Genomic DNA, 72,089 nt, shown 5'->3' with positions numbered 1-72,089 from the left:
CTTTTTTGCAGTAGTCTGTAACACAGAATTGCTGGGAAAATACCGGTTATTGCTGCAAAAAGTCATATAAATTAAGAATTCCAACAACGTGAGATATTAACAGTACAAAGGGGCACATTTTATCTTTTTTTCTGCACCTACATATTTTTTTCTCACCTTCTGCAAGCCCTCTGAGCTTGAAATAGCTCTGTATCAAATTTGGCCCTTTATCAGATTTCTGACATAGTGCTCATTTTCCTGTAGTGCCACTTAGACATTATTAGCCATCATCACTGGCTTGCACTACTTGTTGTCAGTGACAAATTGTCAGGCCTACTAAGAATATAGGCTTTTCTATACAGTCTTCCTGTCTCTGTCGTTCTCTTCTACGTCATTTCTTCTGTTGTTCATGTGTTGCAAAGGAAGTGCAAATTACGGTTTTGATGGGGAAACAAGGATGGAAAAAAATTTACCTTTTTTTTTTTCTGGATCATTTGGTGACACTTTGATCACCTTTCATTCTCCTACCTTGTCCTCTCTCCTGCAGTTCTAGTTCTGGATGTTGTGCATGTGTTGTATTTCTGAATTACATATCTTCTTACATGCTCTAGATGCATCTTTTTAGCAATCAATTCTGTCACATTCTTCTATCTTGTGGACTATAGTGCAGCTTGCTAAAATATTTAGTGGCTGTTTCTTTACAGTCACAACAAACTTAGAGAAAGAATGGGATTACATGGGAAAGGCTGATGAACCTGCATCCACTAATAAGGCCTTTCTCTCAAGGTTACTAGTATTCAGACAGCAACACTTCATATTCTGTATTGTGCTGTGTGGCAGATAACTTTGAGCTGGACAACAGTCTTCAAAATTATTGTGCTGAAGCAAACCTTTTTGTACACAGAAAATACTAGTGTTTGGGGGAAAAAAAAAACACGTGAAAAACAACAGCAGGAGAAAAATATGGAGAGAGATAGATTAAAAAAAAATAACAAACAAACAAACAACCTAAACACAGAAATACTTAAAAGCTAGATAACAATAAAAAAGGGGGAAATATCACAAATCAACAGGGTTGATGATACCAATGGGAGAAGATACTAAGCTAGAAAGAAATATATACATACAATGACCAGAAGTGAGAAAGTAGGTAAAAGTGCAACATCAGAGAAGAGGGTAATAGCAAAGAGTAAACAAAGTCAAAGGTGAACAGTTTAGTCAGTGTTTGCACTGTTGCTAGAGAATCTGGTTCTTCTTTGGTATTTGGTCAAAAGTACATTCTTCAGACCTCTGTAGGTGTAGAGGAGGTAGCAGTAAATGGGTTTGCTGCAGAAACTATTGCAGTATGCTGTGTGCTTAGCTAGGTTAGTATTGATCATACACTTAAGACATTGTTAGTAACCAAGCAGGCTTTGGTTTCAGGTAGTTTCTGTTCTACATTTCAAGCCTTGGTTAGTAAACTGCTTCTACTAAGCATGTATGTTGCAAAACAAAGTAAACAGATATCTCGCAGGGAGAAAAACTCCGAAGTTAAATAAAATAACAGCTTTCTCTGTGCACAAATATGATTTTAACCAGTCAAAAATATCTTATTTACCTTTACATTACTATTAAATAGGATGATATTTACTCGTGCTTTTAAGTCCCTCAGATGTGGAAATATATTCCTTTCATGTCCCTTACAGATCCTGTTGTGATAATGCAAGTCATCCATCCGGATGGGAACCACTGCCTTTTAGGTAGGCAGAAGAGGTTTCCCCCAGGAATGTTTACGTGCCTTGCTGGATTTGTAGAACCTGGTAAGTAATTTCTTTTCCCTTACCAATTATTTTTTGTCACATAACAGTATTGTATGTTTACAGTAACACAGAAGTATATTTCATGTTACTTTAAATTAATGTTTTTGTTCCCGTTAGATGAGTTGTTATAATAAATACGCTTATTCTGTACTTTGCAGCAGTTGATTTATAAGAAAAGCAACATGAGTAAATAAAAACTTCAAATTGTTTTCTTATCATGCAGTCTTAAATTACATATGTAAGTGGAAAAAAATTAAAAACCCATATACGGTCATTTTTTTGGTGATACTTTGCTAAGGATTATAGCATAGAAAAATAGGAGTTAAAGTGTAACTTAAGGTTAATACAAAGTTAAGGGTATGCTTATATGTTTAGTCCCTGATTTATTATATGGAAGATAAGTAGAAGTTACATCATTTTAAAAGAAAAGAGATATTTTGCTTGAGTGTTAAGCATAAGAGTTGGAATTAGTTACAATTATTAGTATCTGCAGAACATTTGTAAAACATTCTTATATTGGGAAGTGTATAACTGTATTCAGTAAATGTGTGCAAGTTGACATACTCTGACAGCATGAATAAGTTGATTCAGGTATCATTTGAAAAAAGACAAGATGTTTATTTCTTCACTCCTTTTCTTCCTCTGCTGGCCTGATTATTTTCTGATACTGAGTTCAAGTCTGTATAAAGTGAAATTTAAGAGTAGCCAATGATAAAATCAGCTACTCTAATCAGCTGAACATAACTAAACTAAAACCTCTGTCTCCGATCCATGGACTGTCTCCTTTGGTGAACCTGTAATCAGTGGTTACAACACAGTACCTGTGTGCATATGATGTGACCATCAACACTCCACATACACATCTAGCAGTTTTCCTTGAATATGGAAGCAAAGCTTTCCAGTCCAGTTAAGTCTGCAGTATTGTCTATGTGTTAAGACAATGAAGAATGAATCAAGCGAAGTGAAGAATACAACGCAGAAATTTGAGCAAGTCTTCTGTCACTATTTTCTTACTATTTATTACAACTCATTGATATTTCAACTTGCAGTACATGCTGTCACAATCATATTGAACATCTAAAACTTACACAACATTATTTATAAATGAACAGACAGCATTTCAAAAGTAATTAAAGGACTAACTTACTTCCTATTCATTTTTTGACATTTTAGTTGTGGTTTTAATTTTTTGTGTATAAAGGATAAAGTATCAATTCAGGAAAGAAATATTATGATGTGGAAATTAATTACAGTTTATTTTCAAAGTTCCATTTTGCTTTGGCATCTGGTTTTACCTTACTAGACTTCTGTATCTTGTGTTTGAGGTCTCTGCCCTGAACTAGATCTTTATAGGTAATTGCCTTGGGCAGTTTCAAATCCTTGGAGTCAATTCAAAGCACAGGATGTGATTGTTGCTTGGAGTATTTTCATCAGCTGCTTGTTCTTTGCCCTTTCTGATTAGGCGAAACAATAGAAGATGCCGTTCGAAGAGAAGTGGAAGAGGAGGCTGGAGTCAAAGTTGGCCATGTTCAGTACGTCTCTTGTCAGCCATGGCCAATGCCCTCATCCCTAATGATTGGCTGCTTGGCCGTGGCAGTGTCCACAGAAATTAAAGTTGACAAGAATGAAATAGAGGATGCCCGCTGGTTCACTAGAGAACAGGTAAAGTTCAATTTAATTTCCTTCTTCTATTGATTAGTCTGTGACTCTGTTGGTTCTGGCATACAACAGATACTTAGTTTTTTCCAGCAAGTGGAATGAGCATATCTGCTATCCATTTTATCATACTACACTTTTATTATATCGTGGTTGTAGATTGCATACAGCCAGAGAAAGTCAGATATTCACAGGAAAGTCAGATATTCAAAGGAACGTCCAAATCACTTGAAAGCCCATTTTATAAAATTTTTGCCAGTTAGCTGTTCAACCTTTCCCTTTTGGGAGATATCCAAGTTATTCTTATTTTAACCCACTTTGTTAGCAAGCCTGTGCTTTTTAAAGTTTTGGCAGAATGAGTATTAGTAGCATTCATCATGACAGTTTATCCAAATGACCATGCTACCAGATTTGCTGGGAGGGGGAAGGTTAAGGTGAGAACTCTGGGAATTTTTTGATAAATTGTTTGAACATCTTTTTTCATGCAGTACTATTTTAATACTCTGCTATTGAATGCAGTTTACTGTGTATTAATAGGAAGTCCTACACTTAGCTTCCCTGAGTAGTTAAAATGTAGTCAAATACAGGCAAAAAGGACCTTCACAAAAAGATTTCAGGTCATGAGTAGAAGAAGGAAAGATTGCTTACATAACACAGTCTTCACAGGTTTTCCCACAGGTAAATTTAGAGCTAAATATCTCATAGCAATGGACTTCTACCCAGCATTTCCAAGTGTTTTGATTGTAAGTCAACTTCAAGGCAAAGTTGGTCTCCTACCTCTCAGTGTATTTCTGTCAACACTGGGAGCATTATTTTAAATGAATAGCAGTTCTGAATGCAGCTAGTCACAGGCAGGTAGAGCTGGAAATAAATGTACTTCAGAAATGAACTGTAGTAAAAGTGTAATCCCATGTTGCTTGCAACTGCTTCAGATAACCAAGATAACACATCTCCTCTGGTACTACATATAAAAATGAAAGTATTTATGTCACAGTGTAGAGCACCATCTGGTGGTCTTTACCATAAAAAAACTTCACAAAAACCTTAAATAGTGTAACAGCAATCAGTCTCGACAGTTCTGTTAGGAAGAAGGTATCCTTTGGGGCTCAAAAATGATAGAATTTACACAAAGTGCGTTTTTCTCTCCATCTGTCTTGCAAAATCTGTTAGTGCCTCTTTAATAGCTATAGTAATTAGACTATATTGTAAACTAATGTATAATCATAGGAAAGCAATTCCTGCATTAATACAATGTTAGATTCTATATGGTTTATAATATTCTCTTCTAAAGATAAAAAAAATCTGGTTATATTGCAGGTCGTGGAAGTCCTCATCAAAGGAAACCAGCGTTCGTTCTTTGTACCACCGAGTCGAGCTATTGCACACCAGTTGATAAAACACTGGATTGGAATGAATGCTAATCTTTAGTTCAAATAATTGATTTAAGTTAAGTTACTTGTCTTACTGAATGCTAAATTAGGAATAAACTAGAATTGTTTATATAGTCAGTGTGCAACCGTACAATTTTTTGAGCCCTTCCTTAGGTTTCTGAGCTAAACTGTGCAAATCATTTGTGGGTGTTTTCATAGCTGAATCAGAAATGGACAACAATTATCCCCAAAAAGCAAACAACAAATATATAGAATTAGTACCTTGTTGTGCAGAGGCTGTTTTTTTGTCCTAGAATCAAATTATTATGCTTTTTGCTGTTACACTTTTAATGTTTGATTTGGTCCTTCCTCCACTGGAAGGAGTTACAGCATTACAAAGAGGGATGTCTGACCTTGCCTGCTGTTTGTATTCTGTATTTACATCCTCCTATTTTATCTTAATTTTTTCTTTCTCATTTTTGCCTTTCTCCATTCTTTACATTCTACCTGTCACAAAAATCAGCATTCAGTGCTAAAAGTTTCAGCGGCAATGGTTATTTTTAAGCTAATAACCTATGTAAATGGTGAATATGAGGTACTAGGTATCTTTTACATTAATAACCTAATTTACATTAATTCTCTAAGCAGAGCATTTATTCATCCCTTCTGATTTGGCCTGCATACAACTTACCCAATTCTATGTCAGTCTGAATTTAAAGGTATAACACAGTGCTTTGGTTTCAAAAAAGTGTTGGAGACCCATCCCCAAAAGCCTAAACATTAGTATTTTATAAGATAATAATGTACTTACTGCCCCTAGGCAGTGAGTTATGTCATTCTCTGATAATTAGAAATGGAACCATAGAGTAACGGAGGAGGAAAAACAAGACATACCATCTGAAAATATGCACAAAATTCTTTATGAAATGGAGATGCTAATATTGTTACTGCTATTAAGAAATTTACACTGGAAATAAGTATATTAACTGCAGGTGTAAGACAGAAAGCATTATATGAATTAAAATATTTACTTATGTATACTTAATGCTGTAGTTCAAATTTGTGCCTTAATTTATCAAGTTAATGAAAAATGTTAATATTTTCAAAATAAAAGTATATTATTTTTATTACTAATGGCATTATGTAATGGTTTCTACTCTGTCATTCTACAGTCATCAGAGTTATGTGAAAAGAAATGCAAATGACCCAAGGGAAATACAATTACAGCGATAAATGCAAACTTACTATTATGTGGTGATTTGTTTACTCAGAGTAGTTTGCATTTTTTTTAACAGCAAATGATGTCCTATTTGTTTCAAAATTCCTGCCACACGGGAGGAATTTCTATAAATCCTATTTGTTCTTTGTTTCCTGTCCAGTGTCACACTATACTCAGCAGTTTTGGGGATTTTTTTGGTAAGGCAGTGCTTATCAAACTTAAAGCAAGAAGCATTTCTTACAGACTTGGAACATTTTACATATTACACTGCTTCATCCTCTCCCTTTTTTCAGCTCTATGTACAAATGAAGACAACCAGGTTATCTCTTGAGCTGTCTGGAGAGGAGAAGGAAGCAATGCACTGCTTCCCTTAAAAATTGCTTTTACAGAGAGGCGGAATTGTGAAAAGCTGTCACAGGCTATAGTTACCAACAGGACTGCATGTTATCAGTGGCATTAATCTTTTAAAAAAGAATGTGGGACAGAAGGAAGCCTGGTTGCAGGTTGCTCATACAAATAAAGGAGAACATTGGAAAGTGGTGCAAGCTAAGCAGTGAGAGGAAATTCTGACTGGTACTGTGGTGATTGCAGATTATCAAAGATGAACAAGAAAGGAATGAGGAGCAGATGGAAAAGGGAGGATAAAGCAGAGAGCAAATGTAGGTAGTGTAAAAATAAAGAATTTATCACTGTGAGGCAACTAAATGTACATGTCTAAGACCCATCTACATATTAGTTTTTCATGCAGGAAATTAGATTGAGTTGCTATTGGGATGAGCTTGAAACTGTGAAACTCCAAACACAGTAGCCATAATCAATACTTACATTAATTCTCTGCTCAGTTTTTTATTTGAGAATCTGTGTGACAGTATATATCTGCAATTACAATGCTTATAAATAATTTGAAAAATTCCATTTTACTGCATGAAGAAAAGCAGAAAATAGTAGTATGACAATGGAAACCACGCTTGAGCAATCTCTGATTTTTAGAGTAATATTTTAATGATCTTTTAATTCTAATAACTTATGGTTATATTTAATTCTAATAGCTTATGGTTTAATATTTATAGATTTTAAAAATCTTAACGAAATTTTTTAAAAGCTTTTTAAGATTTTTTCATCTTGTTCCCTCCCCAACAGATGAACCATTTGCAGAGAAGACAAACACCTTGTTTAAGAAAATTACTTTGATAAATTTAATTGCCTATTTAAAGGAAAAGTTTTCCTGGCTTTTTATTGCTTAATTTGCCCAGTTTGTAGGTCAAGGCTTGAATTTTAGTTTGAAAATTTTCTGAAGGACAGTTATTGTTTGGAGTTTACATATGAAATGTCTAATTGAAGAGCAAAAACTTGTAGTTATTTAGCAACTACAGCAACGTAAAAAAATTCCAAATTAAATTTAGCAGCACTTAAACAGAGTGTAGTGGTCCTGGCTGGAATATGGTCAGGGCAACACCTCCATAAGATCTCAGTTGCCTTATCCAAAAGACAGCAGCAGCTTTGCAAGCAGACTGCTTCTTCCTTAAAACACTAAAAATGGAGAGGTTTTCTTTGCCCTGTGTAATAATGATCTCACTCTTTTCTCCCTTCTTCAATGGCACAAGAGCATAATGAGTACACATGATGTGTAGATGTACAAGGCAGAGAATTCTGGCAATGCCTGTATAGTAAGAATTACCTTCTATTCAGTGTATAATTTGAAAATGGGGGTTTTATCTATTTTTGAAATTATAATAACTTAAAAATAATATAAATAGTAACAATAAAATAGAAAAAGATAGATTAGGTGTTTAAACAAAAAAAATGTTACTTCTAATGCAGCAGTAATCTCATGAAGTGTAATGACATTGTATGTAATTGGTGATATTTTTACAAACTTTGCAATGGTCCCTATAAACATACTTCTTTTATCTCATTTTTTTATACTGGATTTGTGTAAACGTGTAGAATAAAATCATTCCAGCGTTGATAGTGTAGCATGAACATTATGTTTTGTGTAGTGATATTGCCAAGTTTGTAAATGATTACTTTGAATTCTACGACGTGTGAAGCAAAAAGGGGTGAATGTCAACTGGCTGATTAAAGGTAGACCAGTCATGATGCTTCCATGGAATTAAATGTACTAATCAGATTCTGAGCTTAGGAGACAATAATAGAAAAAGAAGTGGATCAAGACAGTGAGCACTGCCTCCTCTTTTATTTTTAATTTTCATTGACAAAGCTGACATTTTTTTAATGCCTGGGTAAGTTTAGTTGTTATTTTCATTATCTGCTTTAGCTGTAAAGAGTTAAATAACTAGTAGTCCTCTACTGCCTGAGTGATTTGAAGGATATGTGTATACAGCATAGCATTGCTGACTGTGGTTGACAATACAGAAGTAGGTAAGTCCAAGGCAAAAAAAAATTTGAACTTGTTATCCTATTAAGCCTTAGCAAGGCAGACAGCCCATCCTTCATGAGCTTAGAAAAGCAAACTATTCACATAGTAGTAAGCAACTGTCTGAGGAAACACTGGATGTGGCACTTAGTGCCATAGTCTAGTAACCACAGTGGTAGTGGCTCAGGGGTTGGACTTGATGATCTCAGATGTCCTTTCCAACCTGGCTGATTCTATGATTTTATGAAAATGAATATTGGTTCATAGTAACGGTAAGTATAAGTGTCTTTTTTTTTTTTAAATAAGACCCTGTAAGGTAGTATTGTTAATTGTTATAACTAATCATAACTACTATAAAACATGATAATTCTTCAGATTTTTTGCACAGAAAATAAGAATATTTTCCTAAATGAAAGATTTTTAAGATGTATATTTACTTCCTGAGACTTTATCTTGTTGTATTAGCATATCGGAACTTCTGAAAATATATTTTTAGAGCATTTGATGAAGAAAAAGAATTATTTTATGCAGTATAAAAGAGACGATGCACAGTAAACTATGTTCTTTATTTACAAATATGTTTTTACTTACGTGATAATAAATACATGAACATTGATTGCAGTGAACTGATACTACTGGAAAAATCTTATCAGTAAATTGAAATATTCATTATATAGTACTTCTATGAAAATCATCACAGAATCCTGTATGGACAGCACAGAGGCTACTTCCTAGTTTGCTGCAGTGGAAAGCAGAGCATATTTTTAAATGACGGGAAGAATGAGAAATGTTGATGCAGAAATTAAATATCTTCAAAATCTGAAATAAATGCATATCCTTATTAGTACATTATTTTGTCTTTTATGGTGCAAAAGCTCAAAATAATTAACCAAATGCAAGATTACTTAGTAAGTAGGCAGAAGCTTTATAAGAAATTAGTTTTATATACGATTTTGCAGAATTTAGGAGATGAAACCTATGACTTGACTTCTCCCTAAAAAGACAGAAATACTTCTGTATATACAGCCAGTGATGGCTGAACTATTTTTCACTACAACTTTGCTGCACTTGCATTCTCAGTATGCGTTTAAAATAATATTGAAGACATTTTACTGACTGCTACCGTAGTAGTGCACCCTGCCTCAGGGAGACAGCTTTAACATAATGGCAAGAATAGTATATCTAGTATTTCTTTTCAAAAGACTGGTCAAAATCTGTTTTAACGCTTTGTCTGATGTCACTTGATGCTTATAGAAAAGTCAAAAATAATGCAAAATCTGATTACATGGGGTTTGGATTTCCTAAATATGCTGTTTTATGGCTTATATGATGTGTTCTTAGTTGCTTAGATAGTAACATTCCTTGAGAATCAGAACTGCAGAAATATTGAGTGGTGTTTCATATCTTTTCATGATCTGAAAAAGGAAGATCCTGATTCAGTGTGCTCATTAAAGGTCCCGCAGCACATTTCATGAAAGACGGTTGTTTCTGTTCAACAGGTTCTACCTGCTGCAGATTGATCCCACTAATGCATGCTTTTCTAAGTGTTTCATTTGGATGCGCTGTCCTCAGAGCAAAATGGATACTGCCAAATATCTATTGAGTTTCATTTGAATGGAAGCTGATTCTTAACAGTCATAATGAATATTTTTATTAATTTTGTAAAATGCTTTAGGATATTGTTACAGACCCTGTAAGTGACTGCCTGCCACTTTTTTCTAGACATTTTGTAGACACCTTTTCTGAAGACCCATCTTTTCAGACATTTTGATAACGTATCCTGTATGTGTTTGACATGAAATACATTTTTGGGCAACAGTACTGCAAAAATGGGTGTTCAGAAATTATTCAAATAACATACTAGTGGAAATTATAAAAAGGCAAAACAGAAGGTACTTCAGTAAGAGATACTTCAGTGAGGCAAGTGTTGTGCAAACCCCCAACAGCAAGTAAGGAGTAGAAGAATACTGAGAAATAGAGAGATGCAATGGAAGTAAATTAGTAAATTCAGTATTGTTAAGGTCATCTAGGTAATGGGGAAAAAGAGTAGGATTCTATATCCAGAGGAAGGAAACAGAAGGGTTTGATGTGGCTGAAAACCAGAAGGAAGGAGCAGTAAAAGGTTCTTGTTTCAGAAAGGCTTGGTTTGGGATGCTGTAACATCATTCTTCTACAGTACTGGATTCAGTGGAGAAGTGTTCAGTGAACTACCACTGAATATATTTATAGCCATGCCTTATATAGCATAGGATACTGAAATTCTAGGAAGGGAAATTGATATTATCCTGAAAGAACTTCAAATATTTTGCAAATGTATTGTGTCATCACACCCTGCCTTTTCAACATTAGTAAATCAATTCACCATGTTTTCCTTTTTTTTTTGTCTTTTCTGCCTATCTCATCTTTATGTATAAGTTCACTGAACATGCTTGTTTAGAATATTTAAGAACAAATGTTTTCACATTAAATCTCCATTATATAAATATGTAAATATAAAATAATTTCCATATTTTCAGTTTTACTTTACTTTTACTTTTTGCCTTTATTATCAGAGAGTTTGTCATCACCTACATTATCCTGAAAGAAATAGTATTAAAGATGTCATTCACAGTACAAATTAACCCATTCTAGGCAGAGCTTTAACTGTATTTATAGTGTAATATAAATATAGACTTGTTTATAATGTGATTGTTTACTCAAAATTAGATGTTGTTTTTCTGAGCTCACCCAAGTGCTGCTGTTTGTAGTAAGGATAACCTATCACGTAGAGCACTATGTCACTGGACATTGGCTTCCATCCAGTGAGCTGCTGAGTGCCTCTATTCCCAGCTAAGCTGGTTAGACTAATGTTCATGTCACATCCAGCAGTGGACAAAACAGTCCCTAATGCAGGTCTGACCCTGTAGTTCTAATGCATACAACTAATCCTTACTCAGGTCAAGAGGTCTACTCATGTGACTGGGATTGAAGATGATGAAATTCCTAATTCTGTCATCACACCTCAGTTGCAGGACTAATAACTCAAGAATAGACAAAGGCAATGCATGGATGAGTGAAAAGCAAAGAACTGGTGCCTCTTCTGCTGTGGTAGACTTCAGAGGACAAAGGATAAAGTAACATATGGAAATGAAGTTTGGAAAGCAAAATTTATCTTTTCAATAGTCACTTGGAATTTAAGATACCACCACTTTTAACACACTGAAGATACAATAAAAATAATATATAAATAATAGAATTAGCATCTGAGCTGATAAGAGCTAATCACAAATGAACAGTGCAAACAATCATTATAATTTTGATCTACTTAAAACCAATTACGGAAGTCACTAAAAAATAAAAAAAATTTAAAAAATACCCCAATCATCCTTTTAACCTATACCTTTAGTCTCACCCTTGACAACATAACAAAATCTCTAATCCTACCTCTATAAACAGCTCTGACCTTTGGCTATACCTACTGATGGTTTCACAACAACTTGCTCAGACTTTTAAATTTTAGAAGGTATTAGATCACTTCCCAAAATCCTGTCATGCAGAGAGGCAACACAATCTACCTTCAGAACATCCTGAGTATCCCATGCCACTAAATGCTATTTGAGTAGCAGTAAAACTACTGATCATCTCAGACCTAGAATTTCTTCTCCAAAGTCATACGATGTTTTACCATTACAGGGAAAGGAAAAAGGGAAGAGGAAGGGATTGAGTGTGTTGCATCTTTCTTAAGTTGCACTGAGAGAAGTCCTAGAAGTAAAAATATTTTCTCAGTTGCAAATTAATGAGATATAGCTGAAACCTCAACTATCCCAATCACATGATGGTTCTGTGTTAGGCTGTTGTTCCTAATGTCATCAATCTGCAGATCTTACATATGACACCTCTAAATACAAGGTTGATACTCCTGGCATACTTGCATATGTAACTCTTTAAGAAAATATGGATTTATTTGTCTGGAACTGATAGGCAGTGCCTCATATTCAAAACTATAGCTAAGTATCAGTGCCAGCTCTTGCCTCTATATCCTTTAAAGCCTTGTATTTGACTTTAAGTTCATTCTTCCTGCTGAGAACAGAGCTCAGCTGGCAGGTTTAGCTGTCTGTCAAGCTCTGACTGAAGACTCCTGGAAAAAAGAGGTACAGCTTCATCCTGAAAACTGGCAATGTAAACATTCCAAAGTGTCTGTTGTGAAATAAGTACAAGACTTCCTCAGTCTCCCTAGAGTGTCTTCCAGAAAGACAGAAGAGAATGCCTGCATCCAGCTAATGAGAATAAGAACGCTGGCGTATTTAGTCATGTGGCCTCACACAAAATTAAATTTTTTCAGAAGTAGAAGTCAATGACTCTGTTGAAAGTATTACTTCCCAGCTGTTTGGCTAGCTATGTATCACTGTATACAGTGACATGTAACGTGAGTGTTATAATGTCAGTATAATTATTTAAAATGCTTTATCCTAATACTCATAACAAAATTTAGACATCCTCATTATACCAGCTAGCTTTGTAGCCTAAAAAATTTATCCATGCTCTTTCCAAAATGGTGTGGTTTATGTTCTGATAAACATCTAAAGATGCTTATGACTAATAACACTTGCAACCAGTTGATATTTTCCCAACATAACTCTACTGATTTTCAAGACCATACCAATGATGTATTAGCAGTTCAAATACTTCCTGTTTCAAAGAATGTGAATTATGTTTTCCAAGCTAATTTTGAATAGAATGCAAAATATTTTTATTAAGTAAACAGAACCAAATTCTCACACATTGGCTTACTTTCAAAAGTGAACCAGTTTCATTATATTTCAACACTGTAAAAAAAATAATAAAGCTGTACAGTAGTAAGTTCAAGCTATTCTGCTCATTCAGTATAAATTTAAGGTCTCACCTGAGTGAGAGATAATCTTAAGTGATCAGCTGCAAGAAAATGACTGACTAGCTATACATGGATGCAAAGCTCAGCTCCTGTGTAACAGTTTTGGTTCAAGGGGCAATCCAAACTATGAGACTCAGGTTGGTCTTGGTTTGCTCTACGTACAGCTCAATAATGCAATTAGTCCTAGGAGAGGACATTTATTCTCTTACATTAAGTCTGACATTTTTTCAAGAGAAGAAAACAATTATTAACAAGTATATCATTATGTATATAAATTGAATAGAATTTTAAATGAATGTTTAAAACAATGTATTAATCTCTAAAAATATGAATCAGATAAAATCATAGACTGTAAAAGGTCAGCCACTGCTCAAATCTTCCACAGACTTTAAAGAGTATCAGTTCAGGCCCCAGAGCTGACGCCATTAGTATTGATTTTAAGCTATTATTTGGAAACTATCAAAATTTCTTTCTAAATACCAAGTGAAGAAATAGATGCATTAGTTCCTATTCTAGAACTTTTATATTTTTTATTATAACCAGTCCTTACATGGGAAAAAAGTCAATTTAGAAAGGCTGAGTTAGCAAAATTATTTCAGAGAAACTTTCTCTTTATCCGATGTTTTCCTTCCCACACAGAAAAGTGGAACACAGTTGCCTTCGGTTCTTAGAAATGAGTAGAAAAAGAAGAAAAAGCTACAAGGGCAGAAAGAGCTCTGATTCCAGAGAATGTAAGTTTACAGAAATACTTAATTTGAAGTAAAATCATCAGAATCACATGTGGCTATTCTTCATTTACTTATCAAGATAGAAACACGTTTGTGCCCAAAGCTGTTTGTCAGATTGGAAATATTTACACTCCAGTGTGGCTACATATAGTTAACATTTTGGTGAGGCTTATTGTTTTGTTTTTGTTAAGCTGCTAGCGTAGCTATTTCTGGCAAAGGCTTTCCAAATATATTGTTAATGTTTAATTGCCTCAAAATTTCATCATTCTTGGTGTTATGTTCTCCAAGTTGTCGTAGTTTAATAGTTTGTTCTAATCCTGTTTAGGTAGATGTCACTGTAAACAGTTAACCTCTAATGCACATGACCTATTCTAAAAAAAGCCCAAGCAAGACAATTTTATGTCATTGTATGAATGCCATGAAATCTTGCCTAGTACAGCCAGAAAACATCATTTTCTTCTGCTTCCAACAGGAAGCTGTCGTTCACACCTCCTGGCAATGTGCCACTGATCTGCAGTGTGATTGTGATAATATTAATTAATCCCTTTGTTTGCTCATGTGTAGAAGGATTATAAAAGTCACATTCTATAGAATTTACCCTAAACTGCAAGCAGGCAGTAGGATATTGATTCTCCCAGAGTGTTCACAGGAAATGAGTTAATAATGGCAGGAGTAATAAAATTTAAAAATATAGCTCTTACTACATACAAATAGAATATTTTATCCCCTAACAACTGTAAAACTTGATTTAAAAAAAAAACCAAACCTGCTGATATATTGATTTTCTCAAATCAGATTTAATTAACATGGCCCAACCTGTTTAATCTGATTTCACGTTACTTATCAAGTAATTGAGACAAAACAAGTTAATATTGAAATTTTAAAATAATGTTGTGTAAAATACACTACACCTTAGAAATAAAATAGGTGTTTTCTATGAAAAGTAACTCAAAGTTAATCACACATTTATGATACTGCTGACCAAATCATGGAAAAAATGGTTTCTTCTTTTCTTTTGCTTTAAATTAGATGAACAGTTGTCATCCATGTGTAAATGCCAGCAAAGTGTAGGGAGCCTTGAAAATAAAGCAGATGAGACTCTAGCTCACTTTGCAGAGCCGCTGGATGTAAAGATTACTGGAGAAGATGGAAAAGATCATGAAAACAAGAATCAGAGTAGCTCAGAAGCTTCTGAAGATAGAGATCTTGATAACATATCAGACAGTGAAAAAGAAGGAAAGAAGGAAAAGAACTGCCCTCTTAAAATGCTTTCTCCTCAACAAGATGAAATCCTAGCTACAGTAACTTTTGGTGAATCAGATGGCTCAGCCAAAGGAAAAATTACACTATGGGGCAAGCCAGACTCTTCAGAGTCCATTAGCTTGACCACTGGAAAAATTTCTGCAGAAGTAAAATATGGCTCTTTTAATTTGAAAGCAGAAATTAAGAATGTTTCTTTGACTGATTCGGGAACAAATATTGTGGCTGAAAAAAAGAAAAGTTCAAAGAACAAGAAACATTGTCATGAAAGACAATACCAGAAAAGTCAATGTTCAAAATGTTCAAAGTACCAGTGTCCTTCAACTTACCATTCAGGAGAAGACATTGGGAAATACAGGGGATCCTTTAAACATAAAATTCAAACTGCCATCAGCGGAAGTGCCTCCTTGGAAATGAACATTGAAGCAAAAGAAATTCAAGTGCAATATACTAGCGGAAAGAAAAATCTGAAGGTTAACATCAAAGCTGGTGAGCAGGCACAGAGCAAAGCATCCAGCAAGGAACATGAAGATACATACTGGAGCGAAACAGATTATTCTGTAACAGAGGCACCGTGTAATACAGATTGTGAGTCATCTTTTAGCTTTCATGAAAAAGCAGATTATGCATTCCCAGATGGATGTACACTTCTCCCTCCACCTAAAGAATTTGCTGACTGTGACAAAATGCATCTGGATACAATTGCAGAGGGGGTGTCTTTGTACCCTGTTAATAGCAGAAAGGACTCTGACAGCCTCACTACAGCCTTGAGTATTTGGGAGAAAGAAAATTTTTTCTGTAAACTTAACAAAGAGGACTATGAAGACCACACCAATGAAAAGGAAGATTTTTCAAAAAACAAAATAATTTTGTCAAAAATAAATAATACAAATTGTCTTGTAGCTATTAATAATTTGTATAACCCAAACAACGGGAAGGAGTGTATAAGTAAGAACGATGTATTAGGTCAAGAAAGAAATAACTGTGACAAACACAGAGACACAGGGCAAAAAACAGCGAGAAGTAAGTCTTTCCCAGACACTACCTTCAACGTACCATCACCAGTTTACCCTAGAAGGGATTCTAGCTTTTATTCATTGCCATCCTTAAAAGTATTGCATAAGGAGACCAGAGCAGGGGATGTCTGTAACAGGAACTCACATATTCTTACCAAATATACAGAACTTTCTAAATGTCCTGACTTGACCTCCTCACTGACAGAGCTTTGCAAGTGCCCTGACTTGACTTCTCCACTGAGAAATTTGAGAAGTCTTAAGTCTTCATATCGGTATGCTTTCACATCATTTGATCATAATGCTACCATTTATCCATCTGAGCCTGAAGAAAGTCTAGATGGCACTTATTTGCTGAATGACTATGCAGACTGTGCAGGGCAAGGTGAAGAAACAGAAGAAACATTAATGGAGAGTCTTCATTCCAGCGGTACTATAAATGACAAAAAGGAAAATGGGTGTGAAGAGCCTCTGAGAAATCTGGCCATGTGGAAGGAAGACTCTGAGTCCACTGAAGAAGCTTTAGACAAAGGGACACCAGAGTACAACTATATAGAAGAGCATGTGGAATGGCAGAACAAAGCTCAGCTGGTACAGGTCAGTCCACATTCTAGAAGCTCTGCAGATGAATTCATTAATGACAAGGAGAGTACTAATGATGCATCTACAGAAAACATCCCAAAACAACTTTCAGCCTTAGGGCTAAATCTTCACCCACCCTCTGCAGAGTCTGAGGTAACAAATAACAGAAGAGGATCAGTACCAACTGACTCTCCAGTGATAAATGCAGAACTAGATAGAAGACTGATCCGAGATGATACTACATTGACACCTGAATATTTTGGCTCTGCAGTAAGAAAAGAGTCTAACCTATCCTGCAGTACACCAGAAAAATCTTTGCTGTCATCGTTGTGGTTAGATCCCAAGGAGCAAGACATAAATAAAGAATCAGAAAGCTTTTCTGAGATACAAGACCTATCTGGGAATATCCTTGTTGAATCTGATTGCCATGATTCAGCAGAGGCTTCCATATTATCTACATCTTCAGCATGTACAGAAAAGAAAGAGAATTCCACAGAACATTCAGATGTTAAGGAGAGGTCAGAGAACTTTTGCAGTAAACAGTCAAGTGATGATACCTTAAGGAGAGAGCCTGGAGCACATCAACAACCTCACTTAGACAAATCCAACTCTGAAGAAATTGACAAAGGTTTTGAAATTAAAGAAGATTATTATGAGAATGCAGATATCCCCCTATCATCAGTAAAGCAGATTAGTCAGAAAGGTAGGTGTTACAAGACTTTTGAAGGTAATATCACTTACACACCTTTTGCATAAGAGCTTTTGTGACATCTGTGTTTTTTTTGAAAATATATGTCTATTTAAAGTTTACAGTGATATTGGTATGGTATGATATGTTTGGTCATGTGGCTGTAATGTGCAGTTAATGTGTTAAGGATCCTAGGAGCCATCTTGTAGAACCAAGTAACCTAAATAAAATGAAAAAATTGAAAAGTTTAATCAGCTTTGATCAAGGAATAGGTTTCCTACATCAGACACTCTGCCCATCCTATACATGTATTGAGAGAAGCAAACACTGCTGCAGGAATAGTAAAAGCAGTCCCATGTGGCATGAACTCAGAGCTCTAGTCAGTGTTAAAACCACATAAATCTGGTTTTTGAATCCATGTGATCTAAACAAATATTGAATTCTAAGTACATCTCAGTCTTCATTCTGGATAAACCTTTAAATGCTTTGAAATGATCAGAGGGGATCCTTTAACCTTTCTCCTCTCTTTATATAGTTAAAAAATCTGCCTATGAAAAATACTTATTTTTCAATAGCTAATATTTTACAAAATTACTTGTCTTCCCTTCCATAACCCATCTACCCGTATCCTGGTCATTTAAAATTAGTGTTTTGGATCATAAAACTTTAAAGATATACTGGGACATTGCACACTACAGTGAGTCGTTTTTACATTATGAATAGGTACAACAAATATGTGTGTGTCTGTTTTTGAGATACCACTCCAACCACTTTAATTTTAACTTTTTAATATTAATCAGGTTATATGCAAATATACCTCAGATTGTCCTGTCCAGAAGAGAATGTTTCCAGCAGATTTGGACATTAGGAAGTTTAAACTGTTGAAAAATATATATTTTCTCATTATGGGAAAATTTCATAAAGAACCTTAGTTTAAACCATCAGAAGCTTTTTAAAAATCTTTTTAGTTCACCATATCTGCAAAAAATACTGGTATGACTTCCATGGTTGTCTTGTTTGGCAATGATAATGGAAATTTTAAAACTACCTGAAGTTTATATAAACTAAATAGATATGCTATATAGCTATATATTGCTATATAGATTATCTCAATATCAATATATAAAATAAATAGATAATTTATTAAATGGAAATCTCTATAGAACAAGGTATAGAATGAAGACACCAAAGGAAATATATATGCCAAAAACCTTGATGTTATACATTAGACCTTAACAGTTGAACACACAACACAGAAGTGAGATGCAGCTATTTCTTGCATTTTTATTTTATTCTCTCCTCTTCTCTTTTGACCCTTACTAAGAATTATCAACTTGTGCCTAGTCTGTAACTTTGGCCCTGTTTTGGTCTATAGTTGTATTTTAATTTTCCTTCTGTGTTATTCCTAGCAACACTGTGGAGGTCTTACCTTAAATGAATAAATGTGTATATCTAGGAGGCAATATAAGCATTTAAAGTTTTAAAACTCTTTAATATGAATCAAAATCCACTTGTAGGTTGGGAATAACAGTCTACTTTGTCAAAACAAGGGGAACAACGGGCAGTGTGGGACTTCCTGAGTTTAGTAATCCAGTGGAACAGAAAAGGAAATGTGGCATTTTTCAGCAAAGAGTGAGAATATCTAGAACAGAGGAGAAAAACAGATGCAACTGTGGTAAACTGGATGGGGGGGAGAAGCCCTGGCAATCTAGAAGTCTGCTGGTGTTGTGGGGACTTCACTGTTAGCAGGAAAGGATTCCTGCAAAAGGCACTACAAGGGCACTACAAGAGATAGGCTTTCTAACTCTCAGCAACGCTCTGGAAATAGTGCCCTTGAATGCCCTGTCTCTGCTCCGTGGATCTCTCAGGGAGATCTACTGAAGCCAGACAGAGGCTATAGAGCTGTGAGAGCACAGACATAACCCTACAGGGAGCATGTTGAGGCTGGGCTCACTTTCTCCCTGCCTGCCCTTGCCGGTGGCTACAGTTGCATTTCCAGAACAGAATATAACTCAAAGTCTGTTTTCCAAATGTTTTTTTAGCTGAAATAGTAATAAAATAAAATAAATTTATTCTGTTTTACCTAGGAAGAAACCTAAAATAGAAAGGTATATCGTCGTCTTATCTTAATGTGTGTCTTGCAAGATTATTAGTGTTCAAATAGGATTATGTATATATCTACATAATGACCACTTCAAAAATGCATGAGCACTTTAAATAAAATTCATGGGCAATTTACATGTTCTTGCATTAAAATAATGACATACAAATGGCTAGGTACGTATTTAACTACAGATGGTTGTACTTTTCTCTACATGAACATCTCAGTGTAAAATATATACTTTATTAATATTTTCAGTATTTTTAGGTATTTTCATTTATATGTTTGGTTAGATTACTCTTCTATTTAACATGTGGAAATATTAAACAGTATAATTGCTTATACAAGTTGTCTTACACATTCCTCACAAATTATATCTGGTTATAATTTAGACTTGAAATCAGAAATGAATAAAACCAGAAAGCTACCTTTGAAGAAGGACACCAGAGCAAGTGACAGTTCCCAGGAAGATGCAATAGACCAGTGGGCCAGAAGACGGAAACAGTTCAAAGACAGCAAAAAATGCAGTTCAACTGGAGGAAGCTCCATAAACAGCACAATTACTGAGGGATCAAGTGAGTACTTGAGTCTTACAATTGTGATCTTTCCCCTTTGTGTGATTGGCACTCTGACTGGGTTTTCTGAGGAAACTGATCTCCAGTTCACAACCTGAGTGCCTGCCTTAGTCATAATCATGACCAAACATATTTTATTCAATTGAACTATTCCTTATAGGAAGTTAGTATCCTTTCTCCTTGGATAAGTGAGCAATATGACTGAAAAAAAAAGTTGATTAAGCCAGACATGTTCATATGCAATTAAGACAAACTCTAGGCACACGCAGGTAATCATATGGCAGCCGGTTTGAGATTATAACAAAAATCATAATCCTGATGCCTACTTATGTCAAAGCCATGCTGAGCTGGAGTGTGCTTTCCTCCCTAAGGAAGCCACCTGCTCCAACTTTTATCTTGGGCTTGTTGCCTAGATTGTCCTTTAGTGTGCCTGTGCTGACTGAAACAGTTAGACTGTTAGACTGTCTCATTAAGAAATCCGTCACATCACTGCAAACTTGAGCCTGTACCAAATTCATCAGATCAGGTTTCATGGGAAGGAATTTTAAAGATGAACTGCTTAATGAATTTACATTTCATGCAGATGGGATCACCAAGCAAGGATTGCAGAGTCTAGGAGAGAACGTATGTGTTACTTCTTACTTGATACTGCCTTGCCTCCTGTTTTGCTATTTTAGTAATTTGAGAAATACTTTGCACAGATGAAGAAATGTGCAGTTCTCTGTGGAAATATTTGGTGCTATAACAGTTACATATGGTTTAGGAAGTTTTATTTGTAGATACATAACCTCCTTTTTGAAGAATGTAAACCTATAGAAGACTATCAACTATAAGACTTCAGTGCAGGTCAAACAGACAATAAACTGTAAATATGTTCTATCCCTGTCCCAAAGAGGTAAGTCGTGCATCAGCAGGGCCTCAGTTCACTGCCTAAACAGAGATGTCAGTTGCCAGCTGGGATACCAAGAGAGACCTGAGATAAGTGAACTGCAGGGAACATGTCTTTTGAAGCAATAACTGGATGGCAAGCAAGATACCCTAAAGCATCTAATGTGGTACCTACCAGTGTTCGGGAAACTGAGCCATTGCCTAACTTTTTAATGCCAGTTAACAAACTTGCAGAGATGAATGACGTTTCACACAGAAATAAAAAAAACCCTCTTTATTGGTAGCAGTTTTCATTCTTTGCCCCTAAAACAGATTCACGTCCGTGGTAATTATTTAGGAAGTTTCCATGTCAAACCACCCGAGCTCAAGAAATCTATCAGGAGATAGTCACACCATGATAAACTGTTCATTGATTTCAACAGTTATTTCTTTGAATATAAAGCTGAAATATAAATTTTATTAGGTCAAGCACATATTTGTTTAATAGAAAAAGTATATATATAGAAAAGAACAAATTGCAAGAGCTAGAATTGCATTCCTTGAGATAAAGTTTTTGGTAGGACATGGTGTGAACTCAAAATGATCTCCAGAACAGGCAATTTTTCCACAAATTGTCATATCTAATCATTTTGGATGGTATGCTACAGACCTGACACTTCTTTGTGTCTAGGCTGTTTCCTGATGTTTGCAGACTTCAGACAACCTGACTAATATTTAGAAGCAGCAGCTCCTTATATGCTTGCTTCCAGCAGCTGGGAAGTGTGGTTGTTTATGACACACAGACTGTTATCTGTTCTGAAAATGCAAGGAGAGGAGAGAAGAAATGTCTTGGCATAACTCCATGCTGCCAGTGTGGCAGTATGTATTTCTGTAGTTTTGCATATTTGTCACTTTTTAAGCTCTACTACAATTAAAAAAACCCAATATTAAACTGGCAAAATACTGGGCTATACTGAATTGCTTGGTGCTAGTCTAGGTTTTATTAATTTATGCATTCAGACTAGCAAGCTAAAATGTGCTTCAAACATATCAGCATAGTAATGTGGTTGTTTTGTTTTTTTTTTTTACTTGCTAGTAGCTTTTTATACAATTAATCATGCCATCTCATACTTTCTGCATAATAAGGGAGAAGCCAGTGGGTGTGAAGTATTTGTCTACATAAATATAGTTGAGCAAAATGTCTATGTCAAAAGGCTACTTAGATATATTCAGGAAGTAACTTCCCAAACAAAATAAAGGTTAATTTTTATCTTTTCTCGTTTGAAACTGGAAACTAGTCCAAATAATTGTGACTTCTAATACAGAGTAAACAAAGCAAGCAAACCCTTTCTCCAACTGCATTAAATCTAGCTGCATTTTACTAGGCATTTAGTACTTAAAGGAACATGATAGGTTTTTTCCTCTCAGACAATTTATATTTTCAATCTATCTGTTATCGTAGTGTCTGATGATATATACTTTCATGTGACTTTCACCATCCAATTTTAGCTTTGAAGTTCCAGCTCCTGATCTGCTTGGGATGTTGACATGCACAGCCTTTTCCTTCATAGTCCAACTGCTGTTTATAACCTGTCACACAGACAGCTGCCTGTCATCCTATTGCCTTTTAAACCTGAAAATTTCTGGGTTTACCCTCAGCAGAGAGCTAGAGCTCCATCTCCATGGGGACTCAGTGCAAGACATTTTGAATGTAAATTGATATAAAATATAAACCTGAAAATCCTTGGGGTAACACATAGAGCATCATACCCTGAGATCAGCTCATTTGTTTAGAGCATGGTGCTAATTTGATGATCATTGTGCGTCTCTTCCAACTCAAAATATTCTGTGAAATGCTGTGAAATATCCAGAAGTCTAGGACATGCCAGAAGTTCTATGTTAAAAAAAAAAAACACCAACAACTATTATTTCCTCACCCTACTTTTAACAAAACTACACATCTGGAAGACGTAAGATTAAGAAAACAGCAAATATGGTCGCCACTACCCATGTCATGTCAGATGCTTTTCAACTTCTCTTTTGTCTTCCCAAATGCACTGAACTTGTACTAAATTTCTAGAGGACTTGTTTGGTTTCCTGATCAAATGGGCCCCAAAGGAAAGCTTAAGAATTAGCTAAAGCCAGACTTCTCATAAAGACATACAGCTCCTGTTTTGACCATTAGTATTAGGACTTCTTATTCCAGTTCAATATGCAATAGCATCCAGTATTGTGGTCTTATATTTGGAAATCTTTGCACACTGCCCCTTTAACACCAACAAAATTGAAGAACTCAGTACAGATATTACAAATAGTTCATTAAAAATCCTGTGGCACTTCTTCCATGCTGACTGGCTAGGAATAACTGTCTGTTACTCTTCATACATTTTCTCTACTGATGTAACTTTTACTTGTTTTATTGTCATGACAGTAAATTCAGAGGATGCTCGATCAGTAGATCCAGGACTACATGCTGAAAATGAAGACAGAGGTTTTTATACAGAAAACTTTCATTCTGCATCCTGGGTTTTCAGAGGAGATGATGTCTCTCCGGATAACAGTCCTAGGTGTCTCAGCAAAAGACCTAGACCAGTGGCAAGTAAGTTGGCTAAAGGAACAGGTAATAAATGTCATAGAAATTTATTTATTTTTGGCACTCTGAGGTTTTCTGGGTATCAGCATGTGAGAAAAGATGCTGGATGCTTATGCTGAAGACAGGGAAAAGGCTAATGCAAGACTCTAAAAGATTATTGGAGTAAATAAGTAGTTCTTATTTAGCTATTGTCTTGCAAAATGTCATAATTACTTGACAGAATTGAAACTGGTCAAAGTCATAATTAAGCTTCAAGAGATAATGGTAAAGGCAGGATAATTTCATAACATCTTTAAGCCTGGCAAAATTCTAGAGAGATATTTATGGTCATAAATTATTACAATGATCATAAAATCTCTTCTACATCAAAATTTCAAATACAGTAGATCCAGAAAGGAAAGAATCATTTGCTATGAAGCAAATTCTATTTGTAGTTTAGACCTTGTTGTGCAAAAAGATATAGTGACCAACTTTTTCAGGGAGATCAAGGTTTTCCTTGACTTTTCAAATGTTAAGGTACTGAAAAGTAACACAGTTCAAAGATCTAAGACAAACTGAAACCTCCCTGTAGCTTTCCAGGAGATTGTTTTTTGTTGAAACTCTTAAGAATATGAGAGAAAAAACAAATGTCCTCTATAAATATCCTGATATGAAAAATCTCCTCCCAGAGGAGAGCTCAGAACTTTGGCAAGATAGGTAAAGTCAGACAAATTTAGGATATTTTAGACAAATGTCCTTCTGCTAAATAATTTGCATTTAAAGCAGTTTCTGTCTTCCAAATAGTACACGATTTGAAGACAACACATCCCTCATAAGTTGCTGTTAAATTGGCCTCCATTAAAAAAAAAAAAAAAAGCACAGTAAGGCAGTCAGATAATCAAAACCAGACACTCTGAGAAATCAAATTTACACCAAAGTCCTTCATAAGCACAAGATTTGCTAAAGAGCCAGGCCATTTGAGACACAATAACAATACTAGGCTCTGAAAAAAATGAAATAAGTAGGCAATTAGACCCTGATCTTTCTTTTACTGAAACTCTCTTTAACTGTTTATATCTCTTTAACTGTTAATTTCTGCTGAGTTGAAAGACATTTCAAATGGATACAGCCACTGATGGCAGAAGATGGAGGGGGAAGGTGGAAGGCAGTGGGAGTGGGGAGTGGACAAGGACGGATAATCAAAAGGAAAAGAAACAACTATCCAAAAGATAGAAGCCTTCTGAAACATAAAAAGAATGAAACTACAAGATACAGGTTTAAACTTATTTGAAAATTTAGAGGGTATTTTGTATTTGCAGTGCAGAGGTCTGACACACAGAGCAGGAATATTTTTCTCATCTAGAACACAATCAGTAGAGTGGAATATCTGAGCTCTTCCCCATCTCTTCATTACGAAGTCCAGGCACTTAATTTAAACTGCTGATGAGACCACATTTCATTGGTGCTGTCTGTCGGTGCCCTAATGTGAGTGATATTTGATGAGTCACAGTGTGAAGAGTGGCACTGTCCAAGGACCAGCACTAAACATCTAGGAGTGGTACTGAAAGCACTCCAACAATTCGTAGAAATACTAACTGCCAGTGGCTATAAAAAGTTTTGAGAACAGGCTGCTGCTTGTTAAACTCAACTTGTAGAGAAAATGGATCTCTCTTTTTTCCAATTTTGCAGTTCGAGAAAGAACAGTGAAGATTGCTAAAGGAACTGGTAATTACCCTTGGGGTTTCAGGATCCAGTTCTCAAAACCTATCCTTGTGACTGAAGTTGACACAAGTAAGCTATGTTTGTACTGGTTAATATCTCCTATGACAATGTATAAAAATAAATACATAATATTTAGTCTATTATATATATTATATACAATCATATATCTACATGATATAATATGATCTACTAATACTAATAGTATAGAGCTTCTGGTTTATATTAACATCTAATATATATGCACATGAATAATTTCCATAATTAGTCTGTACAAGGTGTTTAACAGTGTACCCTTGAACTGCTTTGGACAAACTCTCTCAGAACCCTAGTATCTCAGGGGATAAACCAGACTCTACTGCTCTGTCTCCTTCCATGTCAGTTGATACCTTCTCCAAGTGCCTGTATTCAGCCTCCATCCAGATGCAGAGACTAAAACTTTTGTGGGCTGACATCCGTGAATGACAACATGACTTTAAGAATTAAATGGGGGATGCAGAGATGCTCCGAACATTTTCAAAAGTCTTACTGACTGGGGACACTTCTGCTTGGACGGGTTTACATTGAGCCAGCTGTCAGTCATAACAGGTGTGCTGTTAACTTCTTCAGAGTAGTATAATGAGTGTAAGGAACCACAACAGAAACTCCAATCCCAACTGAGTAACAAAAAAGCATCAACAAAGAGTGTAAAAAGAGTACAAGATAATGCCTCTAGAGAGGAATGATGCCATGTCTTCGTAATGGTATTCGCAGTTTCACTCAGGAATGAGATCTTGGGAGTTATCTCTGAAAGGTCTCTGAAATCATTCACTCTGTGTATACTGTCAGCTTAGAAATCTGGCTAAAAAGCTGATTGCATCAGTAACAGCAGTGAGAGTGAGACACAAGCAGTCAAAGTCATTTTACTGCTATCATCTAAAACCTTGGTAAACCCAAATCTAGAGTAGTTTTTGCTCTCTCCATCTCAGGATGGGTACAGTAGAATTAGAGAAGGAGCAGAAGGTACAGGAGACTGTAACAGATTCTTACTACAAAAAGCAGATATAGTGCTAAATGTCATCCCACATGAAGAATGCCTGGCTTCTAGCAAGGCATTTAAGAATAGATTTCTCACTATTACCAGCCCTATGTATTACAATGCCCATCCTCCTGACAACATCAGGAAAGCCTGGGAATTCAGAGGCCTGTGAACTCATTAGTTCCTTACCTAAGTGCAAGTAAAATCACAGGTAATGAATACAACAATAGCTTTGAAGCTTAGTAATTTATCCCTCCTAATCTATTAATTAAAGTTAAGTTTAGCTACTCACATTGTTTATTTGTATGTTGTTTTCAAGTGTAGTTGCTTTAAACCTGCAGGGAAAAAAAAAAAGTGGGTTTTTTTTTCAGACAAAATCTAGTAAAATTGTGGTTTCTCAACATATGACTGATTTCGTTTAAACAGAATAGATATTAGAGAGAAATTCTTTACTGTGAGGGTGGTGAGGCACATGAACCAGAACAGCTGTGGCTGCCCCATCCCTGCACAGATTCAAGGCCCTGCTGGTTGGGGATTTGAGCCACCTGGCCTAGCAAAATGTGACCCTGCCTCTGGTAGGGGGTTGGAACTAGGTGACCTTTATGATCCATTCCAGCCCAAACCATCCTATGATTCTATAATAATTATTTTAATAATATTTTAAAGACCACTCATGATCATAAAATCTGGTATGGGAACCTCAAAGCAAGCACAAATCAAAATTTGCTGACATTTGGGAATTTGCAAATGATTTGTAATCCCTGTGAGGGTGGACCATGGCTTTATTGTGCCTGTTTATTATTATTAAGCTTTTACTAATCTCTTTCCTAAAGTGTCTAAGCATCCTCAGAAATACACTGAAGCATCACATTTACTGCATCATAGGGTACAAAATCTCTTTTTAAAAAGATACATTAAATAGTAAGGACATGGAATAAAATTTTCCAGAAATATTTATCACCTTCCTAATTTGCTTCCATTCCTGGCTGACATGTGTCTGAGAATTATTTTGTGAGTGCATGTACTTTACAATGGTTAACAAATAAATGAAAGGTCATGCATTAACAGTATGATTCAGTCCCTCCTTCACAGACACTTTTTTAACTCATTATGGGTTTTTCCTCCTAAAGACAAAACCCTTGAAAATTCTATGGCCAAATTCAGTTAACCAGCAAAGACAAACATCGGCACAGAAAGTACTCTTTGGAGTTAAATCCAAAGCTCACCAGAATAATAGATCTTTTTTCTACTGGCTTTATTGAGCATTGCACCAGATCTTTCTTTGCACCCTAGGCCAAAACTCTCAGATACTGAAATTATTATTTGCACCTTTAAATCCTAATAGCATTTTTAATTAATTTTCTCGACTGCCAGTGATTATCTAGTGTTACCCCACAATCCAAATCCTGAAGATTCATTTACAGATGACTAACATGTTACTCAGTAAAACTTCTTCCACCTCAAAGATGATATCGTGAAGGCTCTAAAGCATATTCCGGTTGAACAGATGCCTCTTTTGCTAGGAAAGCTTCTCCGCACATCCATGCTTGATATCCTAACTCTAAATAAAATGGAGTTTTTGATAGGTTTGTTTTTGGGTTTTTTGTTATTCCAGATAGTGCAGCTGAAGAAGCAGGGCTTCAGGTTGGGGATATTCTCATAGCAGTGAATGGAACTGATGTCACCAGCATGCCACATTCAGAAGCTGCCAATCTGGCAAGGAAAGGTAATTTTAAGATCACAATAAATTACATGGTCAGGTTTCCTGTTCAATGCTCCAAATACAACCAGAAAAACTGGGTGATGTATGCAACAGAAATCTTGAATATAAGTTTAATGTATTCATATTTAATAGAGTAATTTTGCCTAAGTCACTTTTTTATCTAGGCCTTGTCTTCTAGACACATAAAATTATTTCCCAAAGGGCACATGTGACTGCAGAGACACAATTACATTATTTATGCCTTATACTTCCTCAGGGAGAGACTTTATATCTTCCTTCAGTGCAACCAGTAGTTATTTCTGTGTCTCCAAGACCTGAAGTCTAGTCAGGAGAGCAGAGAGCTCATTTCACGAGGCATCCTTTTACATCACCGCAGAAACAGAGTCAGAGATATTAATCAAGTATATTCTTCCTAGAATTGTGATGATTAAAACCCGAAGATACCTGTGTTTGCATGCTGGAAGTTAATCTGCTGCCATTCCCTTATTTATCTCAGATAAGGTTATGACAAAGGCTCACGGGAAATTCAATAAATTAAAGTGCTTTTACAAGACAGTGACAAATTTAACTTGACACATTCCATGTTCTTTAATTAAAGAGGTGCCATTCACACTATTATATTTAAGAATATGTTGAGTCTTTTAGCAGATAAATCTCTGATTACTGGGTATTTTTAACTCTTCAGAGAACGCCCTCTGGACTAAATCTTGGCACACAGACAGCGTTCTTAAAGTCAGATGTCCCTAAAAAAGAAATCCAGCAAACGCTTTGCAGATGAAAATATGTCATAGTTACATTTCTCAATTCTCTCTCAGGCATTGCTACCTGCTCTGTAATGTCAATATAATCAGAATCTCAGGCCTTCTGGTCAAAATCATAGATGTACTGATAGCTTCACCAAATATTACGATTTTGTATCTCACTGATGATAGTGGTACCATATTTTTGGAAAATCTTGCAACCTATCATCTCTTCCTTATGCTTACCTTTTGCAATTGTTAAGTAGAAGCTTTGGAATAGATTAGCCTCCAACAGCCACCTCCTTCAGAGAGGGGCACAGAAAAGATTAGAAAACTCCAAGGCATGGAAAATAAAGAATCCTCGAGAGCATATGTAAGATGGCAGAGACTGAAGAACATTCCCTAAGGACATTATCAGCAATTTTTACATAAACCTCAATTTATGTGCACCCATTGGAGCAATGAGATTCAATCCCTTCACTTAACTGATGAAATACACAAGCACCCAAAATGCTGCTTGCAAAGGTAGGTCACAATATGTTTTTTTACGAGGAGTCTTCAGATAGCTGGCTCCATTAGTAGCCCTTAACACAATATTATTATCATTCCTGAATATATATTAAAAGAAGGCCATGCATTGCTTGGTTTGATTTGTTTCCTAGGCTGCTCTGCTCTTTGCTGCTTCCAGAAGCTACAGTGGGAGGACAAGGGCATGGGGTAAAATACTGCCTTCCTGCTCCATATACTATATGGGTATTCAAAAATATTAACAGATTGGTTTTGGCCTATGTGTTTGCACTCTTCATGTAATATTTTAGGTCCTGATATCCTGACTATGATTGTGGGATCAGACATCAGCCGTTACCCCAACACCCCCAGACCTACCTGCCGAGGATATCTGCATAAACGAACACAGTCAGCCATTCTGAAGGGCTGGAGAAAGAGATGGTTTGTGCTGAAACACAATGGGTACCTGCACTATTACAAACACAAGAAGGTAAGGAGAGTGGTTGGTGAGGAATCAGGCTGTGTCTTGAACTATGAAGTGCAGCAGCTTTGTACTCACAGGTCATCTTGACTTGTGCTATATACAAGATAATGTCAGCACTACAAGGTTTCGTATGAGATGTTTAAAGGAGGCTTTTTGGGTAGTTCAGCTTTCCTAAGCCTAGTCACAGACAGAGACACTGTCTGGCTTTTATGGATTCTACATTTAATCTCTTTGTTCTGATCTTCAAAAAGCCTTTAGAAGGGATGAGATGAAGTAGCTTCAGATGTGTAAGAGCTCTATGTTCCATATAACATTGTATGTATTTTCTGAAACAGGGGAGACTATGTGATTTCTTTGTGTCAGTGAATAAGTTATAGACCTGCACGTTGGGTTAGCTTGGTTTCTTCAGAGTAGCATTGCTCAGTACTTCATTCTGTCGTGGGAGCAGGGACCTGTATAGTACTTAATAATTCTAAGTATATATAAGACTTTAACTTTATCTAGTTAAACTTAACAGTAAGACATACAAAAAAATGAATATGACAGATGCTTCATGAAGGGAAATATTTCATTTGGCTTTATCCTGAGGCTCCATTTCAACACAGCATAATTTACAACGCTTTGGTTGTATAATGAGTCTTTATGGCCCTAAATCAATGACTTCTTGGTTATCTCAGCTACAGATATTTTAGTATTCTATAAATAAAGTGTGTTTTTATGATGAAGTTATTCATTGAGAAAATTACTCATATACCATCAATTAGATTGATTTCAAAGACTGTCATCTGTTCAGAGCTTTTTGTGGCAAAACATTGTAAAAGCTTGTAAAAAAGATTCAAGGTCATCCACCTAGCATTCATTCTAACCTCATTTCAAGAACAATTAGTGAAGCTGAGAAAAATTGCCTGTGGGGGATTTATCACTAGATGAAGCACATGTAGCTTTCAGGGGATCTCCTAGCTCTAGTAGAAGGGCATCAGTGGAAATATTAGCTGGTTAGAAATAGTTTTGTCTTCAACATACTGTTTGAACACATACCAGTAAAATAAAGCCATGTCCACCCTTAATCAAAAACTACATGAGAATATGAGCATAACGCATGAGCATAATACCACGTCCTTGGCCTGTAATTAGTCTTTGTCTTTGCTAACATGGTCACATACCTTTTGATCAATTCAGCATATAAATGTGTAAGAGCGTTCTTTTGGAAAGAAGTTTTTATTTTATCCTAGTCAGCTACATCATCAGATTCCTGAAATGTGAAAAAAAGATGATGCCATTTAAACACTCTTCAATTAAGTATATCTGAAGACAGTGTTAGATAAATTGGATTGAGGATTAGAAGGTACCCCATAATCTTACATTCACTAATATTTAATTAAATTTTTATTTATTTATTTCCACTAGTGGTTTTCTTTTAGTTAATTTGTTCCTCAATTAGCTTATTTACTGCACTGAGAAAATAAATATTTCAGTCATGCAAACTTTGTGTTTTGATAAGATGGCTCCTTAGCCAAAAGCATGCATTTGTTTTTTTCTTCAAAGAGTAAATAAATTTAAAGCACTGCATAAACATTTTATAGTAATAATGAACCGCTGCTTGTTTTCTTGCATTATCCAACCCTAGTGCTATTCAATCACTTTTTAAATTATTTCATACCATTTTTTTGCCAGCTGCTCTCTCTCTGTTCCTGATCTCCAAATAATAAACTACATGGTGGTAGTGGATGAAGGGTTGAACTTGGTGATCTCAGAGATCTTTTCCAATCCAACCGATTCTATGATTCTATTAAATATTGCAACTATTTTAGCAACAAAAAGCACAAGGGCTTTCTTCACTGCCTCATTTGCTTGCAGAGTGCTCTGGAGAATCCTTTAGTAAGAGAGACAGAATCCACTTAAATATAAATAAAGTTATTTACTACTGTGAGATCCGTTGCCCAAATGAAGTAAGAAGGTGCTCAACTGGATTCACTGACACTTCTTTCTTTTGGTATGATTTTTGTCAGGGTATGAAAAGAAGACTTCTCATTCCACTTTTTCTTCTAAGGTAATTACAAATAATATTTGTAGTTTAATGCAGCCTTTATGTAGCATGCTGATTTAACTGCATGATGAATTTGGAAATTCTTCAAAGGCCTTGACTCACTCAAGAGAAAAAATTTGTCCACTTAACTGATCTACGATATTCTTTGAAACAGTTAATTGAAGGCAAGAGTAATTCAGGGAGACAAAATAAGTTCAGGATAAGCTGCTTATCAGTACAAGAAAAATAACTTCTATTAGCATATTTCCAGTGATGCCAGCAAGGTCACTGGTCAAGGGTTTCCTCTTGTGTCAGAAGACAACTGAGCACTTTATTTATGCCTGAAATGTTATATATAATATTTTGTAGTGAAGAAAGGAAAGGGCATTTCATCTCTACTCTAATCCATATCAACAAACACAGAGAGCCAGATTTCCTCATCATTGCTGTTTGTAACCATAAATTGTCAACCCTGAATTTTCCTTTTCCCACCTACATTAAAAAGGAGATTGATGTTTCTAGAGTTTTTACATGTGACTCACCCATGTATTTGCTGCAGTTTCAGAATCATCTCTAGCCAGTCACACACTGGTAAAGTGACAGCTGTTGCAAGACATGCAGTCACTTTACATGTGTGGTCATTTTCTTCTCCCTCAAACAGATGCTGCCACTGACTGTCCTCGACTCCTCAACCCATATAAGTAACCACAACAACTTTTTCAGCTCAGTGGATGTGGCTATTTTTTCCACCTCCAAGCAGAGAAATTTGACACGTTGGGTTAGAACCTTGTTTTCTCTAAATTACAGAGATCAGCAGAGATATAATGCTTCGTAATATTTTTACCTACACTTAGTAACTGTAGAGTTCCAGTATCTACTCTACCATTCTGATCTCCTATTGTCCAGATCACTGAACCTTCTCAAACATACTATTTCCTTCTTTGTCAACATACCCTGTTTTTCTTCTAAGGGAAAGATATCTGGATATTATGAGGAAACAGACAAGGAATGTACACTAAAATCCTTCCCTAAGGCAATCAAGTTTCCTGTGCTTCAACTTAACACGTTTTTTCACAGAAAGCTGAAAGCGCATCAGCACATCAGCATGGCCTTTCTTTGCAGATAACATCATCTGCTCCTCCTAAAGTACCATTTGCTGCTCATCACAGTAAAGGGGCTGCAACACCACCAGAAAATGCCTGTGGGGAGTCTTCAGCATAGGACAGAGAAACCTTAATCAGTTTTACATGAGACCAGTGATATAGCAAAAGCAATTTGCCCACAGCAGCAGAGCATCATTTCAACATGTTAATTCTCTGAGCTGTCATCAGCAAGTCTATTTCAGAAAACGACAGCTAACTTGAAAACCCTAAAATATGCTTCAGTCTTCAGGATAAAAAATGATGGTTTTCATTCATTAACGAGAAGGAATATAATTTCTGGGACACGGGAACAAATGGGCCATTGATGGGTTTAAAGATAGTGGAGCTTGCACAGCTCTATCGTTAGGACATACCTGCTAGAGAGCTAATATTGTTTTAAGCTCAGTAGGAAAACACAAGAATAAACAAAAAAGCATTATAGTCCAACATGTTTCCCTAAATTCCTCATTACAAATATCCATCATGTAAGGAGTTCAACTAATTAAATAGTGGAATTTACAAAAACACTAAAAGTGCCAGGGAAAGCCAAAATTTCCTAGTTTCAATTAATCATTGCTTTCCGGCTATGTAAGACTGGATAAATAAAAAAAACATAATAAAGTGGTTTTTGGGGGCCATAAAAAGACACAAAAAAGGTAGAGTTGATAAAATTAAAAGAATTAATAAAGTATCATTTTTGTAACAATGCCCTAGCTCGTCTCTCATTTTCATCTTGCTGTGTGTCTAGGAAAGATTTCCAGTCCCTTTGACATAAGAGGACTCTGGTAGAGAGGATAGTGAGACAGATAATTAATCTAGCACCTGAAAAGGAAATGAAGAAATAAATATTATTATGGTTATGGTCTAGGAAAAACTCTACAGAGGCCTATCTGTCTCAAAGCAGGAAACTGTGTTGTCAGTGTATCTCCCTTGGAGACTTCCTTTCCAGAAGTCGGAGACTGATAAATTCTAGTCAAACCAGCTCTATCAGGTCCTTCTATTACATTTATCATTTATTACGTTTCCCTCTCCAGTTCTGTCAGCTAAGAATGATGTGGAACAATAGTAATTAGAAATAAATGTCTAAAGAGTATGAGTTTGCTGACAGCATTTTGTAGGGACTTCAAACAGGAAAGTCAAGAAGATGTAATAGGAAGGAAGTTAAGCTGGAAGGAACAGTTCAGTTGAAAATTTCTGTCTGGACAGTAGAAAAGAGCATGTTTTAGAGATTCAGCTTTAGTGAGAGACTGATGCGTGAATAAAGAGCAAATTCATTTTCACATGTAGCCCCAAGCCTTAGAGAAATGGCCTTCGTGATAGTTCGTATTGTAAGAAAACTTCAACACATACTCCTGAGAAGCACTCTCACTGTGGCAGCAGTGAAGGATGGTCTTCATTGTGATTTTATATAATAATATCAGTTTTATAAAGAATTATGATTTGCATTTCTTAGGCTCACAAGTTTAATGCCTCTAGGAAGCCCTTGGGCATAGTGTGAGTGACTAAGACAAAGTATTTCAAAGCTGAGAGGGCAGTGGGAACAAAAATGTGCATTTCTTAACAACCAGAAGCAATTAGACCCCAAACTGGTAAACAGCTATTACATCACCTAAATTATCAGATGTTAGGTCTTATTCCTGTTTCCTTTATGAACCCAGTTCATTTCTGTCTTTTCTGTTTATTGCACTTTAACATAGTCAACAGACTGGCAATTAAGTATTGCACAGACGCTAATTATAGAGTGTTATTTGCATTCAAAGAGGTCCATAACCTTCACTTTGTCTCAGCAGCAGAATGCTTTCCTCATTGAACTTTCTTTAATTAGTGGTGTTCCTGTGAAATTACTGTTCCTTAGATACTTCTAGTAGGATATGTTTCTATTAGGTATTATTCAGACCACCTGGAAACTACATTACAATTTACTTGTTCTTTTTATTCCAAATAAGATGAGGTTTAGGTTGGATGCTAGGAAGAAATTTTTTACAGAGGGAGTAATCAGACATTGGAATAGGCTGCCCAGGGAAGTGCTGGATTCACCACCCTCCCTGAAAGTTTTTGAGGTGAGACTGGATGTGGCACTGAATGCCATGGTCTAGTAATCACGGTGGTGTTGGATCAAGGGTTGGACTTGAAGATCTCAGAAGTCTTTTCCAGCTCGGCTGATTCTATGATTCTATGATTCAATGATCATCATCATTTACACATCTCATGTAAACAGCCAGACACCATCTTCCATTTCTTTTTACTCACATCAAACCAGATCATTTTTCATCAGGCCTCTCAGAAGAAGTGAAAGTGTTCTCTAATGCAGAGATAAATTTAAATGCAGAATGAAATGTTTCCTTTTATTTCTACAATTGTCTTCTCTGGATATGGGAGTTGGGCATTCTGCAGTAAGTGTATTTACAAAAATGTTATGACTCATACACTACAGTACATGTTTCTGGTTGATTGTGTGCACCCTTAAGACTGTTCCCAGTAAAATAGATGAGAGAGAGGAAAATGCTTTTAAATTTCTGCAATGTATGTAGAGTCCAGTTATTACACCAAGAAAGAAATCCTCTGCCTGCCACATGCAGACCCTGCACAACATTTCAATCTATGACAAACATTCAGTCCTTTGTTTTCTTGAACAAGCTTTCTTGCTAAGCCTAAGCACTTTATATAAAAGGCTTAGATATAAATAGATTTACATCTGAGCTTTGCTCATAAATATATCACTTCTATTTGTTCTTCATTCTTGCTTAGAGCTTTAATATAGTCTGGGAATTGCCATATTATTTAAAGCTTATTATTTAGAGTGTAGAATCTGATTTCTTCTCTACATTTTCCATTCCTTCCATGGCTCCAGAATATATTTTTCAATTTATTTAAGAACTTTCTGAATCCACTGTCTCCAATATATTTACTGTATTATTTCTATTGATAAATGAGAAATAACACTAGCTGATATGCATGATAATTTTTGCCTACCAACAGATTGCATACCCCAACCCAGAGAAAGAGTCATACTCAGATACATTATTTGATCTGATTCAAGTTGTTCAAAATTTTAACCTAATCAATAATTCTTCCTGTGAGCCTTGGTTCTGCAAACTGTTTATTATCTTCTGTGAATTTAACTGTAGCAAATTATTCAACCTCAAGAAAAGAATTATAATGTGAAGATTATACATGTCACAACTCCTTTTGGTTGTACTTCACCTGATAGCCAATACTATTAGGTGTATGATGATTATGTTTTCCAAAGTAGAGGATCTTTTACATCTTTTTCTCCTATTGTTTTGTCTTCAATAAGTTTCTACTCTCTGTAGTTTAGATGCAAATCAGTTAAAATAAAACACAATGAACAACTAAATAAGTTCATCTCTCTCTACTGGCAAAAAATACCATGTGAACAGTTTTGGAGTCTAGAGCTCCCTCTTTGCAGACATATGCAAGCCCTTTCCTCAAGGGAAAAGGAAATAGATGTAAGGGGAAAAGACATAAAAAGCCTTAGTCTCTTCTTTTCACCAATGTGCCCAGCTCAAAGAAAGAATAAATGCAAACAGGCTCTATCTATAATTTCCTAAATTACCAAACAGTGAGCCTATCACAAAGTACAGTAACTAAAAAAAGACATAGGGAGGAGAAGAGTTTAGTGATATTACTAAGCAAGCAACATCAGACCTCAGGGAGAAGCTGGTCAGAGAAAACTGAAAGATAATAGATGGTGAAAATACTGCAAGCCTGAGTGCCATGGAGGTTTGTGGCCACATCAGCTACAATGGAGAAAGCTGGGCAAATGAGAAATAATAAGCAAAAGGAAAAAACCAGTTCAGATTCCTGCCTTGTTTAAGAGATGCCTATTTTAAGAACACTGGGGCACAACCAGGAAGATAGTTTTGAAAGATAGTCAAAAATTCGGTTATGCCACTACTGACCTGAAACCAATCTGACCCAGTGACCTGGGAGCAACTGCCTTATACTGTCCACTGCCAGTCTCCCAACCTAGCCAGACTTCAATTCCTGCTTTCTAGCACTGCTCAGTTTTCACATTGTGTTTAGATTTATTCTAGGATTTTATCTTGTTTTCTGTAAAGTTATTTTTTATTCCATTTTCCTAGTACTTGCAGACTCTTTTGTAGCTTAATTTTAATTTCTTTTCATAGTTATTCCTGTTGTTACCTTTTATTTCTTTCACTACAAATAGCATGAAGTTTTCATAAATCTCTTCAGATTCTCCTCTCTAATAGATGAAGGAGCATAACTGCTATAGCAAATATAACTCTGCTCAAACAAAATTCTTTGAATACAGTGAATCATTCAGGACTTACAAATGGCATTCAGTTTCTGGAATTACTTACATCAAATTAAGTAGGGCTGCATGCACTACCTTAATGAGCATTTAATACAATAAAGGAAGGAAATGCCTAATTTCTTATTTTTTTCCTCCTTTTTATCTGTTTCTGATCATTATGCATTGTTAATTATATTTTAATTTTTTTTTTTTTTTTTTGCAGAAACATTTCTCCTAAAATTCAGATCATCTTAGGAAAACTCAGAGCATGGGAAAGGTTACTTCAGATGTTTCTACTGTTCTTAAAATAGCATTTACCAAAGCAGCACCTGCTTTCTGCTTTCTACTCTTTCTACCTAGAGAAATTTCCACATGTTTGATACTGGAGACTGCCAAGAATCCATGAATAAGCTGATCACAAACTTGAAGAAAAAACAAAAATAATTTTTTTTAGCTTAGTGCAGAATGGAACAGCTGAAATTTGAGTTAGTTCATTTAAAATCTGCATGACACATATCATCAACTCAAGCAGCATCACATAGTTATTTCAGGTTCCATAAAGGCAGTATCATCAGTGGGTTACACTTCAGTCACAAGCGTAAGAAATTACTTTCATAATTATTTTTCCCAGAAATATACCTTAGCCACTTTTTGTAGCAAAGGTATATTTGCCTAAGGAATCATCTCAACATGTTATTCATGAAAGGCACACAAGTGAAAAGAAATACCCCCCTTACCAACAAGCCAATGTGGCACATGGACCATGGTTTAGCAGAGAACAAGGTAGTGCTGGGTGAACATTTTGACATGATGATCATGACAGTCTTTTCCAACCTTAACAATTCTATGATTCTGTGATCTGGATTATCAGAATTAGGGGAGGATCGCTGTCTATTAGTCAATGAGGAACATTTGGTCTAATTTTAAATGTCTCAAATCTATCTTACTCCTTTCCCAGATGTGTTTGAGATACAGTGGACCTATATAATTCTTTATGCCTCAGAACCTCTATCTGCATTCATTCTAGACAGCACAGAAAGAGTTTACAAAATAAGTTTATAAGGGTACAATAATAGTGGTCCATGATTTCAGTATCTGTAGTTTCAGACCTTTGCCTTCAGGTCAGGGCAGTGAGGAGAATTCAGACCATGGACAGGAGCTTCCACTTACTATGGTTTGCACTAGAAATGAGATTTGGACCCTGAATATGTATTTTGGTTATGCTGTCTGCAATGTTGTTTTGTGTCTGAAAGCATTATAAATAAAGTAGGTCACACAGCACTGACACCTTTCAGGATTGCCTTTATCTTCTTTAGTTTTACATTAAAAAACTTTAGTTTAGCATTAAAAAAATGGAATGAGAACAACGAATAAGAATGTAGGAAATGTACTCATGAATGTTTATTTATGCTTTTGTCAGTATTAGGGTTTATTTTGTTACTACAGGAAAATCATGTATGACAAAGGGATAATTACATGTGCTAGTGAGCATACAATTAAGTATTTTTCTAATTCCACAAGTGCATTTTTTTTTCGTGCAAGGCTGTGTATGTTTATTTTTAGTCTAAGGGAAAATTACATGGGGTATTTACAATCCAGCTCCTGCTGACAAAATTTAATTAACACCCAATAATCAACGAATTTTATTCTATAAGATTCCACCATCTGTGTATTTTGCAAACAGCACTAGTGCTTTTCCTATGTCTCAGCATTAACTCATCTTTCCCATTTTATTGCTACCAAATTTCATGCAATTGTTAGAGCTCCAGTCACAGATCTTCAATAAAGAATATGGGTTAAAACACAGCTAAAGTTCACTGTCCAGATGTGTGCTCCTTTGTTTTGAGTTAAGATGTGTATTTGGGGGGAGCTGGGCTAGGAAATGAGTGAGGGGATAAACTGCTTCACCTACCTACGTGTACTAAGGAGCTTAATTGCTCTTTATAACTTACACAGGGAAAGACATTGGCAATGCCCTTCAGTCTCAAAGAGCTTCAACACAATCAGGAACAAGTAAAATGGTTCTGAAGTGCTTTCCATTGAAAGTTATTTAAATTATATAGTAAAGGTTATGAACAGAGTTATATTTACCACAACTTTGCAAAGGAGCTGAAATTCGGCCTTTTAAATTATGCTCACTATTCTCAAATTTAAGTCCTTGTTGCCTGTATCTACCCATATAAGGTGAGGTTTTCAGCATAAACCCAAACTGCAAACATCACTGATTAGTAAAGAGACCTGTGACTCTAAATTGTTCAGTGCACTGTGAAAGTTCCCACACCACTCAGCTGAACCCTCAATAGCTGGAACATCTACATGTCTACACATACCTACAAAAGTGTTAGGTACAGATATGTCTTCTGATGAACCAAAACCAGTTAAGAGATCAAAAACACAGATGCAAATTTAGAGGGTGTTTGACTAGCTTGTCTTCTGTGATTGCACTGTAATTTCTGGGACTGCTGATCATTAAACCATATGGTGGTTCAAAAGCACAGAGCTTTACAACTTTGAATATTCCTTGAGCTTATCCTCATCTTACAGGGATCAGTTTCATAATAGTTCTGAACTTTGGGTGCTCTTTCTAATTGCAGGATGAAGGGAAGTGCAAACCCCTGGAAGTAACAAAGCTGGAAGGAGCAGAAATTGGTGTTGACACCAGTCTGGGGAAACCATTTGTTTTTAAATGTATACCTCAAGCTGGAAACAGAATTTTCTATTTCTGTGCAACATCCAACCAAGAAATGAAGAGGTAAGTGATCTTTCATTTTTACAGTGTCAGTTTTGTTAATCCAGTGTGGAGAGAGTATTTTTGGAAGATGTTCATAATATCTGCCTTGATCAGTAGAGGAAAAAATTAAAAATCTATCAGCTACTTATGGGAAGGCAATGTTTCTAATTTTCAATTGTAGAAGCTTCAAAAATTATTTTTCAGTTTCGTAGGTTTTTTTAAATTGTTTTCAATAAAATATTTAACATTCATCTTTTCCTATTCCTCTGAATTCTTGGTTTATCATGAGAAAAAAATTTAATCCATGTTCTCATGCCTTCTCTCCCACTGCTTTATCAAACAGAAGTGTAAATCTTCCTGGGGATATAAACTTTCTTATCAGTCATTTCATATAAATGATCTCTCTTCTGCCAAACAAGGACAGTGCTAGTAATAAATACAGTCCCATCTTCCATTTTCTTTTCTGTCATTTGTCACATTTTCATTTTACTATTTTAAAATGCAAATGTGCCCCAAGAGCACATTGGTTCTGGGGCAGTGACTTTCGGTTTGATGCAGAGTTAGACTTTAAAAATACTCTTTTGCATTTCCCAAAGGCAACAGCTGACAAAACAAAGAGCTTAAATCACCCAGAATACAAGTAAAAACTTCTTAGTCTAAACTTATTGTACTCTTTGTTTTATTGTGAATTGTCAAAAATATAAAGCTGTTGATATTTGGTATTCATCGACCCATTTTTTTATATCATCTCACTGCTTAACATAACCCACCATTTTAATATCAGAGCATTTTCCATTTCTAAATTTTATATTGTACATAGTGCAACAGAATAACTTTGCCAACAAAGTTACTGCTTTAATCTGTGGTGTCTCCAGGATTCTTTGTGTCTCTTACGAATTCCTTATCTGCATTATGCTGAAGACAAGAAGAGTGATCATTTAGCCTGACATGTTGAACTATATTCAACATCTGTAGATTCCCTTGTCTGCAATTTTGCCTTTATTTATTATAATGTGTTCTTACACAGTAAGCTTTGAGACTTTTTTTTTAGAGTTAGCAATGTTTATTTAGATTTAATCCACTGCTTTTCTATCTTAAAGCCTTGTGCATCCTGAAAATTGCACATCCCTTTAGGTGCTGCATATGTCAGCAAGAATTAAAAGAGGCAGTGAAGTATGTTTGTTCTACCAAACTTAGCTACTCTCACTTTTTGTTATGTTATAGGTGGCTGGAGGCTATGGATAAAGCAGTGCATCCTGTCCATCAGGTAATGCTTTATTTAGATGAGAAGTATGTATATAAGCAGACTGCAGAAGGCTGAGAGACAGGAGCTGTACATGGTCAGGTGCAGACAGCAATATGGAAGCTCCATACTTTTGTTTTGGGCTGTTGGGCTGTGAGTCATCTCCAATCTAAAAGCCACATACAGAATTATGACTCAACTTACATGTTTTGCTGCCATATGGTGGAACAAATCAAAATGCTTCCTCTCTGGATATCAGCAGCTTTAAGCTGATTCGGAAACATAACCCAAAATTAGTGTATCAGGCAGAAAGAAAGGGTAGAGATGACTCTCACAATCATGTGTTATACTGGAGGTAATACAAATTGGAGTAGAAGGAGAGAAGGTGATATCTTCATAAGCATTTCCCACAAGACTCCCTTGGTTGCAGGCAACCTGCTTTTTGCAAGAGAATATTGGGCTGGGGGAGGCATGATTGCTGAGTTCTTATTTTCTTTGTTTCCAGGGAAGAAGAAAGTCAAGTGAGCTGATAAACTTTGTCTTACCTATCTCTTTACACAGTTGTGCTCTCTGCTGGACCCTGTGGCTGGAAAAAATACAACCATTATTGATCTTGAGCTGCTACTGAGAGATCTATGAGCCCAACATAACTCAGTATCAATAGTCCCTGGCTGACCCCTGAACTGGGAATTGCAAAGCTAATTTTAGTATTTCCAGAACTGGAAGTATAGTGGTCAAAGAAGTTTTATTCTGCCCTTTTCTGGCCCCATGATTCCTATTATTTCCTTCTATAGATGACCACCTTTGTGAAAATAGGTGTTTGGTTCATCAAGTTTTTTGAAGAGCTTTAGCCACTGAGCTACCTTGTTTTTTAACAGAAAGAATGTGAGGCTCAAATGCAGAATAAGTATCAAGGTCTACCTTTTTTGCAAATGAAATAAAATAATCAATTAAAAAATATGACAATTGCAAGGTACAAATTATAACCTGCATTCATGAAGTGTAAAAAACCAAGGGGGCGTAATGTATTCCTTCAGCAGTGTTTAACTGTTTGTCATGGGTTAATTTGTTTTCTACCTCCCACACAACTACTACTAGTTGAGAGAAGGTTTTTGCAGACAAAAAAGAGACAGGATTTGGGGAAAATAGTATAAACATTTATTACTAGTAAAGTAAAAACTACTAATAAATTAAAAACTAAAGAACTATATCTACAACAATTTTTACTCAAGTTGAAGTGCTATATATTTACAGAAATACTTCTTCCCCTTTTATACTAGTCCAAGGAGAAGAAGTAGTCTCATTCTCTATTTTTGGAGTTCCAGCTCTTTCTCTCTAGTAATAGATCTTCAGTAGCAGCAGTATTCTCGTTGTAGCTGGAATTTTTTCTCTCTCTTTCTCGCTCTGTGTTGGCTTCCAAGGCTGGGCTTACCCCCCTCCTGGGCTAAGACTGAAGGCTGGGGGTTACCCAGGTCCTGAAGGGTCTTCCTTCCATAGGCTTGCAAGGGGACACTTGCTTACTATGGATCTTCTTCCACAGGGTTACAGGGGATAATGGCTGAAGAGTTCACCCCTGTTTCCCTATGGAGGTCCCTCCCCATGGGAGAACAGTCCTTGATAGACTTCTCAGCATGGGTCTAGCACGGATCCACACACACACGGATCCCAACATCTCACATGGGCCGTCTCGCTCCAGCATGAGATTTCTCAGGGTCACAAAATCTTCAACAGCAGTATGGATCCACACACACGTGGATCCCAGTATCCCACCTGAGTCATCACTGCTCCAGCACAGGTTTCCCTCAGGGTCACAAATCTCCACCAGGACTCTGCCTCACTTCAGTCCTTCTCATGAAGTCTCGGTTCTCTTTGGTACATCCACAGACTCTTCTATCAGCCACATGGGGGGTCTCCTTACTCCAACAAACTTTTACAAGTAGCAGGGTTTACTTTTCAGTCTTTTCCCTGCTGAAGAGAGAGAGAGTGAAAGGGGGAAGAAGCAGCTCTCTCCCCTTCAAACTTTTCTTCTCTCTCCTCCGGCTGCTAGTTTTGACCTTGGAGGTCCCTTATCTCTTCGCTGGAATTTTTCCACAGCGGTTTCTGTCCAAGCAGTTTGTCTTTTAAACTATTTTTTTCTTCACTCTCTTACAAGAGAGAAGGGAAGACTTCAGTGCTACACCTGCTCCCCCCACCCTGGCCCAAGCTGGGCGAGGAGGGAGTCTGGCCCTGCTCGGGCCCACTACTCCTCTCCCCTACATGGCTGCTGCCCCTAATTTCAGCTGCGCCAACAAACCTTCTCTTCCGTTTTCTTGAAGATGTAATTAGCAAAGGCATCACTGGACTTTTGATTGGCCTTTTTGTCCAGAAATTACCTGGACAAAACCATCCTCAGCCCCAGGGATGGGCTGGTGGGCAAAACCACAACACTGTTAAACAGTGAAAGGTATTTATTTTTGCTTTAATTCCTTTTCCACTGAAGTAAAATTGATCAGATTTTTATTCCTTTTGCCTTTAGCTTTCAGGCAGGTTGTAATTGCAGAGCCAAAGTTGTTTCCAAATATATTTTACCTGTCAGTGTTTCTCAAAAGAATATGAAGCAATGAATGTATTTGAAATAGCAAAAATAAATAAAACTATTTAAAGTGTGTACCCTAACCAAAAGAAAAAATAAAACAGCCTGAGCCAAAAAGGATAGTAGAGGTTCACATACACAAAAGACATCAAAGGGTCATTCTTTAGTGTAGCATGCATATATAACTTGTTGTATAAAAAGTTCCAACATTATATTTACAGAAGGATCACTCATCCATTCCTCCATTAACAGCACATTGTTGGCTTCTTTCTGTGCCACTGCATTTTTGACTGCACTATCTTTTTTTTTGTTTTGTCTTTGAGTGAACAGTATCTTTTTTTGAAATAAATGTTTGATTTCATCTCCTAACCTTCCTTCTAACTAGACTTACCATTAAGTTGGATAGAAAAAGCTTAAATTTTTCTTCTTTTTCATTTGCTTATTTTTTGTTACTGTCTTTTTGCAATAGTAATGTGTTAGAGTTTACAACACAGGGATTTAGTAGACCATTATACTGACACTGTGTCCTCTTTATGAATCTATAAGGATAACTGCGTTAATATACCTAGTGTTACTGAAGTCCTCTTCTGAACTTTGCTGCAATAAGTCTCAGCAGGTTTCCATTTGTAACAAAAAATACAGTCAGCTACATTGTGCCAGGTCTTTTTTCCGTCTTTGCCTTGTCAAGGATACTGAAGAAATGTCATAAATAAATGCAAAAGAAATTCCCTGTGGAAACAAACAGGAAGATATTGGTATTGCTCATATTTTCCCCATGGATTTCAAATGACAGTGGTAGATGTAGAATTCTAAATATGTGTTGCAGATGGCAAAACACAGTAGGAGAGGCTGAGATTCTAACACCTCCCTGATTTATAGGAGAAGAAAAAATGCTTTAATCTCACATTAAACAACTTGATCTAATAACACAACAGACTATTTTTTCCTGATTTTCTTTTTGGATTATTTTATCAAACAAAAAGCCTATACATTGGCAGTGTTTCATGGGTTGAGCTTTTTCTTCACCTGTAAATGACAATAAATTTTGGTAATGGAAAAGGCTCTGCTTTCCATAAAGGGGATGGGAAGGTATCTTTAAGTATTTTGTGTGTACTAGTGCTTCCATCCAAACCTGAGTGCTGTATTCTGACCTCATACACCACACATTTTCTCTGGAACCCAGAGAGAAGATGGTGAATCTTGTCTTGCCAGATTACACATTGTAAAGACTACTAAAGTCCAACAATGAACAACACAATTAAAAAAAAAAACCAAACTTATTCATAAAGCTTTGAAATAATCCTCTTTGTATCAGCAAAACAGGTAGTACTGAAAATAAAACAGAAAATACAAGTTATTATTGTAAGAAGAAAGTAGAAGTTGGACACTGCCACCCCTTATAGGATTTTCTGATTCCATTTTCAGCATTGATTTCTGTTGTGTCTTAACCTCAGTAGGCAGCTCAGCAAGAAAACCTGTGGACTGAGATAAGATATTTTACTATGTAACACAAAACAAGGGATTCATTGACTATATGGCATGGGCAGGCAGTTGTTCAGCCATCTCCAGGAGAGCAAGGCTCTCTCACAGGTAGTGGTGACTTGAGAAGACAAGCGCCATCATTCCTATTGTCCCCACATCCTTCTTCTTCCCCAAGCTTTATATGCTGAGCATGACGCCCTAAGGTCTAGGATATCCTTTGGTCACTTGTCCTGGCTGTGCCCCTCCCAACTCCTTCTGCACCCCCAGTCTGCTCACTGGTGGGCTGAGGGGCAGAAAAGGCCTTGGCTCTGTGTAAGCCCTGCTCAGCAATTCCTGTGCTATCAACACTGTTTTGAGCACAAAACCAAAACACAGCCCCATACTACCTGCTGTGAAGAACATTAACCCTATTCCAGCAAAAACTATTCAAATTATTTTCATGACAAAAGCTAATTTTATAGCAGATGACTAGAGCTTGTGTCCTTTCATGCTAGTAGTTCCTCCTGAAGTTTTTACCAGAACTTTTCATTACATGCTTTCTTTACAGAACCATGTGTGGGTAGATGTCACACTGCATAACACTACACTCCCACCCTTGGCTATTAAAAATCCTGAGTGCCTGGGGCTTCTCCACCAGCTGGACAGGAGCAAAGATGCCTGGATTCAGCATTACTGCATTCTGAAAGATGGCTGTTTGTACTTTTATGCCACTCTCCGGTCTACACCTGCCCAAGGTAGGGATGACTGCTAAATTTTCATTGATAATCAAAGCAAAAATGCTTCACTGCCATCTCCATCCAAATAGAACCGTTACCATTAATGAGAGTTTCTTATCAGGAAATTCATGGTGTTCCATGAAGGTGAGTGAAGGAAGATCAGACTCAGTCTCTTTTTATCAACTAGCCATTTCATTCCCCATCCCAGTCTTCTTTTCCTCCCACAGTCTGAATTTTTCTTTCTGAAATGGAGCTAGTCAGGATATGTGCACATTACCTCAGGAAGAAGTATCAGAAACACGATCCACCATTCCAAAGCACTTTTTGGTGGCTTGAGGCAGTTCCACTGATGGCAGTCTCCTAAAAGCTGTCGAATTTTGCATGGCAGCAGCATGAAACTACTGGGGTTAATTGCAAGCAGAGCTCACTTCAGGTACTAAAAGCCTACAAGAGCAGCTCTGTGAAAGTCAGTATTTAAAAAAAAAAAAAAAAAAAAAAAAGTGCCCCAGGGATGGCTCAGGACCTGTAAATGCTTTCTCCCTGTACTAAGGAAGCCAGCAGTCAGAAATGTTGTATTTTTGCTTGGCAGACAGTTTTCAGATCAAAAGGGAAAAACTTTTCTTAGCATTTATGGTATTTGCCACATGATCAGGCAAGAAGTGCTGCAATTTATACCACTTGAATAGCACTTTTCATCTGCCGAAGGCCATACTTATGAAGTGACCAGGGGTTTCCTCTCTACATGAAACTGAAGATAAGACTTGCCCAGAGAAAAGCACTGAATTTGTGGAAAGGCAAAAATTAAGTATTATGCGTTTATGACACTGAAGCCTACACTCATACTGCCAAATATTCTCTTTTGGTGTCTAAATATCCTATTATATACAAATTCTTGTACATGGTAGTGTTTTGTCTCATGTTATTGCAATTTTTTCCCATTTCACTACAGATTCTCATTCTCTCATATCATTCTCAGTGATAGAGCAATAATTTAATGCTATTGTGACTACACGTGAGATGCCAAAAAAAAATACAGACTTTGAAGACAGTAATAAGAACATTCAGCTGCAGTTGGTCAGTTCTGTAGTCTTTTTGACTATTCACCAAATATATATATAAAGGGGACATACACCTTGTGACTCTGAGATAAGTTCTTGGGGGGGGGGGGGGGTTGAAACTAGCTAAAATTAAAATGTCCTGAAGACAAAATTCTGTCTAATGCCTCTCCTTCACAGCTGGATAGTCATGGCTTCACAATGATGTTACAGGCAGCAAGAGGAACCAATGCTGACCTAGGACATTTGTTTTTCATGTGGAAATCCATATCCCTTTAGTTTTCAAAGGAAAGAAAAAGAAAATATCAGTGACAAGATCCACCCTTCCAAAAACTTTACAGTGGCTTGAGGCAACGTTATGGATAGGAGGCAAAAACTAGAAAAAATATTTTGCTAAATAAAACTCTACTGCTGATCATTTGCTAGACAGGAATACTGTTTTACACTATTTTGAAATCAATTTTTGGAAAAAAAAAAACCTCAACTTTCACATTTTTAAATGTAAATTCTGTAAAACTCTGTCCATACACCCAACAGAAAGCATCTGAAAATCCAGTTCTCCAGATTTGTCGGTATGCTTGTAATTGGCAGTAATTCTATAAATGGTATCTGTAATATACATCATGCATGCTATTTTATTCTACCAGGTGGCCTTTACCTACAGGGGTATATTGTGAGTGAACAGTCTCTGGGCTCCAAGAGATCTGTAATTGAACTCAAACCTCCGTCTGAAGAATTTAAAACCTTTTATTTATGTGCAGAGAATGTAAATGAAAACAAAAGGTAAACCAAATTGTTTGGTTTTTATCCAATTCTACTTGGCAAGCTTTAGGAAAGCAGGAGCTCTGTAGTTCCTGGGAAGATCTAATGACAATTTTTCAGGCTCTTTTCCCTTATTCCCCAGATTTCCCTTTAACAGTAGCTTTAGTTAAAGCGCAGTACAACATTTACTTGCACATGTGAGCCACCAGTGCTATTCTTGTCCATGTTGGAACCACAGAAAGGCTGGTTGGCAGAGGTTCGGAAAAAAACCTGGGTAAGGTGCCTTTCACAGTTACATGTGGGCATTATACAAAACATAAAAGCTGTGGTAAACTCTCATTAGAGAGAATGGAATTTATATGCTCCTCATCCCCAAGAATTATATACTTCCATCAATGACCATTAGAATTCAATTAATTTAAGAAAACTGGCCAATGAAATCACACTCTGAAGGTAAATTCCCTCATCATAATCCAGTCAAATTCCACATCTATCAGCAGGAGTTCTTGCCTAAAGCCTAGTAATTACGTTATTTGGGTTTTAATCTAATGAACAACGACAGAGCTTTTCAGTATGTTAGAAAATTGGTGTTGATATGTTGTTGTTAATAATCAACTCCTCCATCTTCTGTATCTCCCCAATGCCCTGACTATTAGCACATAGTAACACAGCTGTACAAACGCCATTTATTAAAGGTTTGTTTCAAAGAACATAGAAATGCATGCATAAGACTTGGTCAGGGACAATTGTTGGTCTTTCATTTCTTCTAGGTGGATTACAGCCTTGAAAGCTTCAATTAATAAATGGTTACCCCTACACCAGGCAATCCAAGATTTCATGAACAGACCACTGGAGGAGACAAGGATGTGAGAAGAAGGCTAAGTTTTTCCCCAGTTATGTTTTGCATTTTAAATTTCATGCTATGTCTTATGATTCATCTCAAAAGATGCTCTAGCAGCAGCTAATCTTTAGCATTGGCATACATTCATAACTTTTGTAAGCATTAGTAAATAAATGCAAAGCAATGTTGCCTTGTTTGTTACTGTCTTTATTTTGTGTTTCAGTGCTATACAGTCTATGTTTACTTATTTGAGATCTTACAGTGGAAAGTTTTAAGGCCAAATAAATAACACGCCTTCCTTGACAGGGTAGGGTATGCCACAAGCAGAATTGCCACATTCATTCTCTTCCTGAGTAACTGCACCATAGCAAAAAGCACACTGGAACGTCAGCATCTTACCAAAAAACTACTTTTCCTTTAGTTTTCATACCACAATTCATGCAGTCTGAGGGCTGAGATGTAAAGTCTGAAGCATACTGAGAATCCAATCCCACTAGTCAGTTAGATCATCTCATCATTTTCTCTGTTTAAAGATAAACATATGATTACAAATTAGGATGCTGCTTAGCACTTTCAAGACTGATATCTGCAACAACAGTTTACATCCTGTTGATTACATTTGTGAATTCAAGCCATAAAGCAAGAGCCTTTCTGTCAAACTAGGCTAGAGCACAGTTACTTGGGAGTTGAAACAAAAAGTAAAAATTAGAAACAGATTGGATGCAAACTAATGAAATAGTTTTCTTAAAATTATTTTGTTTGTAGTTTATAAAAGGTATTTTAAGCAAATCTCATGTTTAGTAATTTCTCAATATCAAAGTTCTCAGTTTTCTCATATATAAGATAGTTATCCTGTAATAAATCTTATAACATCTCCATAACACTAAAAGCATAAAGAAAAGGTTTTGGCTATTTAAAAACAAACAAACAAACAAACAAAAAAAGTGAGCTTAAAAAGCATCAATATTAAGTTTGTTAAAGGACATACTGGCCTTGCATCTCAGTGTCATCATTTGTTATTTATGCATCCTCTGCCCATTTGCAGCAATAAATGGCAAAAACTGCATAGTTGTTTTTTACCCCCAGGTGCTTGTTTCTGTTCTCACTTGACGGACAGACACGTATTAAAATGACACATTTTATGAGCCATAAGAACTGTGAAGTAATTTCTCATTTTCTCTAATTCAAAGTCAGTTGGCAGAGTTTAAATGACTACCGATAGCTTTACCTTTATCTTTGTACAAAAAATGTTGGAGAACAGTGAGAAAAATACGATCACGAGAAAACTCTACCTCCTTCCCAGGAAACAGAAGTCTTTGCTGGCTTTCCCATTGGACTAAAACAGAAATACACTGTTGTTTAAAAGAACATGAAGTAGAGCACTATTTCTACCAGTCTTCAAGTTATTTCAGTAGTGTCAAGAGATTGCTATTGTCTTTATACTTACAATGCTTCCGATAGAAACTCAAGGAAGTAGGTTGAAATATTTTTGAAGTCTTGAAAAGAAAGTCCTCAGAAATTAGACACATATTAGATAATGTAACTTAAGAAACAAAAGAAAAACAACAGAAAAACCCAATCCAAACCAAACAAAAATGACCCACATTAAAAGCCCACCAAGGAGGTATTTATTTTGCTATGAAACAGAATAGAATTTCGAGTTGGCCACCAAAGAAATAACAGTCAATCCAAATTCAGATTTCTCCAAAGACTGAGGAAGTTTAGATTTAAAACTGTATCTAAAGTTTCCCTTGGGAATCTAAGTAATATTAGCTTTTGTTGCAATTCCTTCAAAAGAAAACATGGAAGGTGAAACTGGGACAAGCTACGTCATTGCTGTCTCATGGCAGCAAGGGGTCAGCAGAGCCGTGCAATCACTGTATTGTCAGCATCATGGCTCATTTGTTTGCAAATAAGAATTTATAATTATTGCTAAATAACTCTTCTTTCAAGGTTTTCCTTTCACTGCCAGCAAAAGATACCTGTACTGAAACCAGAACACTTCCATTAGGAGAGTATGATATTGCACTGAGAAATTGGGTCATATACTTTAAGCATGATTTATTCAGGTGGTTTTCTGCCCTCCAAATTGAGCTCATTTTCTGCCCTGTTCAGCAGAAAATATGTACAAGGTTCTGCAGTGGGAAAGCCACACAAGGTCACCATGGCATTTTCTTCAAAGGGCTGAGTTATTTAGCTGGAAAGAGTTTGAGGCTACAAAAACAATTTTGTGAAGTGCATAAATCCCTTTTTTTTTTTAGCAGGTTTCTGAAGGATAAAGGCATTGGGGGATAGGTGTTTCACCTTCTTTGTTCCAGACCCTGGAATATGATTTAACAGAAGCTGAAAGTCATTTTAGTGGAAATTAATTTTGATTTTTTTTTAATTAATCCACCTTTCAAATACAGCAATGATGAGATATACATTAGCAAGAGCTGAAACACTGCAGCACTCTAGCACAGAAATCTGACTGCCTAGTACCCAGACTTTGCTGACTCATAAACGTGTCCATCCCCTCCACTGGAATTGTGACCATTCATAAGATGACATGCTAATTTTGTGTGAGTGAAGAGGAATGATTTCAGCAGTACACAGAATCTGACATATCCTATTCAAGATGATATTCTGAAGGGCAATTTATTCCGATCAAACCAGATTCTTAATAATAACAACAACAACAACAACAACAACAACAACAACAAAAATCTCATGCTGACAGAGCAAGGAAATACATTCATTTTCTGGGGAAAATGAATACATTCGTTTTCCAGGGGTAAAACCTGTTGCTTTCACCTAAAGGCTTCCTCATTTAGGAAAAAGTCATCTGTTAATGAAAATACACAAGAAAAAAAAGACCTAAAGAGAGTTCTTTATATTCTAGAACAGCTAAAGGTTTTGATAATTATATTTGATGGGGTTTTCATTTGCATATTATATGTTACGTTAGATTTGTTATATCAGTTGTAGCAATGAATACTGTCATACCTATATTTATCATTTATAGCTTAGTACTTTCTTAACTTTAGATTGATGAGATCTGTTATTTAGCATCAGATGAAAAGCATTGTTTTCATCACAATAAACTGCAGCCACTGTGATTAGGATGAATGTTTGAAAAACTGAATTAGGAGAAGATATATTTCATCTAAAAATAAATGTTAGTGTTTTTTACACTTAGAGATAATAAAATATTTAAATACAAATAATTTCTACATTTCTAAGTGAAAAAATTTGGAAGGAAGACATTCTGCAAAAAAATTACAAACATGCTTGCTCTTGTCCCATCTAGGAATGAAAAAATATTTGAAATGTGATCACTGAAAAGTAAATTTATGAGCTGGACTCAGTGATCCTTGTGGGTCCCTTTCAACTGAAAATATTCTTTGAATATTTTGTGATTGTTGTGAATATCATTAAAATTGAGTCAATACTGAAGGATATATATAGAGATATATATATATTATGTTTATATGTCCTTTATATATTATACAATCAGTTGCTGAGTTTTTTAAATCTTCTGTTGGATTTAGGCTTGGATTTTTCCGTTAATAGCATCATTGTTCCACATTCTGAAATAGGAAGACATGCATCTTTTTTTTTTAGCAGCCCTATGAAGTCTTTAGCTAATATTCTTTTTTTAAAAGCTAACTTCAAATGATAAAGTGAAAAACATGATAAACCATTGTAATTCCACGGGTACAGGAAAGCTGCTGAACTTGTAGCTTCCCTCGGGTCTTTAGCAGGGTATACTATGCAGATTTCACAAATTCAATTAACTACGTTGATCTTCATTTTCAAAAATAAAAAGTGTGTTTTCCTGACACAGGACACAACTGTTCACTGATCTCCAGTTGCCACAGCAGTGGGTATTCTAAAATAATATGGTAACAGATGATTGCACTCAGGCCCACTATTAACCATTTATTTTTCAACTTCACATGCCATGGGGTTGTTCTTACAATTAAGATGATTTCTCCACATGGGGAGAAAAAAGAAAATTAGGTACTGGAAAGAAAGACAGTTTCCCAGGGCAGGCATTAAAGATCCCACAGACAACTACTTCCCCCAGGTTGCTCCTCCCTGTCAGTGCAGAAGGGTTCCCCTTCCCACACACATTTTGGCATCCTCTTCCTCAAACTCCTCACCAGGCTAGAAAGTCAGGTGAGTCAACACTCCTTACAGGGAAAACAGCTTGCTCAGCTTGCTGTGGACTATCCACTGACGGAAACAAAATAATTCTTTTCAGTGCGAGCAGACTATAATCACAGAGGCTCTGGGCATTTGGATTTAGGACCCATACCAAGACAGGTCCTTGATGCTTTTCTACAACCACATTTTACACTGGAAGTGTATTTGCCTTGACCAGCAAACACAGCTAATTATTTTTCTATAAGGAAATTTGGTATCATGCATGTGTTGATCAAATCACTCAGAGCAAAAAGACCATTTGCTAGTGGCCCACTGACCTGAGCTAAAAAAAAGTTTATAAAAAAGATAAACCTGAATTAAGTAAATGTTCGGAAAATGCTTCTCCAAATAAGCAATTACCATTATGATTGCAAAAATAGTTTTGAAACACAAATAGGAACCTCTTTTGGAGATGAGATAGTATGTTCATGAAGTGAAAAGTATGGATCTGAAAGGGTATGCCAGTAAGTGCATACCTCTAGCACACAGGAGAGCAGGCATCTGAACTGGCAATGACTTGCTGCTGGAAGTAGCAACACAGCCATTACAAATGTTTTTTGAGTACTGGAAATAAGGTCCAGTGTGCCCTTGTACAGCACCACGTGAAGGACCCAGCACACCAGCTCATACTTTGTGTTTCTGTGTAACACAGAGAGATCACAAGTTATGATTCACAAGCAAGTGGGAAAAACAGCCTAGATTTTTAGCAATGAAACAGACCTCTCTCTAGGAAAATAACAAAGAAAGGATTGAAGCAGTAAGAGACACCAGAAAGCAAATTTTCAAACTTAGCCTGCAAGTACTCAAGAAGCAGCTACAGCCAAAATTATATGCATTATAATCTACTGTCAAGGAGACAGCATGAAAGCTAGAATGAGAAAAACTCTGATTAAAAGCTTCATTGTAAAGGCAGAAGAAAAAAATTAACGTAGCTGGTCACCAGTAACCAAATAAAGAGTATATACAGTGACTGATGCACAAACACCCAGTGAGAAAGGAGGATTCTCACTGGGAATCACAGTGGATACAGCAGGGCTAGAGAAATCTAATCCTAACTTTGTATATTACCAGACGAAAGAAAAACTATCACTGGCTGGAAATCCGAAAAAATACATATAATCCCTGTAAAACTGAATTCGAGCCTGCTATGCCTTCATGATTGTAACACTGATTTTGTGCTAGCAAAGCAAAAGTTTACATATGCATGCAACAGTCACTCTGCGCCATGCATTCAGGGTGTATTCACTGCTGCGAAGGCTTCTCATTTGCATTTACTCTGTTCAGTCAAGATGTCATTGCCAATTTCATCCGGGTTGCAAGACAAGTAAAGCATAATCCAACAGTACCAATAAGTAGTAATAACAGAGTGGAGAAATATGGCCAGATGTTTTTAAAATCCTTCTAGGGGCCACCTACGGGAAGGAATGTAGGCTGTAACAGGACAGTAAAGAAACACTTTTGCTTTGAGCTGATGGCCATGGGTGGATTTGTAGGAGTTCCACCCAAAATATGTCAGTGCAATCAAGGTAATCCCACAGAATAAATTTTGTGCAAAAGAAGACTTAGAAGAGACAACCCTCTCTGTCAAGTAGGAAAATATGTCAGATCAAGGATCTTGATTTGAATTAAGGATCCTCACCAAGTGGACAGAGTGAAACCATCAAGAGACTCTCCTCCTAACACAGAAACACAAAAAAATATGCAGGACCACCAGAAGGGTCACTGCAGGAAGAGGAACCCTTACAGAGAGCTCCAAGTGCTGATTTGCTGAGGTGATAATGGATTGCTGGCATCAATGAGACGAAAAGTCTACTCTGGAAGATTTTTTTAAAGCCTATTCAGACATGCAGGTAACAGCAGCACTGTACAAATGAATGCTCTGTAAATAGGATGCTGTGCAAATTTCATAGGAAACTTACTTTGTGACATCAGGTTTGAACACGAAATTTCAGTACTTGTTATCAGCTACTGAGACCTGTCAGGTGCACAGCTCTAGCTTCGGAGGCTTCGGATCAAAGGCAAAGGATAAAAAGTAGAATTAAAAAAGTCATCCTTCCATTTTTTTAGCCTTTCTCTTCAGTTCTTGTTTTTCAAGAACCATTCAATTGGTAGAGTAAAGGAGATGTATTGGAGAAAGAGTTTTTTACATGACAATGTTTTTTTCAGGTTCACATAGTAATGACAAAATATTTTTCTATTTTTATCTGCCACAGTCTTGAGTTCTAAAAGGGGTTTCTTCATTATATACAATTATATGTGTCATACTACTAACCACAATATGCAAATTCTTTACCATCAGTATTATAGCCTGTAATTGCTACTCAGAGTTGCCTCTGAAGAGATAAACTGACTGTGATCCATAAAGAGTAGCCAGGTAAAAGCTCCAAAGAATGCGTGATTTCTCAGTTCAAGTGGTAAAATCCATCTGAATATGCAACGGAACCTGTGGTTCCTCACTACACTGCCATGCTGACTCCCGAGGCTGCTCCAGACAAGCTGGCTCAGATACCCAGAGCAGCGTAGCCAAGTTTGTGCAGTGTTGTGGTTGAGCTACCTGGTGACAAGCTCACACAGGTATATCTCAATCATACAAAAACTGTGTGTTGCACATGCATGTTTTTGCACCAAGCCTGCTGAGGCTTAATGGTTTGGGACATCTAAGCCCCTGTTGATACAAAATGAAAGTTTGCAAACTGTAATTTCCCTGTGCAGTGGGTTACAGCTCACCATAAACAGATGCAAAACATATTTGCTGTTCACAGAAAGAACAGTGTTTTCCTTTAAAACAAGTTTTAGATGCTGCATCTAGGGAAAAAAAAAAAAAGAGATTCAGAAGAAAAACTGAACACAGCACAGTTAGTAAACCTGCTATAGAGCACTGCAGTGTCAACAGACAATAAAAATAAAACTTGTTGGGAAAAACAACTTGCTCAGCAGTCAAGGTACATTGGCACAAGACCACTGAGAAAAAGCAAGATTTGCTTGAGCTGTAGATGTTAATGTAATGTAGGCATAACTGCCCCATTATTTGGCTTCTCAGGAGGAAGAAGAGATTAAGAGCAATACAAAGTAAGTGTAAGTAAATGTAGAATTTATTTCTGGATATACAAAGTTATCTTGTCACATTCATTGTGACAACACTGGAGCATCTAAAGACAAGGAGAGAACATGTGAAAAGAGTAAATGGTTTAAAATTCATAGATAAAAGGAAACTCTTATCAAAAATGTCCTTTATTTCAGAGTGTATTGTAAGTTGTTTTGACTGAGATTGGACCAAGGTTGTATAAAATATTCATAGTCAACATTATACATGCACATGTGCACAGACACTCTGAAGGATTGTACTACTGTCACTACCTTTGGTTTTAACCTTATTCAGGTCACCTAAGACTCTGTGGGACTGCACTGTTGTTTACTGTCTGGTAGCTCAGACCCAATTTTCCCTGGAGATAGCTGCCTAGAAAGAGCCTTTTGACAGAATGGAAACTCTCTACTATTAAGAAATCCGTAAGGGAAGAGTTTAAAGATCTCCATACTAGCTGCTTAGAGGATAAAAAATTAGAATAATACAACACTAGACCTCTCTTAATTGAAAGCATGATTTTTTTTTTTTTTTTTTGCTTCAGTTTACCTTTTCATTTATTTGCTTAGAGTGCCAAACAGGCATTTTTACAAAAGCAGTGAACCACACAAATTTTGGTTCAGAGAGGTGCACTGGATAGAAGGAAGTGGATAAGAGAAGTTTTTCTTCTCTTGTTCCTTTCAGCTTCATTCTAGTTGCTGTGTCAGTTGAAGAACAAAGACTCAGCAGGAATATCCATACATATCCACTGCTTGGCCTCAACATCTTGTAAATGACATTGAGATGAAAAATAAAGTTCTCACATTGTGGGAGGCAAAATAAGGGGGCATCAAGGTTGGTCACTGAAGGAGTATTCAATGCTGACAAGTGATGTAGTGTAACTAATGAAGATCAAAGGAAGAGAAATTTTAAAGCACTTCACATCATGATCTGTTGGAGGTGCTGCAACTTTTTCATATATGCTACTGCTCACCTCACCAAATTTTAAAAGGTGTCCTAAAACTTTAAAGGGGCTCTTAAACTGCACTTACAGGCTAACAGGAGGAGCAGTTTCTTTCCTAAATTGATTTACTGATGCTATTCCTGATCAACAGAATTTTAATAATTTAATCATTTATTTAAGATTTTAATGCTTTCAAAAGTCTTTCATGCTAAGGAAATGTAGACTGGGAGAACATGGTGTGATTTTACAGCTGTGAAACAACCTTACTACTATCCCATACCTTGAGGGTATTTTTTCTCAGGGTCAGTACTCATGATAGTGGTTAGACATTATCTGATCCCATGATATTCACCAAACTCACACTTCCTGTTTGCACTACTATCTGGCTTTTTGTTCTGTTTTGTTTTGTTTAACTGTGCAAAAAGACCCACAACTTTTGCTGATTCTTTCCCCTCCACAAGAGTTTTCTCTTGTGGAACAAAAAGTAATAGAAAAAAACGAGAAAGCATTAAGCACTAAATCACAGTGTAAAATCATTTATTTCTATACCAATAAAAGCATTCCTAAGAATCTCTATGGGATTTTTTCCCCCCAGAAGTTCTAAGCAGCAGCAAATTAACATTATTCTCTTAAGCATTCAGGAAAAGGATTTACGTCAGAGATGAAGAAGCTTTCAAGTCAAATGTGGTGCATGTACAGTGTATACCAAAGAGCAAGCAGTTCATGAAAATGCCTTTCTGTTGCTAATATAAATATATTCTGACTGTAAGACAAGAACAAATAACTTCATACAGCAAAAGCAACTAAACTCAGATAAAACCAAAGAGCATTATAGTATCCTCAAGTTGAATAGTTCTAGGATGCCAGAGTCTCAAAGGGATTATGTACTTTCTGTGCACATACTGTGTGCACAGAACCTCACACACAGCTTTGAGAATGTGTAGTGGTTTTGAGTCTAGGCCTTCCTTGGTGACCAGGTTGGAACCAAGGAACCAAGGCCATGTTCTCAGTATTCCATACGATTTTTACGTAAGCAAGAGTATAAATAAGAAGGGAAAGGAAGCTCTCGCTCTCTTTCTTCTGGCAGACCGAAGGCAAAGGTTCTCTGCTGTCACTCTGCCCGGGCGAGGGAGTGAGGCCTGGTGCGCCTACTTGGCCTTGAGAGGCAGACAGTGCCAGTGGTTCTTTGGTGCAGTTCGCTGTTCTCTTGAGGGAAGTATTTGCTTTTTATCCTTTTTTCCCTTTTTCCCTTTTCCCTTTCCCTTCCCTTTTCCCTATTCCCTTTTGGGGGGTTCCCTGTGGGTGTTATATTGTATATAATTCTATTTATATATATAAATATGTTTCACTTGAAATTCAGTTTGTTTTGGGTTCTTTTGATTTTTTTTTCATGATCTTTTTGGTCTGCTGTGAGAGAGGGAGAGGGAGGAGAAAGGTTTTGTCCCTGTGGTCCAGGCGCTTGGCTGGGAGCCAAGTCCAACCTGGGACAGAGTGAAACCTAAACCTAGGCTTTATCACCATTAAGGCAAACATTCTGGCAGCTTCAAAGAGCATCAAGGATTTGCTAGGGATATGCAAAGAAGCAGAGATATCTTTCAGATGCAGTAAGATGTCTCTCAGCAAGTCAGCCTAAAGTTCTCAGCCTTCTGACCCCAGCAGCATCTACCTCCACACCTCCTCAGTGTCTCAGTGTGGAAATAACAAACCAGTCTGGCCCTGAAAAAGCAAGTAAGAAAGTGTGAGAAGGAAGCAATCATGGGTGGGCTTTGTGTAACAACTTCATTAGAGCCAGGCTTAGACCACCATGTTCCCTCCTGACTGCTTTTTTATCAAATAGTTACTGGTGACAATGAAAGGAGTCCTGCAAATATATATGTAACTGTGTTGTTCAACTGATGGAACTGTCAGAATTATGAAGCATGAAATAGGAACTGGAGCTGTGATAGCTTTGTATCCTTGTTGGATCAAGGACAGCAAAAGCACTTCAACACTGCTCTGGCCTTCAGTAACTGCATATGATTCATAAGCCCAGGTTAATGTGTTTTCTGTGCCTTGTGTTGCCCCAGCGTATAAAACCAAGTAGAAAAATAGGACAGACACCCAAACACACCAAGGAAGTGAGACTATAAGCAAAGCAAATAAACCAGAACACCTCCTTGAAGGAAATTAATTTTAAGGGTTTCAGTGAAGAACAGGATGTGGCAGATACAGGGATGGGTAAAGGGAATACATAAGAGAAAGTACAAGCCAGAGGCTATAAGGACACAAATATGGGAGATAAAATGGAAGGAGGATCAGGAGCAGAAACAGACCAGGGAAGAGAAGCAAAACAGAAGGGTATTCTTGGAGTACAGCAAAACATAGTAGTTGTGAAGTACAGTGCCAGTAAAGACATACAAGGCAGTGGTATAGGTTAAGCTGCAGTATCTCAGTTCCTTTGCAAAGCTGCTTCTTCACATGGACTGAGGGAGCAAGGCTGACAGAAATGCAAAGTGAGCAAATTACATTATAACTGCCACATGCACAGAAAAGACATCTTTAAATGTTTTGGGCAGTGATGGGGGAGGGAATCACTGTTTTGACAGACTCTCCTTGCTTGAGGCACACTCTCATCTTTGAGTAACAGTGGATACCACTAAAACCTGAAAAACTGGTAACCTAGGTGGTCTCTTCAAATCTTCCTCTCTACAGCAAGTCTGGAAAGATAACTTTTAAAATAGTAACCTATTTAGCCTAAATGGATCAGCTTGCTTAAATAGTGCCTCACACAATAAATGTTTGAATTCTTGTTTCATCTTCCATATGACCTGGAGTGTCATTGTGAATACATGAAGATGACAGCAGGGTCTATACTTCAGAGGGAACCATTTGTTGCAGCAAGCTGTTGTCAACAAGCCTGGTAAAAGCATATGACCTGCTCTGCAGAGCAGATTATTCCCAGTCATTCATATCTTTAAATCATGCCTGTATACACTCAATACATTTACCTTCTTTGCCCATAGTGATCATCAGAAATCCTTAACTGTGATGCCTCAAATCTACAGATTATCTGTGGTGCTCCCTCATTCCCCCAAGGTCCCTCTCACAGCAGTTTTTATTATGTTTTTTTGTGTTGTGTGTTTGTCTCGAGGCTTAAACGCAAGATTAATCCCCTTTAATGAAGTAAATGGAAAGGGGTGTGAAAAGGATTTCAACCTCTGTCACATCAGCAGAAAGCTTTTCTTGCTCTCTGTAGAATTTTATACCACATGATTTTCACAGAAGAGCCAATGCAGTTGCTGTACCTATTCATCTACCTATATAGCTTTATAGCTGTCTGTGTAGGTAGACACTTTTTCTTAAAGGAAGCAGAAAACAGCAGATCTGAACTTCACCTTGGAGACAAAACCCAAGCAAACTTCGACAAGAAAGCCATGCTGTGCACTCTGGTGATAGGCAACTTTACACCTTGCAGACATTAAAACTGGACTGCAATGAGAGAACAGTCCTTAGTCAAACTTCTTCAAAATAAATCAGTACTAAGATCCCAAATGTCACAGCACAGAGACTTTCTTGGTGTCCTGCAGGAGAAACACCAGGGTCAGGAGAGATGAGAGTAAAACTGGACCAACACCACCAATCATCTGTGTGCAGTTCAAAATGCACAGAGTATTTCCTAGCTACTGAAAGTTTCTTGAGATGCATGATCCATCCAATTGACCTTGTACACTTTCCAGAGGAAAGCTAGAGTGCTGACTTCACTTATCATTCTGGCAGCCACAGAAGTGAATGACGGGAAACAAGGAAAAATCCCTCTGTAATCACAGGCGAAACGTGCAAAACACAGTGCATTGACATCGTGCCTGTTGTATGTGTCCTGTTCAAACATCACCCTTTTTACCCGCAAATATAATGAGTTATGCCTAGTTTAGCTGAAATGTCTCACCTCAGATTTGGATTTGTAGCCATTAGGAGAGACTAGAGGTTTCTCCCCCCCAGCCCTCAATATTCTGACACAAAATACAAAATTTCCTTTCCATAGATAACATATTCTAGTTCAAGGCAGTATACTTTGTATACATCACCCAGAAATACGTGATAGACTTCTTCAAATCAGACACAATATATACTTACATTGACATACTTTTAATACATTCTGATTAAAGTTTCATACAGTATTCCTTTTGAACTTTGCCTACCTCGCAATGTACACATAATTTAAATAAGTTTATCCTAATTTTTTTTTTTTTTTTTTTTTTTTTTTAATGCATGAGGCAAGCAGCATGGAAATAAACAAAATTAGGACTGGGAGACATTAAACACCTCCTATTAAAAAAAAAAATCTTTAATTTACATAATCTCTTATCACACCAGAACACATTTGTCCAACAGCATCATCAGGGATAACAGCAGAGGTTTGGAAGGACTCGTGTTTGTTCATTAACAGTTCCTGCAGAATCGTAGAAGGAGAGTACATAACAGATTGTTTTCTTCCAGAATCTATTGAGCTGATGACCAATACTTTTCTCATATTCACATTCTTGCCAGATAAGCAATGGCTTTTTTAAAGGTGTCTGTGGCAAACATTCAAGAGTCAGGCTAACAGGAGTACTCAATATCCACCCCAGCAGGAATCAACACAACCCGAAGGCACTCAGCCTCTCTAAAGAGCAGATCTATAAATGTCAGTAATTTTCTCACAGTACTACCACAACAAGCTAAAACAGGTCACAATTTCTACCTACACTGTCAGTGACATTCTGTTATTGTGTGTTATTTTCTGGTTTGGCATGACATATTTGTTTTTCAACAGGCTGAAGTTGCTGCAGTTAACACAGAGAACATATAGGCATAAAGTATGTTTGTATACATATTTAATATATACACAAATAATGAAAAAGGACCATAAACATTAGCAAATCTTCCGGGAGTATATATAGGCCTCAAGAAAAGCTTAATAATCATGTACTCAGAGCTTTATTTACTCTTGGAAAATATAAGAAACTGATAATAAATTGAACATAGATCCTGACCAAAGCTAAACTAGCTGTATTCAAAATACAGTGCTTATCCTTGTAAGTATGAATTCTAAATAGTGACTTGAGATGTGCTACTGTTAGTCAGTATATCCTGTTTGACAGAGCACTTAAAATTGTGAAATGTTGTTTTGGATGGAGAGATACCAGTAAAAATGTCATGAACAAATGCATCCAGGTGCTGACTCACTCATGACTGAGGGATCAGAAATATTAAAATACAATGTGACCTCATTGCACAAGCTGAGTATCAGCTGCTTCTGCAAAAAATAAGGAACACCATTGAAGCCAAGACTCTGAAGGTGGAACAAGATTTGAAATTCAATGGTTAATACTTCTACTTTTGACCAAAAAGGAAAAGATTTCAGTTAGGAAGACAACCATACACCTAGTAGCCCTGACATTTACCTACCTACAAGGTATTATGAGACCAGAGTTATGTACTGTAGGCTGGATAAAGCCTTACATTCCTCTCTGCAGAACTTTTATTTTGTCCTTCTTTTTCTGTTTATTGTTATGATTAAAGGAGAAATAAATCCTGGTATGTGCAAGAGCATGTTTGCATGAAATCTATCTTATTAATTGCTTGAATAGCTGTAGGCAGAGTCAATGAGCACTTGCCAAATAGAGAGGAATTGAATCCAGGGGTGAAGATGTTATGTTCTGAGGAAATCAATGTTTCATATAGATATATCCTTAGGTTTTGTAGATATTATTTTTGGAATGCATTTAAAATAGATCATTCACAGTGTATTCACATTTAATTCTCAAATACTTCATGAAAATATTCAACTCTGGACAGGTTCTAAGTGCCCTTTCCCCGCAGGCTACTGTTGGGTATTAAACCCAGACAGACAGTGACCTTTGCCATGGGCAAGGACACCTCCCACTAGACTAAATTGCTCAAGGTCTTATCCAGCCCAGCTCTGAACACTGCCAGGGTTGGGGCATCCACAACCTCCCCTGGCAATCTCTCCCAGTGTCTCACACCCTCACAGTGAAGAGCTTTTTCCTAATATCTAACCTAAATTTTGCCTATTTCAATTTGAGCCCATTACTTCTTGTCCTGTCACTATACTTTCTGACAAAGATTCCCTCTCTGGCTTCCCTGTTGGTCCCTTTTCATTACATTTTCTCTCTCCTGTCAAGTTCAGGAGGGGAGTGACTGTGGCTTTGGTGGGCACCTGAACTCTCTTAATAAAATGCCACACTGATGGCAACAGGTTCCAGAAGTTTAACAGATGAGTGAGCAAAAATGGGACAGAAGAGCTTCAACAAAGACAAATTTAAGATAATGTCTCTAGGGAAAAATAATCTATATCTTACTGCAAAATGCTGGACTCAGTTTTGGCAGTTACAATGCAGGAACAAGATCTTGGAGTCATCTCTGTAAGGTCTCTGAAAGCTTTGCCTCTATATCCGATGGCAGTAAGGAAAATGTGGACCACCATTACAAGGAGCACTGAGCAAAGAGACACATTGTTCTACCCATTTTGCTGCTATCCAAAAACTTGTCACAGTCACATTTAGAATTGGCTCCACAACTTAGAAAGCTGTAGAAGAGTCAGAGAGAAGGTCCTGAGAATGGTGATTAAAGACATTAAATAAATGAAGCAAATCCTCCCCCTAGGAGCAGTTGTTTGCCAGGCAAGAAAGTGGGGGAGTGTTACGATCAACATTTACAAAATCATAAAGGCAGCAGATAAGGTGAGTGCAAACCTGTAATCAAATCTCCCAAACCCCAAATAGGGGACACCAGTGAAACTGGGAGAACAGTTTAAAACCCACATAAGAAAGTAGATTTTTTTTTTCTTTTTAACGGGGGTAGTGAGTACCTGGAACTTCCAGATGATAAGGGGGATGGACAGTGTCAGCCAGCTCAAAGAGGGACAAGGCAAGTTTTTGGGTCACAGGTCCATTAGGGCAGAAGAGAAAGAAAGGTATGTTCTATTATTCTTAATATGATACTATGGATGTTGGAAAAATACAAGGTGCCTGGACTGCAGGTAGTGATCAGGCCTTCAGGCCTGCATTCACTCACTCTAAAACACAACCTAACATCTCCAGAAATTGAGTCCTTGTCCAGATGGATCATTTATATAACACAGCAAGACTTACTTATCTTTTCTTTGACAACTTTATTCAGCAAGGTTTTGCGGAAGCACAGAAAAGAAATTATTTCTACCTCTGGAAAGAAGCCTACAAAAAATATTAAAAGGACTCTTTATTTATTACCATGGACATGGACGTTATTTATCCGAGTATTTATGGACAGTTTTAATAGTTTTTAATGTATTTAATATTTATTATAAGAGTTATATTTATATTTATATTGTAAGGTTTTATTCCTCTCAGGGATTACAAGTTTCTGATTGGTTAAGAACTGGTTTGCTACGATTGGACAGCTAGTGCCGCAGTATAGGCGGGCACAGCTGAGGCAACTCGTTATGTTATTGGTTATTGTTATAACGCGCTGCGGTTGTACGGGTTCTATTGGTTGTACCCCCTGTCAGTCAAGTAACTCCTCCCTTTTTTCTAGTCCCTTCTTCCCTGAGCCTATAAAAACCCCCGTTCTCCCCTCGGGGGGGGAAGCGACATTCTGTCCCCAGAGGGTGCTGCACGTCCGGGGAGCCCCCATCATTTTTCCCCTGGGATTAATAAATCATCAATAATTCATCGAACCCTCGTGTCGCTCGTCTCCCTCTCCGCCCCCGGGCTGCGGCAAGGTTTAACTTTTTATAACCTCAAAAATGCCATATAATAACCAGTAATAAAACCTCAGTCTGCTATCAGATTTCTTCTCTTCATAGGATTTCCATATTGCCTCAAAACAGATACAGACCCCAGTAGTGAAGATCTCCTCCATATAGTTTAAAGGTCAACAATGTGCAGAAGAGCTTTATTCTCCCAGACCCACTTAAATGTTTATGTCTATCTTGTGTCTTCCCTACTGTGCTTTATAGTAACTCTTCAGGTCTTCTTCCTGATAATATTGTTTAAAAATAATCACATAGTTCAGTGGCAGACTAGGCAGAATTAGTTTAGAGATTGGACTTGATGTTCTTAAGGGTCTTCCCCAACCTAAACAATTCTGTTATGTCATGATTATAAATGCTGGGCACAGGACAACATCCCTAGTCTGCAAACATTCTTTGCTTGCATAAAATCAGTAACAAAACAGATACAAACATCTGTGGGCTCCACAATCTTCTAGCCTCCTCATATAGATATATCCCAGTCATTTCAACCATGGTTGAAAGGGTTTAAGCACATACCCTGCATCAACAGGAAGAGCAAAAAGGGCAAACATATTTAGTTGACTATTATAGCTTTTCATTATTTTTATCTATTTTTTATGCATATAACAGAAAGAACACAGGAAACAGCAATAATCAGAACACAGAAAGGTATATGGCATTACCAGAGGTCAGTTTATTAACAGATTAGAGGAGAGAATCCTACTGTATAGGATTTTTCACAGCTGATCTACTGAAAGATTTTTCACCCAAATTTCTAAATTCTAAAACATGTAGACTTCCTTTTAAAAAATACTTCAAAAATTCATTTGCATTTCAGTTGCTTTGATCCAAAAGTGACTTTGAAAAAAAAAGTCCTTGTATTTTAATTTTTCAGTTTGGAAGTTGGGTATTAATTTATAAAACATTTAAACGTTATTAAAAAAATATTAAACAACATTATCCAAGGTTGACATTTAATTAAATTATTTTTTTTCTGATCTGTGAATGGCAAATAAAGATCAGCCCTCTAATTGAAAAACAGAGGAAGTGATTTATATCCAGTGTTCAGTACTCTATGAATCTTACACTCAGCTTTCTGTTTATTAAAATCTGAGAATAAGCCCTTAAGATTATATTTCAACTCTTCATCACATTAACTGCTCCACTGGACTTTGATTTAAATCGGATAGAAAAACCTCTGTTCTTGGAATCCTAATGGAAGCAGACAATCCCTACCTAAACATTCACAGTCACTGAAGAGTGCCTAGTAAAAGGCTTTGTGTTGATTTAACTTCTTACCCCAAATCATAATGTTTGTTCTAGATTTTTTGATACAACTGCATAAAATTTCTGGAGATATGATCTTGAGCTGTTCCTGGCTTTCTGACTGAAGCCACTACATGTCTGAGCCATCTATACAGGTGGTACTCCTGATTATTTGTCTTGCTCTGGTTCTGTCTGCAGACCCACAGTTGCATGCCTCACCTCGCCAGTGGTGATGTGAACAAGGGACCTTGGTACTCTGTGCCCATCTCAAACTCAGGTTCACTGAATATCTCAAGGAGGCCTTTGTTTTTCTGTTTCCTTCCTCTCTTTCCCATTTCCTATAAATCCTCTGAACACTTCTTTCTGTTTTTAGAAATCCACTGCAGTTCCCAAATGATGAGCCCCCTGCCAGGGTTCAAAGCTGGGATTGAAACTGTTCTGTTGTCCCACTTCCAGAAACTACTGTCCTCCACTCATACCTGCCCCTATGCATGGACCATATGTGCTTCCTTGTTCTCTTAAGCATTACTGACTTCTGCCCTCCTCCTGTTGCCACGACTGTATTTGTCTCCTTCTTTCTAACAGTCCCGTATGTTGTTCACATGTATGTTCTCTATGTGCTTGCACTATATGTTTGGTTTCATCCCAAAACTGCCATTTTTCCCTGTGCTCCCCTCTTCCTGCTGCCATCATTTTGGCTCCTACCTGAGTGAAGACTCTCTGATCCAGGACAACATGCTTCCTTCCCTCTGATAGATTCCTGCTTCCTCTTGATACTTTATCTTTCTACCCGGGTGAAATCAACACCACCTGTTGTGGCTCTAACATTTCAGCACAGTCTCAAGGCTCTTCACCACAGAGGAAAATGGGAATGGGGGGCATGTGGTGCCAATTAGACACAGTGTCACCTGCTCTGTTTTCTGATTCCTGCCAAAATCATCAGGGTCATCCAGTCTGCTGCCACCTGGCCCAACTCATAAACAGCCAACAGATAGACTGACTGTGCTGTAGGTCTTTCCCCTTTGACCACAAACCAGAATGTGGCACCTGGTATGTTATGCAGACATAAGGGGAGTAATTCAAAGATTGCCACCAATAATAAGGTGCTTTCTTTTTATGACAAGGGCCTGCACAGCAGACCAGTTTTTCAATGTGACCTGCTTCCTGGTTATCAGGAACAACTACATCCCAATTAAAAAAACCAAACAAACTAACAAACAAAAAACCCCAACCAAACATTAAAAACCACAGACACACACAAAAAAACCCAACACCAAAACCCCAAACAAACAAACAAACAAAACCCAACCAAGCAAAAAAATCAACAACAAAAAACCTCCCACAAGACCCAACTTTCAGACTTAATCCTGAGGTGTTAATTATCCAGGAAAGATGTAGTTATTAATAATTTAACAGGAAATTCAATTTTTAATTTGTACAGAGAAATCTACCTTTGGAGACATAATAAGCCCTAAAAATAATGGTGATATTTAGGTTGGAACAAATGTGAAATTGAAGCAGACAAACAAGTGGTGGTCTTGCAGATGATTAGGTCTGAAAGAAAGAGTAAGTTTGAGTATACTATTTTATGCAACATTGTCCCAGTTTAAATGAGACAAGGGTCTTTTGCTGAGGATGGATTAGGAGGAAAAGACCAAAACTTCTTTTCCTAAGCAATTATAAATCCGAAATGAAGAGGCTCTGACTGAAGGAAAACAAATTATGGAAAATGAAAAAAAAAAAAAAAAAACAAACAGCCCTTTATTAAAAGGTATGTGTGTATTAAAAGGAACACAAAAAAAAAACCAAGTAAAACAACCAAGCAATACTTCTATACCCACCAATAATCCCCTTCAAGAACAAAACCGATAAACCGGCAAAAAGAAAATTAAAAAGTTCAATTTTTAGCACCCTTCGGTGCAGTTCCAGCCACAGTCAGCAGTGGGCGCCGTCAGGTCACTGAAGATGCAAAATTTGTAATGTTCTGTACCATTCACCAGGTGGCGCTGTTGAGTTACAGAAGGTGCAGGACTTGTAGTGTCCTATACTAGTCACCAGGTGGCGCTGTTGGATCACTGGAGGAGTAGAACTTGTAATGTCCAGTACCCGTCACCAGGCGGCGCTGTGAGATCCTTGGTTGCTGCCGGGTGGGGGGGTGAGGGGGGAAAGGGGAGGGAAACAAAAACAGCAATAAAACAGAAAGTTCTCCCAATGGAAGAAAACTCACAATCTTCAGCTGGTGAGGATTTCACGGTGAGCTGGGCCTGCAGCCAGCAACAGCTGAGCAGAATAAAAACTCCCCTCTGACAGGAAAAGACAAAGAAAAAACCAGGCAGTGTCTCCAGCTTGCAGCAGGCTCCCCTCCAGGTCCAGAGCTGAGCTCCAACCCCCCAAACCCCCCCTCCTTCCACCCACACACCCTAGCCTTTCCCAATTCCTCCCCCTTCGTTTCTAGGAGACTAATGTCTCAGCCATTTAGTGGACCAGGACAGTTCTTTTGTTTTACCTGATGGCCCACCCACAGAGCACACACTCAGGGGTGGAAAGGAAAGAAAAATTCCTTGCTAAAATCAGAACTATGACAAACATTCCTGTAAAGGCACTGTGAGTGAATAATTAGACAACAGTCTTAATAATTGACCTGGGAAATAATCTAAAAACTCAGCCTGATGTGGGAGAAAGAGTGACATCTATTAAAAGTTGAAATAATTCCTTTTGGCTATTTTTAAAGAAATGCCACTATTGAGATAAAAAACATCATTATTAAAAAAAATGAATTCTCACTTCCAATATCCAGGCCAAAATAATTTAGGTCCTGCTAGGCAAACAACTTTTCCTCACATCTTATTAATCAAAATAAAATTGATTTTTACTTGTTTCCCTAATGCTCCTGATGTCTAGATTGAACAAGTGGAAGAGAAAGGTAAGCATTCATCTCTTGTGAATCATCTCACATCTTATGTGAGATTTCAGGAGAGCTGACTTCCTTCTGCCCAGCTAGCCCATGGCATCTGGGTTTCCCAACCCCTCCATAGTTTTAAAAAAGAAACACCTTTGTATCAGGAGCTGTGAAGCCTTCACTAAATATGCCCTATTTAGGAAAAACGTTTCAGCTCTTGGCGACCAATCCCTTCACACCTGTATTTTAGATATTCTCAAGTCAGAAATTATGAAGTTTTAAACTGCCTCATCTTAACTGACAGTAGCGTCTAAAGAAGAGACAGAAATAACTGCGTTCTGTCGTGAGTGTCCTGCTGGGGTAACACAGGCACAAACCACTACCTTAACATATAAACAACTCAATCTGCCTTGAACTGGATTGCAATGCAGCTACAAATGCTGCAGGGCACCAAACTGCTCAGCTGTGTGCACACACATAGAAATCGTGCACCTAAACCAATACCAGCTTGGCTTCACACCACACAACACCGCCAGGGAGTGTGTTCAGACTCTGCAAGTGAAAATGGAAAGTGTCAGACTGAAGTATTTGAACTAATTTCCTGAGAGAGCCTGAAAGCTTCTACTCTGTAAAAATATACTTCAGCTTCTGGTCAGCAAAAACAGCCAAAGAAAAGCCCCAACTGATGACAGAACCACTGCTCTTTTACCATCTCTGTTTTTTCCAGTTACTTTTAAAAATCCTTGTCAGAAATCTTGGTATTAATTGGCTATACATGTGAAAATACAGGCCAGCCACAGAAAACTATTTTGGTTATTAAAAATTAATACATACTGCTGCATCACCTCCCTTACTCTTGCTTTATTTCAGTTTTCTCCTCTTACTAATCAATCCACAATATTCAGCATATACTTTATGCAAATACATAGATCACATTGAATAAATCATCTATTTTACAGACTCATTTCCAGGTAGCATCCTTATAAAATCGTTTTGCTTATTTTGATGAGGCAAATGACAACTTGTATCAGTTTATTTCTTTCTACTGAACTGACAAAAGAAAACCACAATACTCATTGTTATTATATTGGTCTTAGCTGGCATTATAATCTCTTGATTCCCTACATCACAAGTTCTTGTACCACTGCCACTATATGCTGTTCTTTAACATTTGCAACAGCTTGGTACTAGGTATTTATTATGCAGTATTGTATACATTACCACAGCACTTTGAAGCCATAGAAATGCATCAGGAATATGCTATTCCTCTTCAGTCATCCTTAAGCTAAGCTAAACATACTTACAATCTTTCTTCACAAGTTAACAGTTCAACAATTCAACATCTTTTTTCCTTAGAATTCTGTTGTGGTTTAACCCAGGAGGCAGCTAAACACCACAGAGCAGCTCGCTCCTTCCCCCGCCTGCAGTGGAATGAGGTAGAGAACTGGAGGGAAAAAAGTAAAATTCATGGCTTGAGATAAAGGCAGTTTAACAGGACTGAAATGGGAAGGCAAATAATAATATTAACAAACCCAGAATATACAAAACAAATGATGCAAAATGCAATTTCTCACTGCCCACCAATGACAGGAAAAGGGAGAATGGCTTCAAACTGACATAAAGTAAGTTTAGATCAGATGTTAAGAAGAAGTCCTTTACTGCGAGGGTGATGAGGCACTGGAACAGGTCACCCAGAGAGGCTGTGGCTGCCCCATCCCTGGAAGTGTTCAAGGCCAGATCAGATGGGGCTTTGAGCCACTTGGTCTGGTGAGAGGTGTCCTGCCTACCACAGGGAGGGTTGGAACTATGTGATCTTTAAGGTCCCTTCCTACCTATACCATTCTGTGGTTCTAAATACTATTTTATTATATATATATATAATATATAATACATATATATATAATATTATCTTAATACTGTTATTAGAGTCACAATACCTAGAATCCTGCAACAGAAGAGATGGTGCACAGACGTCAAAAGAGATAAACCCTGTAACCAAAACAAATGTTACAACTTAAGTGAAACAGAACAAAAATAAATGAGCAACAAAGCTGGCAGATGATGAGAGAAATGAATTGGCTCTGCCCAGCCTTGCATGGACTAGATTTCCAATACTGAACTACAAGCCTACACAGGAGACAGGGTCATAAGGTAGAAAAAGAATGTAGATCTGCACTACGCTTCCTAAAATCATTTCTAGTTATCTCTAGAAATCCAAACAGTCCCATTCATGCTCAGACCACATTGCTGGGGAAGTACCAAAGGAAACTTAGGATTACCTTTCTTCACTGCGAGCCTCTATCTGTTGTGCAGACAGTGAATGTCTCAAAGTACCATTTTAAAAATTGCTCAGCTGCTTCTCACTGGAGAAGCACTGTTTCCATACATATGGAAACACCAGTTAGAAACAACAGACTGTTTTGTGTGCCTTATTTAATAAACCTAACAAGTATCTTGACACAGCAAAAGGAACTTTCACAGCAAAGTATGTTTTAGCCTGTATATTGCAAACAACAGGGAGAGATGATAGCGTCTCACAGAGAGACAAGTTTCATATCATCAAAGCAGGGAAATTATCCAGCAAAATTCAAATTAACAAAAATCATGCCTACATTGGCTTACATTTTTTGTAGCTATCTCTAGGCATTAGTTGCTCTTAATATCAAATTACAAATTTATTGGTGCAACTGAATACACAGTCTAAAATAGGAAGTGTCATAGCAATTCTGTGTCTTCTCATAAATTCTACCATAAAAGCCTAAGGTGCTTTTTATATTAATTAAGCTCTAGTTCTGCTATGGTGCTATGACACCAGTTCTTTTTAATTTATTTTATAGAATCGCCACTGCCACTTAAATATAACACTGAGAATCAAGTTCAATCATGAAGAGTTTGACATTCAGGCTCTCAACTTGCAAGATAACCTGAGCATGCAAACCCTGTCACTCTTTAGGAACTTGTTAGTGGGTGAAAATAGAGTACTTATAATTTCACTTTTGTAAGAGACCACTTTCAGCAATGTCTTCATGATGACCAGTGACAGGATCCAAGTGAATGGCCTGAAGTTGTGTTAGGGGAGGTTTACTTTGGATATTAGGAAAAGGTTCTTCCCCCAGAGTGCAGCTGGCACTTGAACAGACAGACTGCCCAGGGAAGTGCTCACAGCACCAAGCCTGACAAAGTTCAAGAGGAGTTTGGACAACACTGTCAAGCACATGGTGTGATTACTGGGGATGGTCCTGTGCAGGGCCAGGAGCTGGAC

The 72,089-nt window shown here is 37.0% G+C and overlaps 2 protein-coding genes across 6 annotated transcripts in view; both read left to right on the top strand.

The window, feature by feature from the left end:
• NUDT12 (nudix hydrolase 12) overlaps nt 1–5,989 on the top strand; it is a 12,732-nt gene extending 6,743 nt beyond the window's left edge. For all 4 annotated transcript variants that reach the window (XM_027896957.1, XM_027896941.1, XM_027896950.1 and 1 more), the window contains 3 exons: nt 1,665–1,778; nt 3,241–3,440; nt 4,752–5,989. In XM_027896957.1, coding sequence (XP_027752758.1) covers nt 1,665–1,778; nt 3,241–3,440; nt 4,752–4,862 — 425 coding nt within the window. In that variant the 3' untranslated portion in view covers nt 4,863–5,989. The remainder of the gene's footprint in view (nt 1–1,664; nt 1,779–3,240; nt 3,441–4,751) is intronic.
• A 7,871-nt stretch (nt 5,990–13,860) lies between these two features.
• LOC114064134 lies at nt 13,861–48,867 on the top strand. Of its 2 annotated transcripts, XM_027896911.1 has the most exons (12): nt 13,861–14,001; nt 15,028–17,556; nt 20,035–20,217; nt 23,516–23,683; nt 25,346–25,447; nt 28,009–28,119; nt 29,675–29,853; nt 39,889–40,046; nt 41,250–41,292; nt 45,870–46,056; nt 47,741–47,876; nt 48,626–48,867. In XM_027896911.1, the coding sequence occupies exons 1-12, from the start codon at nt 13,890–13,892 to the stop codon at nt 48,723–48,725; spliced, it is 4,008 nt and encodes a 1,335-aa protein (XP_027752712.1). In that variant the 5' UTR covers nt 13,861–13,889; the 3' UTR covers nt 48,726–48,867. The 2 variants fall into 2 exon arrangements, with proteins under 2 accessions (XP_027752712.1, XP_027752721.1); XM_027896920.1 differs by lacking the exon at nt 25,346–25,447.
• The last annotated feature ends 23,222 nt before the right edge of the window (nt 48,868–72,089 follow it).

The sequence above is a fragment of the Empidonax traillii genome, unplaced genomic scaffold (genome assembly GCF_003031625.1).
Source record: "Empidonax traillii isolate 1590-97213 ecotype Southwest subspecies unplaced genomic scaffold, ASM303162v1 scaffold18:size2335232, whole genome shotgun sequence".
In the NCBI taxonomy this organism is placed as follows: Eukaryota; Metazoa; Chordata; class Aves; order Passeriformes; family Tyrannidae; genus Empidonax; species Empidonax traillii.
Note: the sequence above shows the minus strand (reverse complement) of the source record. Positions and strands in the feature narration are given on the sequence as shown.

Coding starts and splice junctions, on each gene's coding strand:
- LOC114064134 (XM_027896911.1), top strand. CDS start 13,890: ATGTTTTCCTTCCCACACAGAAAAGTGGAACACAGTTGCCTTCGGTTC. Junction 20,218..23,515: donor CACAATTACTGAGGGATCAA/GTGAGTACTTGA, acceptor TTGTCATGACAG/TAAATTCAGAGGATGCTCGA. Junction 47,877..48,625: donor AATGTAAATGAAAACAAAAG/GTAAACCAAATT, acceptor CATTTCTTCTAG/GTGGATTACAGCCTTGAAAG.